The following is a 72,089-nucleotide window of genomic DNA, read 5'->3' as shown; positions in this document are numbered from 1 at the left end:
CGGTGGAGGATAGTCGTGATTGTTGTAGACATTGTATGTGGATTAGGAATAACTGAAACTAATCATATTGGTTAAGTCATTAATTTTGCCTATGGAATTGATACAGAAAATACGTGTATTGATTGAGCATTGCATTTGCATACATTGTTTTGTGTGTGGGAGGAGATAGGGGATGTACTCCACGGTTTAGGGGAAGATAGGGGATGGACCTCTAAACCGGATTTTGTTTGGGAGGAGATAGGGGATGGACTCCATTAGCATCACTTTTATGTGTGCTTATTTATATAGAAGTGTTTTATTGATACAGCACTAAAATGTGTATCAATCTGGAAGTATGAAGTGTTTGATTTGAGCTTGAGTCTCATTTGTTTGTTGATATTGGAAGGATGTGAATATTATATATGTGATTCACTGTTGTAAGTTTGGCCAGGTTCTGAGCCATGATGATAAAATTGGAAAGTAAAACGTATCTTAGACAATAGTGTCATGAGACTGTAAAATGAAGTAATTGATTATCTTGGTTAACCATCTGTTGAATGCTATTGCTTTATTCATTGCTTATATGTGGTTTAGTATATTTCTACTGGGCTGTGGCTCACCCTTTATGGGAACATCATTTTCAGGTTTAGGTGATAAACTACCTCCAAGGACTTAGTTTGGGAGGGTTTGGCTTCTGGGTTGAAGAAGACTACTTTTAGTTAATTGTCTTTAATTATTAGTACATGTAAACATTCAAGCCTTGGGCTTTTTCTTGTATTGAGTTACCAAGTGTTGGCTTGGAAAGATGTAAGCCTGTAGGGCATTTTATTCGATGATACATGTAATACTTTATTTGGTAATACTCTGATGAATGAATTAATAAATTGTCTTCTTTAAATAATGCATGTCAATGATATATAATGGGTTAATTTTGAGGGCGTTACAACTTGTTATCAGAGCGTACCGGGTTTGAATACTTTGGGTACGTGGGAAGTGATTAGTATCACATTGGGTTCGTCTCGTTTGATAGAGACTTAGTGTAATGTTATATGCTTATGTGATAACATGTGTATGTGATTATGTGAGTTTGGAATGTAGTTTCTAGGATGTTGATTGGACCCTTGAGTTTCTAGTAGTCTTGTTGGAAAGGCACTTGATCACTGCTGCTTCCAACCGGAACTATAGTAACGCATTGGGACTATCATTATCCGGGAATGAAATTCGTAGGTGCTTATGTGATTATGTGCTTACGTGGAATGAATTGTTGTTGTCCATTGCATTAGGACGCGAGTGTTTAGCTTCGGCACATTTATTAATGTGCTAATGTCTTTGTTTCCCTTTATTAGGATGTCAGGACGAGGACGAGGACGCGGTAGGCGTGGTAGGCCGGGTAGGCAGGAGGTGCCTGTGCCAGAAGAGATTCCGGCAGTTCAAGAGGGAATTGGCCAGGCCAATGTGGCCGAGCCAGTAGGCCAGCAGGCTATGGGCGCTCTAGCCCGAGAGATAGCAGGGGCATTCAGGGAGTCAGTAGGCATTCTCAGAGCTGAGAATCAAGCTCAGGTTGTTATTGCGGATGCAGGACCTTCCTTTCTGAAGAGGGAGTTTTTCCGGTCTAATCCGGATGAATTTGTGGGTGATCCTAAAGAGCCGCTTAAGGCAGATGAATGGCTCGAACAGACAACGAAGACGTTTGAGATGCTTGGCATCGAAGACGAGGGGTTGAGAGTGACCTTGGCATCTTTCCAGTTGAAGGGGGATGCAGGTCAGTGGTGGAAGTTTACTAAGGGGCGTATAGGAGGTACATGGGAGGCTTTTGTGAATGCTTTCCAGGAGAAGTTTTTATCTCCGGCAGTCAGGGAGAAGCTGCGAGACCAGTTCTGTCAGCTTAAGCAGTCGAGTTCTTCTGTGGCCGAGTTTGAGGCTGCATTTACTAGTTTGTCCAGGTTTGCACCTGAGTTGGTGGCGTCTGAGGAACGCCGTTGTATTGAGTTTGAGAAGAAGTTGAGGCGTGGCCTCAAGCTGAGAGTTGGGGGAACTATGATTCGGGATTATGGGCGTATGGTTGATGCTGCAGCCCACATGGAAATCATGATGCAGGAGGAGGAGGAAGGGCAGAAGGGCTTCAAGAGGAGTCAGGATGGTCAGAATGATGGTAGGAGACAGAAGGGTTTTAATCCCCAGCAGTCTCAGGGTAGCTTTTCTAGATCGACTTTTCCTGTACCGAGTGCTAGTTCGGGGAAAGGCAGTCAGGGAGATATTACCTGTTTCAAGTGTGGCCAGCTGGGCCACAAGTCTCCAGTTTGTCCTCAGAGGGGAGGAGTTCAGAGAGCAGCATCTTCTTCGGCTCGATCTCAGAGCCAGAGTCAGGGTAGAGGTCAGCCACTCTCGTGTTATCAGTGTGGTCAGCCAGGGCACATGAAGAGGTATTGCCCACAGTTGGGTGGCACACCTGGTGCATCTGGTTTGAGGCCGATTCAGGGTCAGCAGCCAGCTCAGTCGGGTCAGGCCTCGAAGGCTAATCAGGGGGCTTCATCGTCCCAGACAGTGCAGCAATCTTATGCTCCTAGGGGTGAGCAGGTTGATCAGAGGTCGTCTGGGCGCGTGTACGCTGTTACCACGCAGGATCTTGTACCGGCTCCATCAGTTGTGAGAGGTACCTTCTTGTTTTGCAACTCGGTTGCTAATGTTTTGATTGATACGGGTGCATCTCATTCCTTTGTGTCTGCTGCATTTGCATCTGTTTTGGAATTGGAGTTAGCATAGTTAGCATCTCCTATATGTGTAGTATCACCTCTTGGGGGTGAATTGATTTTGAAACAAGGTGTTAGGGGTTGTGATATAGAGGTTGATTATCATAGAATCCCATTTTCCTTTGTAGTTATGCCTATGAGGGGTTTCGATGTTATTTTGGGTATGGACTGGTTATCGTCGTACCGGGCAGTTATTGATTGCTACCGCCAGAGGGTCACTTGTTGTACCGTGAGCGGAGAGTATTTTCATTTTCTAGGGGACCGGGTTGGTGATGTATTGCCACCGGGGTATGTTCCACGAGGAAGGAGTGAGCTTAGTGGGCTACTTGCTAACCTTTTGATTAGTGAGGATAATGAGACTCTGATTGTGTTGCCAAGGGTGGTTTGTGAGTACTCGGATGTCTTTCCCGAGGATCTTGTAGGTTTGCCACCGCATCGGGAGATTGAGTTCTCTATTGACCTAGTGCCCGGCACGGCGCCGATTTCCATGACACCTTATCGTTTTGCCCCAGCCGAGTTAGTTGAGTTGAAGATCCAACTCCAGGAGTTACTAGACAAGGGTTTTATACGCCCTAGTGTTTCGCCGTGGGGAGCACCGGCCCTCTTTGTTAAAAAGAAAGGTGGTGCTTTGAGACTTTGTATAGATTATCGGAAATTGAATCGGGCTACGGTCAAGAATAAGTACCCTATGCCCCGTATAGATGATCTGTTTGACCAGTTGAAGGGTTCCCGTTGTTTCTCTAAGATAGACTTGAGATCGGGTTACCACCAGTTGAGGGTCAGGGAAGAGGATATTCCGAAGACGGCATTCCGTACGCGGTATGGCCATTATGAGTTTTTGGTGATGCCATTCGGGCTCACCAACGCACCGGCAGTCTTTATGGACTTGATGAACCGGATCTTCCGGGAATTCTTGGATCGGTTTGTAGTCGTTTTTGTGGACGGCATCCTTATCTATTCGCCTTCTGAGGAGGAGCATGAGTCACACTTGAGGGTGGTGCTTGAGTTACTTAGAGTCCATAAGCTGTATGCCAAGTTTGGGAAGTGTGAGTTCTGGCTGAGGGAAGTCAAATTCTTAGGCCACGTGGTATCCGGGGAAGGAGTGTCTGTTGATACATCTAAGGTGGAGGCAGTGCAAGATTGGGCACAGCCTAAGAGTGTATTTGAGATCCGCAGTTTTCTGGGATTAGCTGGGTATTACCGTCGGTTTGTGAAAGACTTCTCCAGGTTAGCATCACCGTTGACTAGACTGACTCGGAAGGGAGTCAAATTTGTATGGAGTGAGACTTGTGAAAAGTCGTTTCAGGAGTTGAAAGTTAGACTGACTACCGCTCCAGTATTGATTATTCCAGAGAGAGGGTTGGGTTATGCAGTCTATTGTGACGCCTCACGAGAGGGTCTGGGTTGTGTATTAATGCAATAAGGGAAAGTAGTTGCCTATGGTTCACGTCAGTTGAAGATTCATGAGCAGAATTACCCTACGCATGATCTAGAGTTAGCAGCTGTGATTTTTGCCTTGAAGATTTGGAGGCATTATCTTTATGGTGAGAAATTCGAGGTATTCTCGGATCATAAGAGTCTGAAATATTTGTTTACACAAAAAGATTTGAACTTGAGGCAGAGGAGGTGGATGGAGTTCATAGAGGATTATGATTTTGAATTGCATTATCATCCGGGAAAGGCCAATGTGGTGGCCGATGCCCTTAGCAGGAAACCTATTGGTGACATAGCTAGTATAGCCATCCGAGAATGGGAGATGTTGGGTGCACTTGGGGAGTTTGATTTACTTCTGGGCGAATCCGTTGAGGCTGCGGCCTTGTTTTCTGTTGTTGCACAGCCTACACTTGTAACTCGAGTGTTAGAGGCTCAGAGAGATGACCTTGAGGTAGAATCTCTCCGTGAGAAGATTTCCGGTGGGAAAGTTGAGAAGGGTTTGACGGTGTTTTCCGACCTGAGTGTGAGATACCGAGACCGTCCGTTTGTGCCGGAGTCTTGCCGAGAGGAGGTACTCCGAGAGTTTCATCATTCACGCCTTGCGGTGCATCCGGGAGGCACTAAGATGTACCGGGATTTGGGTCGTCAGTTCTGGTGGCGGGGTATGAAGAGAGATGTGGCAGCTTTCGTATCTAAGTGTCTTACTTGTCAGCAAGTGAAGGCTGAACATCAGAGGCCAGCGGGTTTGTTGCAACCCTTGCCTATTGCTAAGTGGAAGTGGGAACACGTCACTATGGACTTCGTTCTGGGTCTTCCTAGGACTCAGCGGGGTAGTGATGCTATTTGGGTGGTTGTAGACCGGTTGACTAAGTTGGCGCACTTCATTCCTATGCGCGTGAGAGATTCGGTAGATCATCTTGCCGACTTGTACATTCGGGACATAGTGAGGTTACACGGGGTTCCAGTGACGATTGGCTCGGATAGAGATCCTCGTTTTACTGCCAGGTTGTGGCAGAGTTTGCAGGGTGCCTTAGGCACTAAGTTGACCTTTAGCACGGCTTATCATCCTCAGACTGACGGACAGTCCGAGCGTACTATTCAGATACTTGAGGATATGCTTCGGGGTTGTGTTCTAGACTTTAGTGGATCGTGGGAGAGGCACTTGCCGTTGGTAGAGTTTGCCTACAACAACAGTTTCCAGTCTAGTATCGGTATGGCACCGTTTGAGGCCTTATATGGCCGACCGTGTAGATCTCCTGTTTGTTGGGCTGAGGTGGGGGATGCACCTCTGTTGGGTCCGGAGTTGGTGAGGGAAACGACGAAGAAAGTTGAGCTTATCCGTAAGAGGCTTGTTACAGCACAGAGTCGTCAGAAATCGTATGCCGACCGTAGGAGGAGGCCTTTGGTGTTTAAGGTGGGTGATCATGTCTTTCTGAAGATATCACCTAGACGGGGTTTGATGAGGTTTGGGAAGAGTGGGAAGTTGTCCCCTCGGTTCATTGGTCCGTTTGAGATCCTTGAGAGGATTGGCGAGGCTGCTTATCGTTTAGCTCTGCCGCCGCAGTTGTCCGGAGTACATGACGTGTTTCATGTGAGTATGCTTCGGAAGTATGAGCCGGATCCATCACATGTGTTGGATTGGACCGATTTAGTGGTTGATGAGGATGTCTCGTATGAGGAGAGACCGGTTCGGGTCTTGGATAGGCGGGATCAAGTTTTGCGAGGCAAGACCATCCCTTTGGTAAAAGTTTTGTGGAAACATCATGGAGTGGAGGAAGCCACTTGGGAACTTGAATTGGAAGTCCGTGAAAAATACCCGGACATGTTTATTACTTTGTAATCTTGGATTTAGATTTTGTAATATGGTTGAACTTAAGAGCTTTATATATGTCTTAAGTTGTGAAACATTGAGTATGTTTTGGTAAATGGGTGCATTTTAAAACTTGCTTCATTATAGAAGTTTAGTGTAACATTGCATATGTTGATTGCATTGTTAAATGTGTTGTATATATCGTGCAACTGAATATGATAAGGAATAATGCATAATATTAATACAAGTTGAAATATATGTTATTTTATATATGTTGTGAGATGCCTCTTGATAAAGAGATGAAGTGACCAGCATTGGGTCAAGCTGTCTATTATTGTTTTATAATATCATTGGGAATTGAGAAAAATCTGTTTTCAAAAACTTAAGCTTAATTTCAGGGACGAAATTCTTTGAAGGGGGGGAGGTTATAGCGACCCCGGTCTTTTCCCATTTGATTATTGTATCCGGACTTAGGTTCCGTAGATTCTGTCATTGTATAATTGGTGTTGTTGTCCTTTATTTTCTCTTTTGGAATTATAGGATGTGTTGGGCAGGTTTGTTTCAGGTTGGTTGGGTTTAGAAACCAAGTGCTGCTGTCCAGGTTTTTGGTGTTTCGCTCGAGCGAGGCGTTGGTCGCTCGAGCGAGATGTCGTTTTGGTTCTTCGCTCGAGCTGGGGTTTGGGTCGCTCGAGCGAGAGTTGGCGTCCTGTATGGACCTGTAGCTTTGCTTTCTTGGCTCGAGCGAGCTTTTCTTCGCTCGAGCGAGTTAGTTCATCTTTCGCTCGAGCTATAGTTTCTTCGCTCGAGCGTGTGTCTGTTTACAGACCTGAGGGTTTGAGTTCTTTGCTCGATCGAGCTTTCTTTCGCTCGAGCGAGCTTTTGGGTTGTTGGCTCGAGCAAGGCTTCCTTGGCTCGAGCGTAGTTTCTCTGTGTCTGGTCGCTCGAGCGACCAAGTCTTCGCTCGAGCGAGCCTGTCCAGTATTTATTTACAGCAGCGGGTTTTGATCAGTCCTTTTCATCTTCTTTTTGATTCCAAACCCTAGGTCCGACTTCTCTCTCTCCCTACTCACCTTCTCTCTTAGATTTGATCCATTTAGGGAGTGTTTCTACCCTAGATCCTTCATTAAAAAGATAGAGTGAGGCAAGGGCTTCCATTTAATCTGAGCATTTGGCGATTTGGAGCACTTTGGTATTTGGGCACTCATCTCTTTCTGCACCATTTGAGTTGTTTTCTTTGAGGTAGGGATTTCCTACTCCATTTTATAGGTTTTGTTCTAAGTTTTGGTATTTTAACATGTTGGGGATACTTTGGTAAATTTTGGGAAAAACCCTAGTTGTATTATTGAATTAATTTGTATAAGTAATTCAAGGAATTGGGAAAAGAGGGTTAAATTCATGGAATTGGGGAATTCATTGATTAAATGGCGTAACTGGGTAATTGGTATCATTTGTCTATTGAATTGTTGATATAGTTATTTTCAGTTTAGAAATAACTGTTTTGGGCTATCGGTGGAGGATAGTCGTGATTGTTGTAGACATTGTATGTGGATTAGGAATAACTGAAACTAATCATATTGGTTAAGTCATTAATTTTGACTATGGAATTGATACAGAAAATACGTGTATTGATTGAGCATTGCATTTGCATACATTTTTTGTGTGTGGGAGGAGATAGGGGATGTACTCCACGGTTTAGGGGAAGATAGGGGATGGACCTCTAAACCGGATTTTGTTTGGGAGGAGATAGGGGATGGACTCCATTAGCATCACTTTTATGTGTGCTTATTTATATAGAAGTGTTTTATTGATACAGCACTAAAATGTGTATCAATCTGGAAGTATGAAGTGTTTGATTTGAGCTTGAGTCTCATTTGTTTGTTGATATTGGAAGGATGTGAATATTATATATGTGATTCACTGTTGTAAGTTTGGCCAGGTTCTGAGCCATGATGATAAAATTGGAAAGTAAAACGTATCTTAGACAATAGTGTCATGAGACTGTAAAATGAAGTAATTGATTATCTTGGTTAACCATCTGTTGAATGCTATTGCTTTATTCATTGCTTATATGTGGTTTAGTATATTTCTACTGGGCTGTGACTCACCCTTTATGGGAACATCATTTTCAGGTTCAGGTGATAAACTACCTCCAAGGACTTAGTTTGGGAGGGTTTGGCTTCTGGGTTGAAGAAGACTACTTTTAGTTAATTGTCTTTAATTATTAGTACATGTAAACATTCAAGCCTTGGGCTTTTTCTTGTATTGAGTTACCAAGTGTTGGCTTGGAAAGATGTAAGCCTGTAGGGCATTTTATTCGATGATACATGTAATACTTTATTTGGTAATACTCTGATGAATGAATTAATAAATTGTCTTCTTTAAATAATGCATGTCAATGATATATAATGGGTTAATTTTGAGGGCGTTACACAACGCATCCCCAACCTACTAAAAAAAATATATGGATGCATTTTTTAATTTTAAATAAGAAAAAGAAAAAAGAGATGTTACTTTGACACTGCAGCGAAGTCTGCACTACATTTGTTTCGGCAGAAAAATGTTTTCTATGTTTGGTTGCAATTTTGAACTAATGAGTTAGTGATGGTGTTGGTGGTGGTATTGTTGTGGCATTGGTAAGACTTTAGTCTAGTAAACATTTTTTACTCAAATAAGTCTATTTTCCGTTCATCATGGAAAATATTTTAGGTTGACTTTTGTTTTCTGTTGTACCAAAAATTAGAAAATGCGAAAGGTTAACTTCCAATTTCCCTGTTTTCAAGCATCAAGTTATTGGTCACCACATGCCTGATTTTAGTATTGCAAAAGCTTTCAATTTAAATGGCAAATTGAAACCAGTAAGATGATTAGTGCAATAGAACATAGGTTGGGTTTGACAGTTCAACTGTCAAACGAATTCTTTTCACATGGTTTTCCCACATAAATTCAACTAGAAAGTTATTAAACATCATTGTTTAAAAGATTCAAAACATTGTTCACTCACTCGACAATCTTCTAATAGACAAACAGCTAATCTAACATATTGAAGTCTACATTAGCAGTATTCTCACCTCTTTGTTTAGCTTTCCACTTGCACAAAACTTAAACGAACACACTAGATAACATGATACTTGAAATTACTACCAAACTGACGATGAGTTTTGTTCTTTCCTTCCCTTTTCCTGGAAAAGAAAATAAACACACAAATAAAGTTCATGAAAAGGGAATAACAATACTTATGGAGAGAGAACCCTGAATGTAAATCAAGTCACCTAGTTCTGAATTCGCTAGGCAGAGGAAAAGATCCTCTCCTCCAAGCGAAAACTCCTGAACATCCAAAAGATTTCTTGTCCATGTTGTACAACCAATTCCATTTACATATGCACATGCCAAACAAGAGCAATTATTTAAGTAGAAAGGTCGGGCAATTTCATCCAAAAGATTTCTTGTCCATGTTGCACCAAAATTTGCATTCATTTGTACCATCAAGAGGCACATAAGTAGAAAGGTCGGGCAATTTCATCCCTCTCAACTTCCAAAACCCATCAATCTTTCCACTGCCCCAGGATGAGTTACTTGTGTTCTTGTCACAAAGTAATTTTGTTCGTCTCACACACCTGCTTGTCCAATTTTCTTTCCCCCATTCTTCGTTTGATTTTGGCACAAACCCTTTCAAGCACTTACATATCGGCGACTTATTTCTATTACAAACCCCAAAAGGTCCACATGTTCCATATATATCACAGACTGTCTAGAGTATTCCAACGAGTGCTCCACTCCTGCGTGCCCTCATCCCACTCAACCAACCTCAAAGCTCCACTTGATGTAACTGTCAAAATCCGAATATCAGAGCTGTTGAATAAAGTGAATGTGAAAAAGCGATTATCTTGTTGGAGGTCTGGAACAAGAGTAAACCCATTTAGATAACTGCCACGTGTTTCCAGTATCCCAACAAGCTTGAGTCCATTCCACTGCCCACTTCTCCAGAAAGGAATTGAATTGTTCCAAATGAACTCTTGCGGTGGCTTCTATGGTGAAATCCCAGAAACAAACTTTCCAGGCGATGGATCGTCTTCTGTTTTCCAAGCAGTCTGGTATTCAGTCCTAGCCTCATTCCGGGTAATGAAGTGTCACAAGGATGACTAAAATCCTCCCACAACGACTCACCCAACACACCATCCCTGTGTACTAAATTACCCGTGTCTAAAAGCACTGCAACCGAATAATTCACATACACAGTTATGTTGGTTGTCCAAACAGTGTTTTGATTTCCATCCAAAAGCCCGAGGTTTCCATCATCGCCAATTGTTAGACTTGAGCCTGAGTCTGTAACTGAAAGTGGGTTTTCTCAATTTGCTACCCATACAACTTTTCATATAGGAATTTTCTTGTACCATATCCCAACATATTTCTTGGCAGTAGAATTGGAATTAAATTGAAGATTGAGTTAAATTGTCTGTTGCAAAGCAAGAATGTGATTGCGTGAGTATGTGACAAAGCAATATGAATGAAACAAATGAATTAGAAATTGTAATTGCAATGCTCAGTTGCCTCAATATCATTGTTCAAAGGGCTAAGATATGAGAATTGGGAATGAGGACCAGATTGCTGCAGAGTTGTGGCTATGGTGACTTTGATTTTCTTGCTTTTTGGACAAAAGAATGTGAACAAAAAATTTCAAATGCGTGCCATATTTTTTGGGTCATGGTCGGAGAAGAGAGAGGACTAATTAGAGTGTTGGATTGAATGATTTGGTGAGGAAGAAAAAGAAATCAATTTTTCTTGTTCTTAATTATTTGTTTGAGTTACTAAAGAGAGGGAACAATGAGTTCACATTTATAAATATATATGTACGGGGAGCAAATATTTCGGCAAGCCCGTACTCCTTTCTTCCGAGCTCCGTTACTGTCCGATCACCTGCGAGCAAATAACGATGAGCTACCCGGCGCTGTGTGGCCGGAAAACCCCTCCGACGATCAAGTTAGAACACACACACAAGGGAAAGATAGAGAGAAGGGAGAGTGTCGAGTGTTTAGTGTATGTCTCACCAAAATGTTCATCTGTCCACGTATGGGGGGCGCAGTCATGCTTATATACCTTCTGCGCCCCAAATCTACTCCCAGTGATCTCTCAACACGTGGCACTGCTATCCCATCTGTCAGCATAAACCTTGCTGAGCACCACCTAACCCAACTGCCTGCCCATGCTCCGGGGAGGTCGGCAGCCGGGCAGTATCATCTCGGCCATCGTCTGCCATGCTGCGTTTCATGCCCAAGTACTCCAACAGCTAAGCTCAGAGGAGGGCCGGACTCGGCGGCATCTCGGCAAAGCCGAGCTCGGGACTACTCACTTGTCTGCGGTCGACCTACCTGCCGAACAAACAAGTACCTCGGTCCAACCTTGCCTTTCCGGGCGCCGGTCACTTAACTTGACTGGCTTCGCCTCCACCAAACATGTAGCTCGGTCCAACCAAGTGTTGCCTTAACCGAGCAACTTCTTTCCAAACTGGGCCACACATCCTCGGCCCAACACTTGCCCGACCCAAATCTGTCCGGCAAAACTGTCTGGCCTAGATCCGTCCGGCCCAATACCCGATCATTAATCTCCCTCTCAATTGCCTCTTAATTCCGTCCGCGCGAGCGTGACTGGGATTACCTATACCGACCGGGATAATCTTTTCCTCGGTCTGTAGTTTGCAGAATGGCGATCAGGCTGGTTATTATTCCTGGCTTCAGAACTTGCCCGGTTCAACTTCTCGATTTTTCATTCTTGTCTTCAAGACCAGCCCGGTTGACTCCTCGGTCGTCGTCTCGCCTGACCTTCCTGTCGCTTCAACTCTGACGCTGCATTAATGGGAACACGTGTCGTCCTTCTATTCGCTCTCGAGCAGCTAACCCAGCCGTCTTTGCAAATTTGAATTTGGGCGGTTTCTTACCCTTTATATACATGCCCCTGCCCTCTTCCTTCCGTTCTTACTGCCTCTCTTGCTTATCAAGCTTCACAGAGCTCCTGCCCCTTGTTCCTTGCCAACGTTGAGTTTGTGCTTAAAGAAGAGGACTCTGCCCTACGCTCGTAAGTCCTCAAACTTCTTTTTTGTTGTCGTTTTCTTTGATATTTCACATATTAGGGCATGAAATCATAGCTTTTAGGCCTTGGGCACCTAAAACCATCCCAAACCCTCCATTGTTAACGGTGCTCTTCATTTTTCCTGAAGAACACTGAAGAACTGGGGCGGACCGGGCTCCTGGTCTTCATTTGATCCAAAAAACCAATCTAACCGAGCAAATAACATGTTTGTCTCAACCCCAGCAAAAACCGAGATAGCAAAAGGAATCGGTCGCTCGACCGGGCTAACATCTGGTCTGCTTAGGCGACCGAGCTCCTTAGTTAGCTTAGACGACCGAGGTGGTTTGGCACTCTTAATGACCGAGCTAAAGTCCAGCTCCCTTCGTGCGACCGCGCTCACACTTACACTTGCCATCATTTTCCTGCAGAGTCCAAGGGGACCACTGTCCATTCCTGAGGCTCTCAAGGCCAAGCAACAACCAATTACCATAGTGCCAAACCCCTCAGCCGAGCTATCCTAGGCTGGCCACAAATGGGGAAATTTCGATTTCTCGTAGATACTCCGGCTGCACTGGCTGCGTTCAGGGAGGAGTATGGCATCCCGGCCGATGTCCACCTTGAACTTGCAGAAATTGAGACAACGCCTTGGGGCAGGGAGGAATGCCCCTTCACCATGCTATCCATCGTCGAAGGGGGCCTTCGTTTCCCACTCAACCCATTGATCACCGAGTTCCTCCACCGTACCGGGCTTGCACCCACTCAAGTGTCCACCAACACCTACCGAATAATAAACGGTGTGCACGAACTTAACAACCGGCTAGGCACAAACTTAGGCTTAGCCGAGATATTGCGACAATATACTCTCGGTCACACCGGCGATGGTCTCGCTTACTATCTGAAGATCAGGTCGGGCAAAGAAAAAATTGTGACCGGAACACCGGACAAAGACTTGCACGATGATGATTTTTTCTGGGTAACCGGTAATTACGAAACAACCGACGTACCAGGTTGGTTCATAAGCAAGAAGTTCGGTTCCACATGTAAGCCATGCTGTCTTGTTTGGTCAATTCGTTTTAACTATTCTGTGCTTAACCATTTACCTGTTCCTCATGCAGTAATTCAAGCCTTGCAAGCGAACTACCAATACCCCAACGCAGAAGCAATCCGGACCGTGCTCCGCTACAGCCACCGAGATTGCAACGAATTGCTCGACTATGTGCCAACTTACAGATACTCAGCACCACGCCAGAGTAAAGTTACAGACTTTCTCCGTGCTCCAACTCCTCCCCGAGATCCAACTCTGCTAGACGTCCCGTTAATTCGGTTGACAGACAAACAAGAAATGGCCAAAAAAAGCCGAATAAAAAACCTTCTCACTGCGACCTCGGCCGAGATACCGAGCGACGTAGCCCGCTCCCCGGCTGCCGGTCAATCAAGTGCCGCCGTGGTCTCCTTAGCTTCTCCAGCCGTCGGGTAGTCTAGCAAAGAAACACGCCGGGCTGGCAAAAGACCACGGGTAGATCCCTCTGCCGAGCTCGTCACCGAACTAACAACCGAGCAACCTGTCGGCACGGTCAGCCCCATCCCAGCATGGCGGCCGCAGCTGAAGCACCGGGGCAAAGAGATCCCGGCGAATACTTCGGTCAAAGGCGACAAGGAGCAGTTGCTTGCCGTCGACCTCTCAAAGGCTCTGTTGCTGCCCAGCGACGTGGTTGGCAGCGACCACGTTCCTGACACCCGGCTGGTCAAATCCGTTGTGAAGTCCATGACTAGGGTAAGAATTTCAATCTTCTGCTTCAATTTTTACAAGTGTTTGCATGGTTTCTTCTCTGATCAAATTCTTATTTTGCAGGCCATCCAAAAGCAGCACTTGGTCATGGAGCGCATCCACAGACTTCGGTAGAAGGCTAGTGATACCGCCAGCCAAGTCGAAAGCCTCCAAACTGAGCTTGGCTGAGCAAAGTCCTCGCTCGAAGCCGCCAATTCCGACAACAACAAGCTGCTCGGCCAACTTGAAGCAGCCGAGAAACAGAAAGATGGGCTCCAGGCCGAGCTTGACGCGCTTAAGAAGTCCAGGAAAAAAGACTGCGAGGATGCCAATAACGCCGGCTTCAACGAAGCCGAGGAAAACTACAAGAAACAAGTCTTCGCTACCCAGGACATTTACTTCCAGGCTGGATGGAAGGCTGCCTGTCAATAGCTCGGTCAGGGTCCTGACACTGACGTGTTTGCCTCTCCGCCGGCTGTCTTCTTACCGACCTACCTCATTCCATATGCCAATGACGTCTTCAGCGCGCTGCAAGCTGAGGCCGAGGAAGGACTTGAAGAAGAGGGCGAGGCAGGCGCTGGAGGAGAGGACCAAACCGAACAGGAGCAGGCCGGCCAGACTGGGACCGGTGTCCAGGACCCAACTACCACGGTCAACCTGGAGGCTGATAAGGAATTCCCTGATCTCTCCCCCCTAGCTTAGGTTTCTTTTTTCCGTTTCTGTAAATGTAACCGGGCTAAGTTCCCCACATTTTGTATTAACTTTTTATCAATGAAAGCTTTGATTTCATCAAGTGTTTGGACGGTCGTCATCAATTCCTTTTTTAGCAAAACATCTCGGTATACATTGTAAAATTGAACGTAACACCCAAGTTGAACTCACCAACTTTTTCAACCGGAATACCCATCTCGGCTGGAAATAACTATGTTGGACAAAACATCAACGTCTTCAGCCGGGGTTATAGCGATCCCGGGTTTACCCTTGTTGTACAGTGATCCGGACATGTGTCCGTGGATGTTGGTAGTTGTTTATTATCATGTTTGTATCCTCTTTACTTTGTATATTGAGTTATAGGATGTGTTGGGCAGGTTTGTTACAGGTTGGTTGTGTTTGGGAGCCTAGTGTTGCTGCCCAGAATTTTGGACCTTCGCTCGAGCGAGGAGTTGGTCGCTCGAGCGAGAGTGGGGTTCGTGTTTGGTGGGTCGAGCCAGAGTGGCTCGCTCGAGCGAGCGGTTGCACCTGGTTCTGGACCTGAGAGCTGTCTTTCTTGGCTCGAGCGAGCTTCCTTCGCTCGAGCGGTCTGGGTTTTTCTTCGCTCGATCGAGAACTTCTTGGCTCGAGCGAGAGTTTTCTGTGTCTGGTCGCTCGAGCGACCAAGTCTTCGCTCGAGCGAGAGTGTTTTATATCAGCGGACAGTAGCGATTTTAAACATCACTTTTTCACTTTCTTTTTGATCCAAAACCTAAATCCGAGACTCTCTCTCTCTACACCTACACTCTCTCTAAGATTTGATCTCCCTAGAGTGTGAATCTAGCCTAGGGCCTTTGTTAAAAAGATAGAGGGCGTTGAGAGCTTTGATTTAATCTGAAAAAGTTTGGATTTGGAGCAAGTTGATCTTCGAGTCTTCATCTCCTTTTTGGCTAAAACTTCAAGGTAGGGATATCCTACTCCTCTCTATGGATTTTGTCTTTAAATTTTGGTATTTTGAGATGTTGGGCTTGGTTTGGTAATTTTGTGAAAGTTTGGGGCTTTTGTGTAATTTTACAAAAGTTGGGGTTTTATTCATAATAAACCTGGATGCATGTTTGGCATAGAGAAATTGAATGAATGTTAAATCATTGATGAAAATGGGACCTAAGGGTTGAAATGGTAATTATGGAAAATGGCCTAATTACATTGTTTAATTAATTGGGATAATTAATTGGGAGAAATGAGGAAATGAAATGTTGATTGAATATCCATTTGTGCATTTATTTTCTGTCTAGAAATAACTGCTTTGGGCTATCGGTGGAGGATAGTCGTGATTGTTGTAGACAATGCATGATGATTAGGCAAACTGAAACTAATCAATGAAATGTGTCATGGAACTTGACGGTTGATAGAATACATTAACTGTATGTATTGGGTGATTGTATATAGAACCATAGTGTTTGTATACGTTATGTGTAGAGGAGGAGATAGGGGATGTACTCCGCGGTTTAAGGGAAGATAGGGGATGTACCTCTAAACCGGATAGTGTTGGGAGAAGATAGGGGATGAACTCCGTAGATACAGCTCATATGCTTGTCTAGAGAAGTGAAGATAGAGCTGATATGCTTATCTTTGTGAAGTGTGGATATAGCTTATATGCTTATCTGTGGATATTGTGGTTATACATATCTGTGTAGTATGTGGATATAGCTCATATGCTTATCTGTGAATGTGGATATTGTTTTTATACATATCTGTTGAAATAATGATAGAGCTAGCATGCATATCTGTTGAAAAAGGGAAAATGAAAGGTAACTTGGACTCGTAAATTGTATGACATAAATGTGTAATTTATGTGAATGTATCTGTGTTAGCCATCTATCAATTGCTAATCTTTTAGTCATTGTTCATGATTGGTTTAGTGTATTTCTACTGGGTTGTGGCTCACCCTATATGGGAATATCATTTTCAGGTGCAGGAAGCATGCCACCTCCAAGGACATAGCTGGAGGCTAGAGGCGGACATACTTTTGTCGCCTAACTTTTGATGTATTACATGTAACTTCAAGCCAAGGGCTTAATGTGTAAACGAGTTAGTACTCTTTTGTTGTAACCAAGTTTTAACTTGGGAAGCTGTAAGCCCGTAGGGCATTTTGTTTTGATGTTAACATGTAATACTTATGTAACAGAACTCTAGTGTATAAAAGAATGTGGTTAGTTTATATGTAAATGCATGTCTTATCTGATGGGTTTAAAGTTGTTATTTTGAGGCCGTTACAACTTGGTATCAGAGCGTACCGGGTTCGAATACTTTGGGTACGTGGGAAGTGATTAGTATCACAATGGGTTTGTCTCGCTTGATAGAGACTTAAATGTAGTATCATATGCTATGTGCTTAATTGATAACATGCTTATGTGACTATGTGGGTATGGGATTTAGTTTCTAGGATGTTGATTGGATCCTTGGGTTTCTGGGAGTCTTGTTGGAAAAGCACTTGATCAATGCTATTTCTAACTGGAACTCTAGTAACGCCTTGGGACTATCATTATCCGGAAATGAAATTCGTAAGTGTTTATGTGTTTATGTGCTTATGTGGAGTGAATTACAGTTGTCCATGTATTAGGACGTGAGTATTTAGTTTCGGCACATTTGTGAATGTGCTAACGTTCTGTGTTGCCTTTATTAGGATGTCAGGACGAGGAAGAGGAGCTAGGCGTGGTAGACCTGCGAGGCAGGAAGTACCGTTACCGGGTGAGATTCCGGCAGTGTAGGAGGGAGTTGGTCAGGCCAATGTGGCCGAACCAGTGGGTCAGCAGGCCATGGGTGCCTTGGCCTGAGAGATAGCAGGAGCTTTGGGTATTCTTAGAGCTGGGAATCAGGCCGTTGAGGCAGGGCCTTCTTTCTTGAAGAGGGAGTTCTTCCGGTCTAATCCGGATGAGTTTATCGGGGATCCGAAGGAGCCACTGAAGGCTGATGAGTGGCTAGAGCAAATGAGTAAGATGCTCGAGATGCTTGGCATCGAGGACGGAGCACTGAAAGTGACCTTGGCATCCTTCCAGCTGAAGGGAGATGCGGGTCAATGGTGGAAGTACGAGAAGGCTCGTGTTGGTGGTACTTGAGAGGCGTTTATAAATGCTTTTCAAGAGAGGTTTTTGTCTGCAGCAGCTAGGGAGAAGCTGAGGGATCAGTTTAGCCGGCTTAAACAGCAGGGCTTGTCAGTGGCCGAGTTTGAGGCTACTTTTACCAGTCTGTCCAGGTTTGCACCTGAACTGGTGGCGTCTGAGGAACGCCGTTGCTATGAGTTTGAGCGGAAGTTGAGGCGGGGCCTTAAGTTGAGAGTTGGTGGGTCTTACATCCGAGAGTATAGACACCTAGTTGATGCTGCTGCTCATATGGAGATTATGATGCAGGAGGAGGAGGAAGAACAGAGGGGCTCCAAGAGGAGCCAGGATAGTCAGAGTGATGGCAGGAGGCAGAGGGGTTCTAACCCTCAGCAGTCGCAGGGTGGTGTTGCTAGATCGACCTTCCCAGTGCCGAGTGTAGGCTCCGGGAGAGGTGGTCAGGGGGAATTCACTTGTTACAAGTGTGGCCAGCTGGGTCACAAGGTTTCGGTTTGCCCGCAGAAGGGTGGGGGTCAGAAAGCTGCTTCTTCTTCAGCTAGACCGCAGAGTCAGAGTTTGGGCAGGGGGCAGCCCTTGACTTGTTATCAGTGTGGACAGCCTGGGCACTTGAAAAGGTTCTGCCCGCAGTTGAGTGCCACTTCGGGAGCGTCTGGTTCTAGGCAGACGCAGGGTTTTCAGCCAGCTCAGTCTGTGCAGGCCTCGAGGGCCAATCCGAGGGTTTCGTCATCCCAGTCTGTGCAGCAGTCTTTTGCTCCGAGAGGTGAGCAGGTAGACCAGGGGCCTACGGGGCGTGTGTATGCTGTTACCGCGCAGGATTTAGTACCGGCTCCATCAGTAGTGAGAGGTACTTTTCTGTTTTGCAACTCAGTTGCTAGTGTGTTGATAGACACGGGTGCATCTCATTCTTTTGTATCTGCTGCATTTGCATCGGTTTTGGAATTGGAGTTAGCACAGTTAGCATCTCCTATTTGTGTGGTATCGCCTTTGGGTGGTGAGTTGATCCTGAAACAGGGTGTTAGAGGATGTGATATAGAGGTCGCCGATTATAGGCTTCCTTTTCCGTTTGTTGTCATGCCCATGAAGGGTTTTGATGTTATTTTGGGTATGGACTGGTTATCGTCATACCGGGCTGTTATTGATTGCTACCGCCAGAGGGTCACGTTATGTACCTTGAGCGGGGAGTGGTTCCATTTCTTGGGAGACCGGTTTGGTAGTGTTTTGCCACTGGGGTATGATTCGCGAGGGCGAAGTGAACTTAGTGGTCTACTTGCTAGCTTTAAGAGTGGTGAGAGTGGTGAGACCCAGCATGTATTGCCGAGGGTGGTTTGTGAGTATTCGGATGTCTTTCCCGAAGATCTTGTTAGTTTACCACCTCACCGAGAGATAGAGTTCTCTATTGATTTAGTGCCCGGCACGGCGCCGATTTCTATGGCACCTTATCGTTTTGCTCCAGCAGAGTTGGTTGAGTTGAAAGTTCAACTCCAGGAATTGCTAGATAAGGGCTTTGTTCGCCCTAGTGTTTCACCGTAGGGAGCACCGACCCTCTTTGTTAAAAAGAAAGACGGTGCCCTGAGATTGTGTATTGACTACCGGAAGTTGAATCGGGCTACGGTTAAGAATAAGTATCCTATGCCCCGTATAGATGATTTGTTTGACCAGTTGAAGGGTTCCCGTTGTTTCTCTAAGATAGACTTGAGATCGGGTTACCACCAGTTGAGGGTCAGGGAAGAGGATATTCCGAAGACGGCTTTCCGTACGCGGTATGGCCATTATGAGTTTCTGGTGATGCCATTTGGGCTTACCAATGCACCGGCAGTCTTTATGGACTTGATGAATCGGATTTTCCGGGAGTTCTTAGACCGATTTGTGGTCGTCTTTGTGGACGACATCCTTATCTATTCACCTTCAGAGGAGGAGCACGAGGAACACTTGAGAGTGGTGCTTGAGTTGCTTAGAGCCCATAGGCTGTATGCCAAGTTTGGGAAGTGTGAGTTTTGGCTGAGGGAAGTCAAATTCTTAGGCCACGTGGTATCCGGGGAAGGGGTGTCTGTTAATACATCCAAGGTTGAGGCAGTGCAAGATTGGGCACAGCCTAAGAATGTGTTTGAGATCCGCAGTTTTCTGGGATTAGCTGGGTATTACCGTCGGTTTGTGAAAGATTTCTCCAGGTTAGCGTCACCGTTGACTAGACTGACTCGGAAGGGAGTCAAGTTTGTGTGGAGTGAGACTTGTGAAAAGTCGTTCCAAGAGCTGAAAGTTAGATTGACCACCGATCCGGTGTTGATTATTCCGGAGAGAGGGCTAGGTTATGCGGTTTATTGTGATGCCTCACGAGAGGGTTTGGGTTGTGTGTTGATGCAAGAGGGGAAAGTGGTAGCTTATGGCTCACGTCAGTTGAAAATACACGAGAAGAATTACCCCACACACGACCTAGAGTTAGCGGCTGTGATCTTTGCCTTGAAAATCTGGAGGCACTACCTTTATGGTGAGAGGTTCGAGGTATTCTCGGATCATAAGAGTTTGAAGTATCTGTTTACACAGAGAGACTTGAATTTGAGGCAGAGGAGGTGGATGGAGTTCATCGAGGATTATGATTTTGAGTTGCACTATCATCCGGGAAAGGCCAATGTTGTGGCCGATGCCCTTAGTAGGAAGACCATTAGTGATGTTGCTAGTATAGCCATCCGAAAATGGGAGATGTTGGGAGCACTTGGCGAGTTTGATTTGCTACAGAGCGAATCTGTTGGGGCTGCGGCTTTGTTTTCTGTTGTTGCGCAGCCTACACTTGTGATTAGAGTGTTAGAGGCACAGAGAGGTGACCTTGAGGTAGAATCCCTCCGAGAGAAGATCTCCAGTGGGAAAGTTGAGAAGGGTTTGACGGTGTATCCCGACCTGAGTGTGAGATACCGAGACCGTTTGTTTGTACCGGAGTCTTGCCGAGAGGAAGTACTCCGAGAGTTTCATCATTCGCGCCTTGCGGTGCATCCGGGAGGTACTAAGATGTATCAGGATTTGGGTCGCCAGTTTTGGTGGCGGGGTATGAAGAGAGATGTGGCTGTTTTCGTATCAAAGTGCCTTACTTGCCAGCAAGTGAAGGCCGAGCATCAGAGGCCAGCGGGTTTGTTGCAACCCTTGCCTAATGCCGAGTGGAAGTGGGAGCATGTCACTATGGACTTCGTTGTAGGTCTTCCGAGGACTCAGCGGGGTAGTGATGCTATTTGGGTGGTTGTAGACCGGTTGACTAAGTCGGTGCACTTTATTCCTATGCGCGTGAGAGATTCGGTAGATCATCTTGCCGACTTGTATGTTCGGGACGTAGTGAGATTGCACGGGGTCCCAGTGACGATCGTCTCAGATAGAGATCCTCGTTTTACTGCTAGGTTGTGGCAGAGTTTGCAGAATGCCTTGGGCACTAAGTTGACCTTTAGTACGGCCTATCATCCTCAGACAGACGGGCAGTCCGAGCGTACTATTCAGATCCTCGAGGATATGCTTCGGGGTTGTGTCCTTGATTTCAGTGGGACGTGGGAGAGGCACTTACCTTTGATAGAGTTTGCCTACAACAACAGTTTTCAGTCTAGCATCGGTATGGCACCGTTTGAGGCCTTGTATGGCCGACCGTGTAGGTCTCCAGTTTGTTGGGCCGAGGTGGGTGATACACCTTTGTTGGGTCTGGAGTTGGTTAGGGAGACGACGGAGAAAGTTGAGCTTATCCGTAGGAGGCTTGTTACAGCCTAGAGTCGGCAGAAATCTTATGCTGACCGTAGGAGGACACCATTGGCGTTTGAGGTAGGTGATCATGTCTTTCTGAAGATATCACCTAGGGGAGGTCTGATGAGGTTTGGGAAGAGTGGGAAGTTATCCCCTCGGTTTGTTGGTCCTTTTGAGATTCTTGAGAGGATTGGTGAGGTTGCTTATCGGTTAGCCTTACCGCCGCAGTTGTCCGGAGTGCATGACGTGTTTCATGTGAGTATGCTTCAGAGGTATGAGCCAGATCCATCACATGTGTTGGATTGGACCGATTTAGAGGTAGATGAGGATGCCTCGTATGAGGAGAGACAGGTTCGGGTCTTGGATAGGCGGGATCAGGTCCTGCGTGGCAAGACCATTCCTTTGGTGAAAGTCTTGTGGAAACATCACGAGTGGAGGAAGCCACTTGGGAACGTGAGTTGGAAGTCCGAGAGAAATATCCGGACTTGTTTGTTGATATGTAATCTTGTATTTAAATTTTGAGTTATTGTTGAACTTAAGAGCTTTTATATATGTCTTAAGTTGTGAAACATTGAAAATGTTTGGTTTATTGGAAGTATGTTTTGGGAACTTGCCTCATATGGGAGTTGAATGTAACATTGTATATGTTGAATATATTGTTGAAATTGGAAAGATAATGCATAATGGTGATGCATGTTGAAAGTACATATGTTGTTTACATATTGTGATATGTCTCTTGTTAAAGGGATGGGATGACCGGTAATGGGTCGAATTGTTGAATGTTCAAGTGTAACATTGTTTAAAATGAAGGAAAACCTGTTTTTGAAAAGTTGTGCTTAATTTCGGGGGCGAAATTCTTTAAGGGGGGGAGGTTATAGCGATCCCGGGTTTACCCTTGTTGTACAGTGATCCGGACATGTGTCCGTGGATGTTGGTAGTTGTTTATTATCATGTTTGTATCCTCTTTACTTTGTATATTGAGTTATAGGATGTGTTGGGCAGGTTTGTTACAGGTTGGTTGTGTTTGGGAGCCTAGTGTTGCTGCCCAGAATTTTGGACCTTCGCTCGAGCGAGGAGTTGGTCGCTCGAGCGAGAGTGGGGTTCGTGTTTGGTGGGTCGAGCCAGAGTGGCTCGCTCGAGCGAGCGGTTGCACCTGGTTCTGGACCTGAGAGCTGTCTTTCTTGGCTCGAGCGAGCTTCCTTCGCTCGAGCGGTCTGGGTTTTTCTTCGCTCGATCGAGAACTTCTTGGCTCGAGCGAGAGTTTTCTGTGTCTGGTCGCTCGAGCGACCAAGTCTTCGCTCGAGCGAGAGTGTTTTATATCAGCGGACAGTAGCAATTTTAAACATCACTTTTTCACTTTCTTTTTGATCCAAAACCTAAATCCGAGACTCTCTCTCTCTACACCTACACTCTCTCTAAGATTTGATCTCCCTAGAGTGTGAATCTAGCCTAGGGCCTTTGTTAAAAAGATAGAGGGCGTTGAGAGCTTTGATTTAATCTGAAAAAGTTTGGATTTGGAGCAAGTTGATCTTCGAGTCTTCATCTCCTTTTTGGCTAAAACTTCAAGGTAGGGATATCCTACTCCTCTCTATGGATTTTGTCTTTAAATTTTGGTATTTTGAGATGTTGGGCTTGGTTTGGTAATTTTGTGAAAGTTTGGGGCTTTTGTGTAATTTTACAAAAGTTGGGGTTTTATTCATAATAAACCTGGATGCATGTTTGGCATAGAGAAATTGAATGAATGTTAAATCATTGATGAAAATGGAACCTAAGGGTTGAAATGGTAATTATGGAAAATGGCCTAATTACATTGTTTAATTAATTGGGATAATTAATTGGGAGAAATGAGGAAATGAAATGTTGATTGAATATCCATTTGTGCATTTATTTTCTGTCTAGAAATAACTGCTTTGGGCTATCGGTGGAGGATAGTCGTGATTGTTGTAGACAATGCATGATGATTAGGCAAACTGAAACTAATCAATGAAATGTGTCATGGAACTTGACGGTTGATAGAATACATTAACTGTATGTATTGGGTGATTGTATATAGAACCATAGTGTTTGTATACGTTATGTGTAGAGGAGGAGATAGGGGATGTACTCCGCGGTTTAAGGGAAGATAGGGGATGTACCTCTAAACCGGATAGTGTTGGGAGAAGATAGGGGATGAACTCCGTAGATACAGCTCATATGCTTGTCTAGAGAAGTGAAGATAGAGCTGATATGCTTATCTTTGTGAAGTGTGGATATAGCTTATATGCTTATCTGTGGATATTGTGGTTATACATATCTGTGTAGTATGTGGATATAGCTCATATGCTTATCTGTGAATGTGGATATTGTTTTTATACGTATCTGTTGAAATAATGATAGAGCTAGCATGCATATCTGTTGAAAAAGGGAAAATGAAAGGTAACTTGGACTCGTAAGTTGTATGACATAAATGTGTAATTTATGTGAATGTATCTGTGTTAGCCATCTATCAATTGCTAATCTTTTAGTCATTGTTCATGGTTGGTTTAGTGTATTTCTACTGGGCTGTGGCTCACCCTATATGGGAATATCATTTTCAGGTGCAGGAAGCATGTCACCTCCAAGGACATAGCTGGAGGCTAGAGGCGGACATACTTTTGTCGCCTAACTTTTGATGTATTACATGTAACTTCAAGCCAAGGGCTTAATGTGTAAACGAGTTAGTACTCTTTTGTTGTAACCAAGTTTTAACTTGGGAAGCTGTAAGCCCGTAGGGCATTTTGTTTTGATGTTAACATGTAATACTTATGTAACGGAACTCTAGTGTATAAAAGAATGTGGTTAGTTTATATGTAAATGCATGTCTTATCTGATGGGTTTAAAGTTGTTATTTTGAGGCCGTTACAGGGGTAAAGCATCTCGGCTGGAAATAACAGTTGGGCAAAACACCAACTCTTCTAACCGGAGTAAATCATCTCGGTTGGGAATCCGAAGTTGGGCAAAACACCAACTCTTCCAACCAGAGTAAATCATCTCGGTTGGGAATCCGAAGTTGGGCAAAACACCAACTCTTCCAACCGGAGTAAATCATTTCGGTTGGGAATCCAAAGTTGGGCAAAACACCAACTCTTCCAACCGGAGTAAATCATCTCGGTTGGGAATCCGAAGTTGGGCAAAACACCAACTCTTCCAACCGGAGTAAATCATCTCGGTTGGGAATCCGAAGTTGGACAAAACACCAACTCTTCCAACCGGAGTAAATCATCTCGGTTGGGAATCCGAAGTTGGGCAAAACACCAACTTTTCCAACCGGAGTAAATCATCTCGGTTGTGAATTCGAAGTTGGGCAAAACACCAACTCTTCCAACCGGAGTAAATCATCTCGGTTTTTACATTAAAGCAACAGTCCAAGTGCTAAAGTAAAATTATTTCTATATATTGACAAAAAGAATTACATTCTGAAGTGCAAGCTAAAAAATTCCTTTGCACAAGAAAAGAAAGCAAAAGCTTAGAAATAATACAGTTTCAGGTTGGCCGCATTCCATGGCCGGGGTATTGCTCTTCTCTCTAGATCCTCCAAGTGGTAAGCCCCCTTGCCCGCCAGACCGGTGATCTTGTAGGGTCCTTCCCAATTTGCCCCTAGTTTGACTTCACCTAGCACCAGGGTGTTGCCCATAACTTTCCTCAAAACCCAATCACCAACTTTGAACGGTCTGGGGTGCACCGTCTTGTTGTACTTCTTTGAGAGCTCTTGTTGGTAGGCGGTCACATGGATGAGGGCCTTCTCCCGACGCTCTTTCACTAGGTCCAGCTCCAAGGCAATAGCCTCGGCATTCAGTTTGGGCTCAAAACTCTCGCTTCTTAGGGTGGGCATGCCAACTTCCAAAGGTATGACCGCCTCCATGCCATAAGCCAAAGCAAATGGAGTTTCCCCGGTAGATCGTCGCGGGATTGTTCGGTATGCCCAAAGGACGCTGGGTAATTCCTCAGCCCATTTTCCCTTTGCCTTCTCCAGTCGTTTCTTCAACCCATCCAGTATAGTCTTGTTCGATGCCTCGGCTTGACCATTGGACTGCGGGTAAGCCGGAGTGGAGTTGTAGAATTCAATCTTCAAATCTTCACAAAATCCTCTGAATAGGAGACCGTCAAATTGGGTGCCGTTGTCAGAGATCAAGATCTTGGGGACGCCAAATCGCGTGACCACGTTCTGCCAGACAAACCGCTTCACGTCTTTCTCTTTGATTGTTGCCAAGGGCTCAACTTCAACCCATTTCGTGATGTAATCTGTGGCCGCAATGAAGAACTTCCGGTTGCCCGGTGCTGTTGGCAGGGGCCCCACTATATCTAGCCTCCACATGGCGAAGGGCCAAGGACTGGTGAGTGGAAGAAGTTCCTTAGCAGGCTGATGGATCTGATGGGCGAATTTCTGGCATTTTTCGCACTTGCGGACGTACTTTTGTGCGTCAGCTTGCATGCACGGCCACCAGTATCCCTGCGAAATAGCACAGTAGGCCAAGGACCTGCCCCCTATGTGGCTGCCACAAATGCCTTCGTGAATTTCGTACAAGAAGGCCTCCACACTGCTCGGGTGCATGCACTTTAGATAAGGACCAATGAATGACTTTTTATACAACGCACCAGATGGAGAGAGCCAAAACAGCTCTGACTTCACCCGGACTTTGTGTGCTTCTTTCTTGTCAGTTGGTAGAGTCTGGTCTCTGAGGAACAAGATTAAGGGGTCCATCCAGGAAGGACCTAGCACGGCGCAGAGTACATCCGTCTGTCCGGCGTCTTCAATGCTTGGCTGTGGAATAAAGTCAATTAACAGGGGGTTTGGAGACGTACTATCTACCATCGAAGCGAGGCCGGCCAGCTCATCAGCTCGACTGTTTTCTTCACGGCCAATCTGTTGGACATGGATTGCCTGAAACTGCTTGATGTGTTCCCTGACCAGAGCTTGGTACTTCGCCATTCTGTCATCCTTTGCTTCGTAAATCCCAGAGACTTGGTTAACCACAAGCTGGGAATCACTGTACACCAGTAGCTCGGCAGCCTTCATTTGAATAGCGCTCTTGAGCCCGGCGAGAAGGGCCTCGTACTCAGCCTCGTTGTTAGATGCTGGGAAGCCAAGCGTGATAGAATGTTCAATGGTTAGGCCATCCGGGGAGATAAGAACGATACCTAGGCCGGCATCGTGACGGTTGGACGCTCCATCAACAAAAAGCTTCCACATTTCCCCCATAAAAAGCTTCCAGCAGTCTAATTGGTCCTGAGAGTTGCGAAGGGCAATGGGATCACGTTTCTTGGCTGTCTGGTTTCAAGTTCTGTGTTGATTGGTTCCACTCCAGCCCCCCTTGGTGATTCGGCACCGGACTCAGCAAGTCGGTCTACAATGCTTAAGTCCGTAGGCGAATCACCAGGTTGCGGTATTATGTCGGCCGCAGGCTCTGTGCTGAGTAGTTCCATTACTTCACCCTCTGACGACGCGGTACCGGACAGAGTGGGTGGGACAACAATACCCGACTCCGTCATCGCGTCACCGGTTGGTTAGATTGTACAAGTTGAGGGTACTACGGTGGGTCGCGCAAATTTCGCGTCGGCAACTCCACCCAGTTGTGGTATCTCGGTTAGGCTTGCAGTCCCTTCTTCTTCTGCCGCTGCAATATCGACCGGGCATACCGGATGAGTTCCTGGCGAGAATTCAACAACAAAATCGGCCAAAGTTTGGGCCTTATGGCTGTGCGCGGTTGGAACTTTACATCAAACTGTCCCAATTCGACCGCCCACTTGAGAATTCGGCCTGAAAAGTTCGCCCGTTCAAACAAGGCCTTAAGGGGAAACTCGGTCAGTACGATGATGGTATGGGCGTGAAAATAATGCGCCAACTTCCTTGAAGCCATCATCAACGCCAACGCAAGCTTTTCCAGCGGCAAGTACCTCGTCTCAGCCGGCAGCAAGGTCTTACTGACATAAAAAATTGGGAGGTGCTTGATTCCTTCAGCGCGAACTAGCATCGCACTGACTGCGTGCTGGGAAACGGCAAGGTAAAGGTAGAGTTCCTCACCCGGCCTTGGTGTAACCAACAGTGGCGGAGAAGACAGATATTCCTTGAGCTCGGCCAAAGCTCGGTCACACTCTTCGTCCCACGAGAACTTTGACTTCAATGCTTGAAAGAAAGGGCGGCAGCGATCTGATGACCGGCTTATAAACCGATTAAGCGCGGCGGTCATCCCGGCCAGATGCTGCACGTCCTTAGCCGAGCTGGGCTGCTTCAACTCTTGCACGGCTCTGATTTGAGTAGGGTCTGCTTCGATGCCTCGGTTCGTGACTAGGAACTCCAAAAATTTTTCGGATCCCACGCCAAAGGCACACTTTGACGCATTCAAGCGCAGCTTGTGCTTCTTTAGAATGGCAAACATCTCGGCTAAGTCGGACAAATGGTTTGCCTCATGTCGGCTCTTTACCACCATCTCATCGATGTAAGCCTCCATTGTCCGGCCAAGCAAAGGAGCAAACATTTTGGTCACCATCCTCTGAAAAGTCGCCCCGGCGTTCTTCAAACCAAAAGGCATGACTCGGTAGCAAAAGAGTCCCCTCGGTGTAGTAAAGGAGGTGATTTCTCGGTTGGGGCCATGCATGGCAATCTGATGATAGCCGCGGTAGGCATCCAAGAAACTTAGCCTGTTATGTCCAGCCGTCAAATCCACAAGCTGGTCAATTCTAGGCAAGGGAAAGCTATCTTTCGGACAAGCTCGGTTGACGGTCTTGTAATCAACGCAAACCCGCCACTTCCCATTTTTCTTCGGTACCACCACTGTATTTGAGATCCAACGAGGATAGTGTACTTCTTGAATTGCTCGTGCCTCTAGCAAATTCTTGACTTCTTCCGCAACTACCTCGGCGTGATGCAGCGCCGATCTCCTTGTCCGCTGAATAACTGGCTTGGCACCGGGGAAGACATTGAGATGATAGCAAATAAAACTAGGATCGAGGCCGGGCATGTCGTAAGGCGACCATGCAAAAACTTCGATGTTGGCCATCAAAAACTCAACCATCTCGGTCTGTTCTATGGCCGTAAGGCTTGAGTTGAGCAAGAAGAACTTGTCCGGCTGTTCTGTATCAATTCGCACCTCCACCAATTCCTCGACAGCTTTGTCTTTGGCCTTGGTGCCCACATCATCCAAGACACCCTGGTCCTCCGGTCCCTCAATGTAGACGCGCCCGTGGGCCTCATGCTACAGTTCGAACTCGATTTTGTTTCACGGTTCTTAATCTGAACCGAAGAGTCCAAATCCGGCAAATCGTTTTGAGAAACATATTTTTTGAAAAGAAGTGCCAAACATGGACTGCTTTGCCAGATACAGAGTAGCCACCTAAATATTTTTTAATGGGGAAATTTAGGAAACCCTGACTCGGTGCCGAAGGCCACATGTCCGTCATCACCGGAGTTGTCTCGGCTCGGGAGCTTGGGTACGATCGGGGAAGGTCAGCTATGAGCACCCCCTTTCGCCCGGTTCGAAGACCGGCCTCTACTAACCGTGATATCTAATTTTGAAAACGTTATGTGTTCTTATTCCGGTTATTAGCCTAGAATTACTATGTTATGCCCACAGCAAACAAGTATAGACTAGATTGCCTAATTTGGAAACAAGCATTGCACATCCGTTTGTTTTGAAAAGCGCTTTGGTATTTGCTACTCGCAAGTAGGCTAAAACACGGATTTCAACGAGTTTTTCCAACTCAAACAATCCAACCTTCACCCACAGGCATTCAAACAGTTTATAACACGTAAGCATCTAGCCACATGATAAACATACTGTTATGATAGCACTCACACACATGCAAGATGCTAAAGTAGGAAAATACTTACATAGTACTCCTTGCCAAGACAATAAACTAGTTAGCAAACATGCATGCCCTAGTTCATGTTAAAAATGGCTAATGCATCGCATGCAAAAATGTAATCAGAGTAGGCTCGGCTAACCTAAGCATGGCATGTGACATGCAGTCAATCAATTGATGCACGTATTCAATTTGGAATTTGAAATACAGATGCAGTTAGCGTGATGTACCGAGCCTAATGCATGCAATACCAAATGCATGAATGCACGCATGCATAGCATAAGGTATGCTGATTTTAAAAATGCCCTAGTCTACCATCATAAGCAGGTAAATAAAAGGGAAAAAAGACGTGAGGTTGGAAGGCATACACACACTCACGCACACTTATTACAGATTTGCCCTCACTCGGAGGGACCAAAAGAATATTACAAATAATTAACCTACAAGCTAATTAATTATTACAAATTGCCTAATTAGTTAACAAACTAATTTAAACTAGGAAAAGCAGTAAACCGCCTCGGGAGGAGAGCCAGATGCAGCGCATGCTCGGGTCCTGCTCGGAAGTGCACGGCCATGCATAGTCTGCCTCTGTTTTCCCTGCTCTGCCTCTCTGAAGACTGTAAAAGTCTCAAGGATGCCTCTCTGGATACTGGAAATCACCACCGGCTGAGTAGAATTACCACCGGCAGTGAATTGTGGTCACCGACACTAAATGAATCCATCGGCTGGTAACATACTGCCGGTCGGCAATGTATACTGCCGGTCGGCAAAGAGTGTCTGCAGAACCTGCAACTCACAGCAGCAGAGGACAGAACTTGCATGGTAATACAATTCAAGCAATGTATGCACCAATCATGTCCCCTATCATGTTTGTGACTCAAAAGGGCATGTGTCTCGATTCTCGGACCACCAATCACGCATTGCCATGCATGATGGCCCAAAGAATCAAGTGTGCAACTTTCATGTCAAATGAGATGCAAACCAAACAAACGAACCAAGGCCCAATTCCTATCACCAAGTCAAGGAGCAAGGCATGCATGCAAGATGCAATGCAACCTAGGCGTGCAAACTAAGGATGCAACATGACATGGCAAGACACTTATGTGAGCATACAAGCAAACATGAGGCAATGCAAACGGATGAAAAGATGGACTTATACATGATTTAGGAAACTCTAAATAAGCCTGAAACAGTGGCCAAAGTGCTATGAAATGAGGGCTAAATGACATGCAAACATGCATGCACACAAGGGCCAACACTTAAGCATTAAAGAGCAATTCTCAAGCACGCTCAAGAGGGTATAACATGGACTAATGGCATGCATTATAATCCTTGAAAACATGTAGGAAATGATGCCAAATTAACCTATCAATGCAAACTATGCATGCAACGAGACCCGAGGACCTAAAGCATGATCATATGACTCATGAAGCAAATGACCAAATTGAATCAAAACAGTCCCAAATCATGCAAAATCAAGCCTCAAGAACCACTTAGATGGCATCCAAGTAACCTAATCCTAGAGGCATACACCATGGCATAAACATGAAGCATGAAACATCAACTCTTGAAACATCAAAAGGGTCATGGAATACAAGCATATAAGCATGCCAAAGGGACTGAAATAACATGTGGGGTGGTTCCGAACCACCGAAATGATGCAAGCAACACATACTACACATTCACATACTTAAGGCCAACAAGCCGGAATGCAAAGGAGTTATACTAAACATGTATAAGCCGACCCAAACAACTATGGACAGACCTAAAGCATGGCAAAGTGAGCACAAAACCTTCACAAGACTAAGCCTAAAACATGCTAGAGCAAAGGCTAACAACCTAAGGCATATTAAGGCAATAACAAGGCATTACATGGTAGGTATGCTAAGCATGCATGGTGTACCAAAACCGACACACAACAAGGTTATATCATGGCATAATAAGCATGGAAAACAGCCAAGACATGATCAATACATACTCTAACATGATACTCCCTCAAGAGGCCAAAAAGGGTCCCTTTCAAGGACAACAAGGAGAGGGGCTGGCCCTCCCCTTTTGGAGACTTCAAGGCACCATCTTCGCCACTGAAATCCCTCAAGATTTCAGTAGGGAAGAGGCCCAAACACCAAAGTCACGAAACTTATACAAAATAGCACAAAATGGAGCCTTACAAGGCTTAGGAGGGGTCAAACAAACCCAAACCACAAAACACTCTTAATAAACAATCAAGAGGGATAAAAAATAGAACTTTTTTATGTTATACACTAAGCACAAAAACAGTTCAAAGATGGGTAAAAATACAATGCAAAAATGGGGAATAAAGGGACTAGTTTCTTACCCTTGAAGACCCCTTCAACAATGGTGCTCTAACAGCCCTCCTTGGCTTGAATCCAACTCCAAAACACCAAAATCAACCCCTTAGAACCTCAGTAGCCAAAGGAAGGTGAAACACTAGGTGTTTGTGTGCAATAGTATGGACTAAAACACCTAGAACACTCAAGAGAGGGAAATAGAGATAGGATATGTATCTAACCCTAACCCTAAAACCAGAGCTTTCCTCTGTGTTTTTTATCCCTAAAATGTCTAACCAACCAACCCTAAGCAAGGGAGAGAAGGGCTCCTCTTATAGAGCTTCTTGTCTTGTAAAGCTTACAAGACAAGCTTCTCAAGAGGGACGTGTATGGAGAGGAGCCAAATGCAAGACAGCTGTGATAAAATATCTGCAAAAGCAGATGCACAGTGGTCGGCTGGCCAAAGATGCCATTTTGGCAAAAGGGAGTGCCGACCGGCAATAAATAGTGCCGACCAGCAGTATACATTGCCGGTGGCAGCAAAAACCAGCCGGTGGCCTCTGTCCATGGCCGGTGGTGTGTGGGGATGCCTCACAAGGCATTCCCTGCCCTTCCAAGGCAAAATGCAAGTGTTTGGTGCAAAACCAGACACTAAACGGTCGAATTCGGAGGCCCTGAGGCAAGGCACGTAGCCGAGACCTCCGGGAACTCCAAATGAACACAAACATGGATGATCACCGGGTGTTCAAACGGTGACGTCCAAGTCTTGAGGACGGTCAAAAATGGGGTGTTTACAGTTGCCCCTCTTTGACAGAACTCGAAAGTCATAACAATGATGGGAGTGAATGTCAAAGCCCAGAGACGACCCATTTTTGACAAGACCGAAGACTTTGACAAACATGCAAGACAAACAAGGTATGCGCCCGAAGGCAGGGGCAAAATGCAAGACAATGCACGAAGCCGAGCATAACTTATGATCATGCAAAGAAAGCTGTAATGAAGCACACATGCGACAACTTTAAGCTGGCATACACCGAACTACACTACAATGCAGAAGGGATGTAAGAGAATTATGTAGTTCTCAGTACGTCTTACTCGGAGGATACAATACCTGTGCGGCCCGTCTGGTTGCATCAGCCTCAAATGAACCGTACATACAATATCGTGCTTGCAAAGAAAACAAACTTAACAGGTATAATATTGTTAACAACATGCATAGTAGTGTACTCGAAATGTGTGGCAACGCAAAGCAAGTGGAGAGCATAACAATGCTGTGAAGGTACAGATGTGTAAATAGAGCACGCGGTCTATGCAGGCAATGAATTTGATCATAAGCATGCGGTCTACGCAAGCAATGAAGTTGGACAATCATGCGGTCTACGCAAGTAGAATATGCGGTCTACGCGAGTAATGAATTTAACAATCATGCGGTCTACGCAAGCAAATCATGCGGTCTACGTAGGTAATGAAATTGAACAATAATGCGGTCTATGCAAGCAAAACATGCGGTCTACGCAGGTAATGGAATTGAACAATAACGCGGTCTACGCAAGCAAAACATGCGGTCTACGCAAGTAATGATATTCGAACAATTATGCGGTCTACGCAAGTAATGATATTCGAACAATTATGCGGTCTACGCAAGCAAAACATGCGGTCTACGCAAGTAATGAAGTTGGACAATCATGCAGTCTACGCAAGTAGAATATGCGGTCTACGCGAGTAATGAATTTAACAATCATGCGGTCTATGCAAGCAAATCATGCGGTCTACGCAGATAATGAAATTGAACAATAATGCGGTCTACGCAAACAAAACATGCGGTATACGCAGGTAATGAAATTGAACAATAATGCGGTCTACGCAAGCAAAACATGCGGTCTACGCAGGTAATGAAATTGATTACAAACATGCGGTCTACGCAGGTAATGAAATTGATTACAAACATACGGTCTACGCAGGTAATGTAATTAACATGCAGTCTACGCAAGTAATGAAATTGATTACAAACATGCGGTCTACGCAGGTAATGTAATTAACATGCGGTCTACGCTAGTAATGAAATTGATTACAAACATGCGGTCTACGCAGGTAATGTAATTAATATGCGGTCTACGCAAGTATTGAAATTGATTACAAACATGCGGTCTACGCAGATAATGTAATTAACATGCGGTCTACGCAAGTAATGAAATTGATTACAAACATGCGGTCTACACAGGTAATGTAATTAACATGCGGTCTACGCAAGTAATGAAATTGATTACAAACATGCGGTCTACGTAGGTAATGTAATTAACATGCATAACAATGCAAAATGGATGCAAGACAATGCAGGTGGCAAGGAATGTAAGACAATGCAAATGAGGCACGCATGCCAATGCAAGTGAGGCACATGTGCCGACGCAAATGAGGCACACGTGCCGATGAGAACGAGGCACACGTGTGCCTATGCAAATGAGGCACACGTGCCGATGCAAATGAGGAACACGTGCCGATGGGAATGAGACACACGTGCCGATGCAAATGAGGCACACGTGCCGGTGAAAAATGAGGCACACGTGCCGATGCGAATGAGGCACACGTGCCGGTGAAAATGAGGCACACGTGCCGATGTAAATGAGGCACACGTGCCAACGAGAATGAGGCACACGTGCCAATGCAAAATGAGGCACATGTGCCGATGCAAATGAGGCACACGTGCCGATGCAAATGATACAAATGAGACACGCATGCCTCATAAGATGCAATATGATACAAATGAGACACGCGTGCCTTATAAGATGCAAAATGAAACAAATGAGACACGCATGCCTCATAAGATGCAAAATGAAACAAATGAGACACGCGTGCCTCATAAGATGCAAAATGATACAAATGAGACACGCGTGCCTCATAAGATGCAAAATGAAACAAATGAGACACGCGTGCCTCATAAGATGCAAAATGAAACAAATGAGACACGCGTGCCTCATAAAATGCAAAATGATACAAATGAGACACGCATGCCTCATAAGATGCAAAATGATACAAATGAGACACGCGTGCCTCATAAGATGCAAAATGAAACAAATGAGACACGAGTGCCTCATAAGATGCAAAATGAAACAAATGAGACAAGCGTGCCTCATAAGATGCAAAATGAAACAAATGAGACACGCATGCCTCATAAGATGCAAAATGAAACAAATGAGACACGCGTGCCTCATAAGATGCAAAATGATACAAATGAGACACGCGTGCCTCATAAGATGCAAAATGAAACAAATGAGACAAGCATGCCTCATAAGATGCAAAATGAAACAAATGAGACACGCGTGCCTCATAAGATACAAAATGATACAAATGAGACACGCATGCCTCATAAGATGCAAAATGATGCGAAGTGTGACACGCATGCCACACGGAATGTAAAATGATGCGAACGGATTTAAATGCGTAACGACACACGTGTTTCGGAATGCATGGTAAGGGAATGCACAACAACGCGAACGATGCGCGAGGCGACGTATGCATTGAAATACATGACAATGCTTGTAATAAAAATGCAATGACAATGCATGAGAGATGTGCATGACAATGCAAGGGGGGGCGTGTTACAACGTATGTAGTATGTGCATAACAATGCAACTGTGAGGCGCATGATAGCGTGATATAATGCACCGAAATAGTGCGATGAATGCGTGCAACGCACGCGGGGGTAACTTTTGGGTCCTGTAAAAGGCAAAAAGGATATCAAAGGATACAACATTGTATGAGTTGGAGTGCTACGCACAGAAGACGCGGTCCGAGGTCAAAACGGAGGTCGGTTGAGCGTCGAAGATACACTTTCTTGCACTTTCTTGAGCTATGAAGACCAAAAACTACTCATATGGCCTAAACAAGGTTGTGGGAACACCACCGGCTGAGAGGGGAAGCCACCGGCTGCAAAATAATTCCATCGGCACAATATTCTGCCGGCCGGCACAAAATGTTGCCGACCAGCAAAAAGTTCCTGAGTCGGGGCTGATTCGACATTTCACCACGGGTGTTTTAAAATAGGGTTTCTAAACCCTATTTCTCACTTTCTCTTCCGCCGAAATTCCAAACCTTCCCTTTCTAGAGTGTTTTCCCCTCCTCTTTTCCCCGTTTCTTCGCGTTCTATGCCCGTTTCGTTGTCGGATTCGCGATTTTCTTCGCGTTTCGGACATTTTCAACCGAACAAATCTTTGTTTCGGTGCCTCTTTTGCCGTTCCCACCTTTTCGGGGTTTGTTCCCCTCGCTTTCCTCTTGATTTCCGTACCCTTTTCACATCCCGGCCTTTTCGGCTATTTTCGACCTTCTCGGGAGTTGACTTTTCGGTTGACCTTCCGTATTCTAGCCCGGTTTTCCTTCCTCCGGCTATTTTCTCATCATTACTGACATGGCGGACGACATTCCATGAGGCGGGACTCCCCCGGATCACGAGATGGATCCCGGGGTCGAGCTCCTACCTTTGAGCGAGCGCCCGTTCGACCCGGCGACCTACCGGCCGGCGATTCATGTTCTGCCCCCTGACGGACTCCGCCAGTTTCGGAGCTTCGAGAGCTACGTGCCACCCGAGCTATTACTGCGTGAGACTACCTCCCACCTGTCCTTCGGCGCTTCCGAGGTAACTCTTTTTTCTCTGCTTTACTTTCTGCAATGTAGGACACAAAACTGTCGTAGCTACTTGTGCTCTTTAACTGCTTTAGCTCAGATACCCTGTCTACTGTAGTTGATTGTAAACATACATACAACTGATATCTGCTTGAAATTGACACATGCACGCACACTGCACTAGCCCTGAATCCCTCAAACACACTGTATTTCACTGCATACACGTTGGTACCCAGTATTTGCTTGAATTTGTCAAACTATGCACACATGCTATACTGTACTGAATCACCCGAACACGCTGACGCATCACACGTTGTAGTTCACTGTAAGCACACTGGCACCCGGTATTTGTCTAAATCTGTTAAACTTGCACGCATGCTACATCTGTTCTGAACCACCCGAACACGCTGATGCATCACATGCTGTAGTTCACTGTAAGCACACCGGCACCCGGTATTTGTCAAAATCTGTTAAACTTGCACGCATGCTACATCTGTATGCTTCTTAGAACTGCATTTTGAATGTTGCCTTGCAATTGTTATTTTCTGTTTATAGGGAGATTCCCATACCATCCGCGGGTATGGGAACACCGGCGCTCAGGAGTGGTACGCCGAGCTTCTTGATGCGGTTCGTCGCTGTAGACGGCGCCCGCGTGGGACCTCGTGCTACAGTTCGGACTCGATTTGTGTCACGGTTCTTAATCTGAACCAAAGAGTCCAAATCTGGCAAATCGTTTTGAGAAACAGATTTTGAAAAAGTAGTGCCAAACATGGACTGCTTTGCCAGATACAGAGTCGCCACCTAAATATTTTTAAAACGGGAAATTTAGGAAACCCTGACTCGGTGCCGAAGGCCACATGTCCGTCATCACCGGAGTTGTCTCGGCTCGGGAGCTTGGGTACGATCGGGGAAGGTCAGCTATGAGCACCCCCTTTCGCCCGGTCCGAAGACCGGCCTCTACTAACCATGATATCCAATTTTGAAAACGCTATGTGTTCTTATTCCATTTATTAGCCTAGAATTACTATGTTATGCGCGCAGCAAACAAGTATAGACTAGATTGTCTAATTTGGAAATAAACATTGCATATCCGTTTGGTTTGAAAATGCTTTGGAATTTGCTACTCGCAAGTAGGCTAAAATACGGATTTCAACGAGTTTTTCCAACTCAAACAATCCAACCTTCACCCACAGGCATTCAAGCAGTTATAACACATAAGCATCTAGCCACATGTTAAACATGCTGTCATGGTAACATTCACACTCATGCGATATGCTAAAGCGGAAATACTTACATAGTACTCCGTGCCAAGACAAAGAACTTGTTAGCAAACATGCATGATCCAAGTCCATGTTAAGTGCCTAATGCATCGCATACAAAATGTTGCTAGAATAGGCTCGGCTATCCTAAACATGTCATGCGAAAATGCACAATTAACACATATTCAGATCGGAATTGAAGTACTGATGCAGTTAGCGTGATGTACCGAGCCTAATGCATGTAATACAAATGCATGGATGCACACATGCATAGCATAAGGTATGCTAAATTAAACGTGCCCTAATACTAACCATTAAAGCGGGTAAGTAAAAGGGAAGAAAGAAGTGAGGTTGGAAGACATACACACCACCCACACACACTTATTACAGATTTGCCCTCGCTCGGAGGGACCGAATAAATATTACAAATTAATTAACTACGCAAGCTAATTAAATATTACAAATTAATTAATTAACAAATTAACTAATTTAGGAAAACAGTAAAACGTCTCGAGAAGCGCGCCGCCATGCCCAAGCTGCCTCTGTTTTCCTCCCTTTCCTCCTCTGGAGGTTGTCAAAACCTCAGGACTGCATCCTTGGACAGAGGGGATCACCACCGGCTGAATGAAACTTCCACCGGCAATGTAGTATGTCCATCGGCACAAAATAGGGTCTGTCGGCAGAGAAAATGGTGCCGGTCGGCACATTACACTGCCGGTCGGCAGAGTATTCCTGCAGAACCTGCAACTCACAGCAACAGAGGGCAAAACAAGGCATGGCAGCATATTTCAAGGCATGTATGCATCAACCATGTCTCTTATCATTGTAATGACTCAAAGGGACATGTGCCTCGGTTCTCGGACCACCAATCACGCATTTCCATGCATGATGGTCCAAGGAACCAAGCATGCAACTTTGGTTTCAAATGCATGCAAACCAATCTAACAAATTAGGCCCGATTCCTATCACCAATTCAAGGAACAAGGCATGCATGCAAAATGCAATGCAACCTAGGCATACAAGCTAGGAATGCAACATGACATGGCAAGGCACTTATGCAATCATGCAAGCATACATATGGCAATGCAAATGGATGGCAAGATGGACTTATACATGAATTAGGCAACTCTAAAATAGGCCTAAAACAGTGGCCAAAAGTGCTAAAGAGTGAGAGCTAAATGGCATGCACACACACATGCACATAAGGACCAACACTTAAGCATGAATCAAACAACATTCAAGCACACTTGAAAGAAGGAAACATGGACAAGTTAGCATGCAACATGAGTATTGAAATCATGTTAGGATGGTGCCAAACCAAGCAACAAAATCAAGCCAAGACATGCAACGAATAGTCCAAGTGTTCAAAGCAAATCAATAAGGCATTGAACTACACTTAACATGACCAAACATGGCATGCACAGAAGGACCAAAAACAGGGGTTTAGCATGTTAAAACAAAGCTAAAGGATTACTTAGATGGCATCTAAGTGGCCCAAATACAAAGGCATACACCATGGCCAAAACATGGAGCATTGCAACACATGCTTCCAAAGCGTTAAAGAGGCATGCAAGGCAATCAAACAAGCATGGAAATGGGACTGAAATAGCATGTGGGATAATTCCAAATCACCAAAACAATGCAAAGATGGCATGTTACACATGCACATACACAAGGCCAACAAGCCCAAATACAAATGAGCTATATAATGCATGCAAAGATCAACCCAAACGACTATGGACAGAGCTAAAACATGGCAAAATAAGCACATAAACTTCACAAATGCAAGCCTAAAACATGCTCCAACAAGGCTAACAACCTAGAACATGTTAAGGCACAAATAAGGCATTACATGGCAACTATGCTAAACATGCATGGAGTTCCAAAACCAACTTGAAATCATGTTATATCATGGATATATAAGCATGAAAAACAAACCAAATATGCTCAACACACACTCAAGCATAGGCTTCCTTAAGAGGCCAAAATGTGCCCTTTTCAAGGACAACAAGGAGAGGGGGTGGCCCTCTCCTTCTTGGGACTTCAAAGCATCATCTTCACCACTGAAATCCCTCAAGATTTCAGTGGTGAAGAGACCTCAACACCAAAATCCCGGAGCTAACACAAAATGGCTCAAAATGAGGCCTTTTGAGGCCTAAGGGTGGTCAACAACCCTCAAACAACAAAACACTCTTAATAAACAACAAAGAGGGCTCAAAAACAGAACTTTTTTATGTTATACAATAATCACAAAAACAGCTCTAAGACTAGTAGAAAATTGATGCAAAAATGGGGGAAAAATGGACTAGTTTCTCACCCTTGATGCCTTCTTCAACAAAGATGCTCCAATGGCCTCCTTTGGCTTGAATCCAACACCAAAATTTCAAAACACACTCTTTAGAACCTCAGCTCCAAGAGGAAGGTGAAACACTAGGTGTTTGTGTGCAATAGTAAGGCACAAAACACCTAGTGAACAAAATGGGAGGAAAAGAGAGATAGGTGAGTGTATCTAACCCTAACCCTAGGAAAAACCAGAGCTCTCCTCTGTCTTCTCTCCTCAAAAATGTCTAAAGCCCCTCCTTTTTTGCCTTAGAGAGAGCTTCTCCCTATATGCCTCTTGTAAAGCTTACAAGACAAGCTTTGCAAGAGGGAGATCCCTCCACACACGTGTATGGAGGGGAGCAAAAGCTATACAGCTGTCCAAAAATATCTGCAAAAGCAGATGAACAGCAATCGGCCGGCAAAAAATGCCATCTTGGCCAAACAAAGTGCCGACCGGCACAAAATAGTGCTGACCGGCAACAAAGAGTGCCGGCCGGCAAACTATATTGCCGGTGGCAGCAAAAACCAGCCGATGGCATCTAGCCACTGCCGGTGATGGGTGGGGATGGTCTACAACCCCCACCCTGCCCTTCCAAGGCAGGATGCAAGTGTTTGGTGCAAAACCAGACACTAAACGGTCGAGTTCGGAGATCCTGAGGCAAGGCACGCGAGCCGAGGCCTCCGGGAACTCCAAACAAACACAAACAAGGATAATCACCGAGTGTTCAAACGGTGACGTCCAAGTCTTGAGGACGGTCAAAAATGGGGTGTCTACAGTCGCATAGTGGATCGGGCGGGCTTCGGCGCTTTCTGTAGAGGACTTTCCAGGCTCACTACATGCAAACCTCTCCTCGCTGCTCTGGTGGAGAGGTGGTGGGACACCACCGATTCATTTCATTTGTCTGCGACGGGAGACATGACGATGACTCCCTATGATTTCTCGATGCTCGCAGGCATCGGGGTAAGGGGTGATCCGATCCCCTTTGATACCGACATGGACGAGTGGACTGCCGCTCAGATCCATCTGCTTGGTGAGGTGCCACCTCTTGCTCGGCCAGGCTTTGTTCGATATTCCTGGTTCGAGGTGCAGTTCAGGGTCCAGCCCACCCTTGTTGATGCAGCCCCGATGACTCCGGAGGCCGTGGAGAGGTATGCACGCGGCTTCCTCATGTTCTTGTTTGGGACGACTATTTTCGCCGACCGGGCGAACACCGTGCCTCTCTGCTTGCTCAACGCACTGGTGGACGTCAGAGACATCTTGCATTACGATTGGGGTGGCGCCGCTCTGGCCACTCTCTACGGATATATGAGTTCAGCTTCCCGCGGCAGCGGACAGTTGCTCGGGGGCTATTAGCGTGTCTGGGAGGTACGTCTTCTTCCCTTTTTATATTTCTACTTTCTGCTTTCTGTATTCTGTACACTGTACACACTGTAGTCTGCTTTATACTTGCTGTATACTGTATACACGACACACACATACTCTGCTTTACACTGACTGTACACTGCTCACACTGCATACTCTGCACAATGCACTGCACAATACATGGCTCTGCTATTTCTGCTTTTTCTCTATATTCTGCTTTATCTGATAAATGCACTGGTATTTACCTTGCAGTTGTGGGTTTATGCCTACTTTCCTAGGCTCGCTCCCGTGCCGGCGACAGAGACTCCTCTGGTCGTCCTTTTTTCGCGTCGCTTTGACGGGAGATGCACCCGGAGGCCGCGAGAGACATTTGGCTTTTTCCACCGCTACTTCAACACCATTACTCCTGCCGAGGTATGTTTTACTTGCAGTTCATTTAAGCTTCGCCTTTCCACTTCATATTTCAATAACAGTAGATAACAGACCGTATGTTACTTTCAGATCACTTGGCAGCCTTGGGCTCCGCTGCCGGCGACGATGCGGGACCGATTTACCGGTGCTGAGGAGACCTCGCGTTTCCGGATCTTACTAGAGGGCCTGGTCTGTCGGGCTTGGTACCTGGGTGAGCGTTTCTTACGCCAGACCCTAGGGTTACCGGGGCAGATAGTCCCGGTTTACCCTCTTGAGGATATGAGGGAGACAGAGAGGCTCACTACCGAGCAGATGGCCGATTATACTATTGGCTGGGAGGCGACCCACTTCAGAGGCATCGGCGACTACAGAGAGTACGTGTAGACGTACCTTATGCGGTCTCTGAGCGGCAGCCGTCGAGCGGAGGGAGCCAGGCCCGTGGCGCCAGCAGCTGGGGCAGGAGCGGGAGCTGGGGCAGGAGCTTCTAGGAGGGCTCAAGTTCGGGGCAAGGGCGGAGTTCAGGGAGGACGGGGGACCGGTTGGCCTGCTCTGCCTACTTCACTGACTTTCCGAGGGTAGGGTGGGGCGACCTATCAGATCCCCTTCACCCCTTCGCCCCTCCGCCGGCTGATCACGAGTTTGTCGATGTCCCCGACTTGCCTCCGGTATGTATTACTGCACTTTTGTACAGTCATTTCATTTCAGTTTATTTGATATTCCACAGAATATTAATGCATCTGGTACTTTTGCAGGCTTTTTCTGAGTATACCCGGCAGTCATTGGAGATGAATGCCTCCAAGATGGGGATGCTCCAGCGGACCTTTGATCTCCTGGCCCTCTACAGCATTCCGGTATGTTCTTCTGACACTGGCCTCAAACCATTCATACACTGCTTCACATAATTTGATGCACGGCACGACACCTGATACACTGATCTCACAGCATCTGATACACTGCATACACTGCATTCTGCACTGTACTTTACACTGATAAACTGCTAACGGCATTCATACATTGTACTCATACACCGCATTCTGCATTGATAAACTGCTCACGGCATTCTCACACTGTACCCATACACTGCATTCTGCACTGATAAACTGCTCACGACATACTGATGCATTTGCCTTTTGTGATTTTTAGCCTTCCTTCCAGATCCCTCCGGTGGGCGGTGCTTCAACTGGACCTTCCGTCCCTGCCCGAGGGAGAGATGAGGAGAGCAGAGCATTTCCCCGCACCAAGGCTGGGCGCACTCATATCGGGAGTAGCTCGCGAGCTCCAGTCCCTGACGATGATGATGACGAGGAGTCAGAGGCAGAGGCGGAGTCATCGGGGGAGGAGACCGGAGACGGCACTAGCTCGGGCTCTGACGACGATGCTGATGATGCTCCTGGACCTTCGTCTAGGAAGAGGACTAGAACAGACCGATAGCCCCCGGAGTGCTTGACATGGATACAGATTTTTGCTATTTTTCTTCTTTCTTGTACTTTTCCTTTTTGTTGGTAGTTAGGACACTTTGTACTGCCGCAGGCAGATTTTTGTTTCCAAAACTTGTGTATTTGAAAAGATAATGAAATGAAACAGGCTTTTTATCTAAAAAAGTGTTTACATCCGTATATCTTTACATTTCATACTTTGCATCGCATCACACCATATTACACCTCAATGTAAATGAAATTGATTGGTTGTCTGAAAATTGAACACTTGCACTGTAATAATCAGATAACTAAACAGCCAACAGCAAAATAACCCAAGCAACCCACTACCTGATTCTGGACACACAGCCCTCACTCTGTTGGGGATTAATCTGCATACAGCCCCTAACACAGCATTCGGTTCATTCTGCGCATAGCAAATCCCGAACAAACAGCCCAATTTGACAAGACGGACTACGGAGGTGAAACCAGCTGGAGTTGAAACACAATCGCATATAGAGAATGGCACAACATTCTGAGCATAAACGATTAACTTTCGGAGAAGGGGTTTTCTTAACCGGGGTATCGAGCCTACAACTGAACGCAGTGGGGAGGATTCAAACAAAGAGGTACATGACCTAAACACAACGAGACACGCTCGGAAGAGACCTAAAACAAAGGTTGAGGTAAATAAAACAAGAGACACGACATACAGATGCGTCAACGAAGACGGGGAACCTCAGATCACGAGGAGCCAGTTTCTCTGGGTATTGTTTCCCACCATTTCTGATTTGTGATTCTCCCATCACTCAACCCTCAAGCTCGGTTTTTCTCTCAAAACCCTCTGGCTCGCTTTTTCTCTCAACTTACACCTCTCTATTCTTTACTCTCTCATTTTTTGTCCCTCCCCAGGGGGATTCATGAATGAATAGGAAGGTGTGGCTTCTTGCCCAATGTCGTTAGCTCACAGCTATTTCTTCTGATGGGTAGAGTGCCTTTCTGGCAAGTATGTTGACGACGGGGGAAAAACAGAACACCTGACTCAACTGTGCCCCTAGTTCATCACTTTGACCATTTTTTCGTTTTGGTTTTCTACTAAAACAGTTTTGATCAAGATGGGAGTCGGATTAACGTCCTTGTTCGATTTTTGATTTGAAAGCCATGCAAGTCAGGCTGTAAGCACAGAAAATTTTCCTTTTTGGGTCCAAGAAAATGGTCCAGTTTTGGAAAATGAAATAGTTTTCGAGAAAATAGTCAACCTTAGTAAAAATTTTCAAAAACTATTTTTGCAAACGGCTGATGCTTAACGAGCATGGAACTTACCCTTTGAGATGCGCAACCTCGGATCGGAGGCAATGGAAAATTGCCCCTGGTTTGAAGAACGCTGCACGACAACGGAAAGTTGCCCCTGGTTTGAATGGCGGCTCACGACGACTCGCGGCAACGGAAAGTCGCCCTTTGTTTGGATAGTGCTGCAGCAGTCCGCAAACAGTCTGCATTGATGATGGTCGGACTCTTGAACACAGAGATGACGAAGACAGTTATAACAGATATATGGACACAATCACCTTGGAAGGTGTTGGTGACTAGACTTTGGGATGAAGTCAAAACCATTGCATGGACCGAGATGCTATGAAAGCGTTGGGGGCTGGACTTCAGGATGAAGTTGCCTACGTATCCCAAACATGGGAATCAAGCCTTATGTAGTTCCGGTTAAGGTACACTCGGGTCTTTTAACCTTCACTTTTCAGGCTCTAACTTTTGCCAAGGTGCCCGATGCGGGTTTTCGACCTTATGAGCTTCTTTTCATTTTCTTTTGTTCATTTCTTTTTCTTTTCTTTTTTTTCGCATTTTTTTCTTTCCTTTTCTTTTTTTGTATTTTTTTGTATTTCTTTTCTTTTTTTGTATTTTTTTTGCTCTTTTTTATTTTTCTCTTGCTCTAACTTTTGCCTGGGTCGCCCTTCCGGGTTTTCGGCCCAGCGAGCCTCTCAAAGGGTAAAAGTGTAACAAGTCCATGCCAAATGGTTTCGGAAGTTGAAGCTTCTCTGTATCTAGGAGAATGGCTGTTGCAATGATTTGCAGAAGAATCCATCCCGGTTGCTCCACGAGCTTCTTTTGGTGAGATCTACTCTTTTGACTCGGCTATGGTGCCTCTTACCCGAGGGCTGCTTCTAAACTGGCCATACGAGTCTCATATGGCGGTTGACCGTTGAACTTTCTGAACGGGCTCAAGGTTCGAAACGGACGGGTTGGATCTCGAGGCTGAGAGCGATCCTAGGCTGCACAATCTCAAGAGCGGTTCCACACAAGTCTTCACAGGGCCGTGTAAAACATTTGTTTTCGAAAGTTTTTAAGAAAGAGACAAATCGCTTATGCCAAAGATAGTGTGGAACCAATCTGGATCAAGCCAGGGTCCTTCCCAGTACTCACGCCGACAAGCATGGTTTCATTCATTAAGGGCTTAGCATGCTTCTCTTTCTCTTAAGATGATCAAAATTTTACAAAACCCGAGGAATTCCTTCCTCTTCGTTTTTATCACCGCAGTGTTCAAAAGGGGTTTTTGAAAAACTTAGGTTAATGCCATGAGCTCGGCGCGCAGGAGAGCAGACGAGATATACTATCAGCCCGTCCAAATCCTCTGGCACTTATACTGAAAGCGAGCATGAAAGTGAGATAGCAACAGCTGTTTCATTCAAATTTGTTGGTATAACTAGCCCCTCAGCAGAAACAGACTCAAAAAAACAAAAACAGGTAATTACAAGACAAAATGGTGTTCGGGACAACAACCCCAGAATCACCTGGTATTCTATACAAAAGGGACTGACTCGATACAATAAGACAGACCCTTAAGCAAAAAGACTGACTCAAAACAAAGAGACAGACTCAAAACAAAAGACTGACTCGATACCCAAGCCAGAATTTACAAAACTCGGTTTCACCGATGCTCAAAAAAATGCGTGCCAGACGCTACATCCAAAATATACCGAATGCCGCCCGCAGGTGGTTCACTTTACATACTTGCAGTATTTGTGTCCTCAAAATCCAGTAACTGTGTGGTAACAGACTTGGCTGAGGTGGGCGGGAGGATAACCTCGTTGTCAATCAAATCTTGCACCTCATGACGGAGGCAGAAACAATTGTCGGTAGCATGGCCTGTCTGCTGGTGGTACGTGCAGTACTGAGCAGCATCATGCGTAGTGGGGAGATTCTTCGGGAGAGGACGAGGCTCCAAGGGTTTAAGGTGCCCCTTCTCGGCAAGAATCTGAAGTGCCTTGGACAGAGGCATGTAGAGAGCATGAAAGGTCCTGCGCCCCCGGGGTAGGTACTTTGGAGTCTAAGCGCTCTTACTAGACGCACAAGCAAAAAGGTCAGCAGGCGCCACTTTGGCTTTCTGATCCTTCCCAGGTGCAGGGGCGGGAATAGGAGGAACTGTTCCGGCATGACGGGGCCTATTCCGATTTTCTGACTGACTTGAACTCCCCTCAGGTGGAGTGGGGAAAGCATCCTCCACAGTTTTTGCCATAACTGCGGATATCTGTTGCTTATTCATCCCCCCGGCTTTCAAAGCCTCGACTGCCCACAGCAGTTGTGCGATAGGATCGGCGTCTACCTTTGCTTTGTCTTTTTCTCTGGCCTCAGCCTGATTGAGAATTTGGGTCGATGCTGACATATCATTACTATAGCTGGAGGCCATCTCCGGTTGGCTAAGTTCAATCACAATACGTCCCAACAGCGGGGGCTCCTGGGGTACAAAACTCCCAGCATACGGTGCGGCTGGAGGTGAAGCTGACATTCCGTAGGCGAGGTCCGCCACAGACCTCTGGAGATCACCTATCATCCCCATTAGTTCAAAGGTGGTGGGCTCACGAGCCTGGTACAACTGGGGGGCCCAGACCGGGTGCACAACAGGTGACCTGGGTGGATGTGGCATATCAATGTTGGTCTCACTTTGCAGAGTGATCCCTTGATCTAATGCAGTCGTCATAACCACGAACTCTTCTGAATTCTGCGTCGTCATAAGTCCTGCCTCAGCAAGGGGGAACACTGGCTATTTTGTATCAACTCTCCGACCCTCTGAACTGAAAGGAAAAACAAATAGCATTTCAGCCCAAACAGATCAAACACGGGCGTAGCCGAACAACTGCCTTCTACTACTGATCACTGTTCTCCAGAAATCACTGTCCCCAAAAACTGAGTCTGATACCCGCAGATAACTGACTTCTCGACAACACTGATACTAGTGCTCTCAGGTCCGATACTCAAACTTGCAAACTGATATGTACTTTCCTGTAGAGATACATTCTAAAAGCACATAGCGAGTAAAATGAGCCAAAACACCCCTATATTGGGGTAGGGTTTCCCTGTCCTATTTTGTCAGGAGCTAGGGTTTCATTACGCACACAGCGGTTTCAAACAACCTAATATCGGGTAAGCAACCTGTCCTAGTTTGGAATAGTCACTATGGATTTCGATATGCACTAGGTCGAATGGTCGAAAAGGGTGCCCCGGTAAAAACCGGGGTTTGTGTTCCCATACTGTCAGAGCCCATAACCGGTCAGCCTTATGGTCATGCCTTGACAAGACAAGCCTCCGGCAAACCATTCAGGAATGGCAGATGGCAAACACTGTGTTCTTAGGCGCACCAATGCACATGCAATGCAAAGAGACACATAAATGAGATCAAAATAGGATATCATGAGTTCGAGTCAAGCTCTCTAAGTCCCCAGCAGAGTCGCCAGAAACTGTAGACGCGCCCGTGGGCCTCATGCTACAGTTTGAACTCGATTTTGTTTCACGGTTCTTAATCTGAACCAAAGAGTCCAAATTCGGCAAATCGTTTTGAGAAACAGATTTTTTGAAAAGAAGTGCCAAACATGGACTGCTTTGCCAGATACAGAGTCGCCACCTAAATATTTTTTAATGGGGAAATTTAGGAAACCCTGACTCGGTGCCGAAGGCCACATGTCTGTCATCACCGGAGTTGTCTCGGCTCGGGAGCTTGGGTACGATCGGGGAAGGTCAGCTATGAGCACCCCCTTTCGCCCGGTCCGAAGACCGGCCTCCACTAACCGTGATATTTGATTTTGAAAACGTTAAGTGTTCTTATTCCGGTTATTAGCCTAGAATTACTATGTTATGCCCACAGCAAACAAGTATAGACTAGATTGCCTAATTTGGAAACAAGCATTGCACATTCGTTTGTTTTGAAAAGCGCTTTGGTATTTGCTACTCGCAAGTAGGCTAAAACACGGATTTCAACGAGTTTTTCCAACTCAAACAATCCAACCATCACCCACAGGCATTCAAATAGTTTATAACACGTAAGCATCTAGCCACATGATAAGCATACTATTATGATAGCACTCACACGCATGCAAGATGCTAAAGCAGGAAAATACTTACATAGTACTCCTTGCCAAGAAAATAAACTAGTTAGCAAACATGCATGCCCTAGTTCATGTTAAAAATGGCTAATGCATCGCATACAAAAATGCAATCAGAGTAGGCTCGGCTAACCTAAGCATGGCATGTGACATGCAGTCAATCAATTGATGCACGTATTCAATTTGGAATTTGAAATACAGATGCAGTTAGCGTGATGTACCAAGCCTAATGCATGCAATACCAAATGCATGAATGCACGCATGCATAGCATAAGGTATGCTGATTTTAAAAATGCCCTAGTTTACCATCATAAGCAGGTAAATAAAAGGGAAGAAAGACGTGAGGTTGGAAGGCATACACACACTCACGCACACTTATTACAGATTTGCCCTCACTCGGAGGGACCGACAGAATATTACAAATAATTAACCTACAAGCTAATTAAATATTACAAATTGCCTAATTAGTTAACAAACTAATTTAAACTAGGAAAAGCAGTAAACCGCCTCGGGAGGAGAGCCAGATGCAGCGCATGCTCGGGTCCTGCTCGGAAGTGCACGGCCATGCATAGTCTGCCTCTGTTTTCCCTGCTCTGCCTCTCTGAAGACTGTAAAAGTCTCAAGGATGCCTCTCTGGATACTGGAAATCACCACCGGCTGAGTAGAATTACCACCGGCAGTGAATTGTGGTCACCGGCACCAAATGAATCCATCGGCTGGTAACATACTGCCGGTCGGCAATGTATACTGCCGGTCGGCAAAGAGTGTCTGCAGAACCTGCAACTCACAGCAGCAGAGGACAGAACTTGCATGGTAATACAATTCAAGCAATGTATGCACCAATCATGTCCCCTATCATGTTTGTGACTCAAAAGGGCATGTGTCTCGATTCTCGGACCACCAATCACGCATTGCCATGCATGATGGCCCAAAGAATCAAGCGTGCAACTTTCATGTCAAATGAGATACAAACCAAACAAACGAACCAAGGCCCAATTCCTATCACCAAGTCAAGGAGCAAGGCATGCATGTAAGATGCAATGCAACCTAGGCGTGCAAACTAAGGATGCAACATGACATAGCAAGACACTTATGTGAGCATACAAGCAAACATGAGGCAATGCAAACGGATGAAAAGATGGACTTATACATGATTTAGGCAACTCTAAATAAGCCTGAAACAGTGGCCAAAGTGCTATGAAATGAGGGCTAAATGACATGCAAACATGCATGTACACAAGGGCCAACACTTAAGCATTAAAGAGCAATTCTCAAGCACGCTCAAGAGGGTATAACATGGACTAATGGCATGCATTATAAGCCTTGAAAACATGTAGGAAATGATGCCAAATTAACCTATCAATGCAAACTATGCATGCAACGAGACCCAAGGACCTAAAGCATGATCATATGACTCATGAAGCAAATGACCAAATTGAATCAAAACAGTCCCAAATCATGCAAAATCAAGCCTCAAGAACCACTTAGATGGCATCCAAGTAACCTAATCCTAGAGGCATACACCATGGCATAAACATGAAGCATGAAACATCAACTCTTGAAACATCAAAAGGGTCATGGAATACAAGCATATAAGCATGCCAAAGGGACTGAAATAACATGTGGGGTGGTTCCGAACCACCGAAATGATGCAAGCAACACATACTACACATTCACATACTTAAGGCCAACAAGCCAGAATGCAAAGGGGTTATACTAAACATGCAAAAGCTGACCCAAACAACTATGGATAGACCTAAAGCATGGCAAAGTGAGCACAAAACCTTCACAAGACTAAGCCTAAAACATGCTAGAGCAAAGGCTAACAACCTAAGGCATATTAAGGCAATAACAAGGCATTACATGGTAGGTATGCTAAGCATGCATGGTGTACCAAAACCGACACACAACAAGGTTATATCATGGCATAATAAGCATGGAAAACAGCCAAGACATGATCAATACATACTCTAACATGATGCTCCCTCAAGAGGCCAAAAAGGGTCCCTTTCAAGGACAACAAGGAGAGGGGCTGGCCCTCCCCTTTTGGAGACTTCTAGGCACCATCTTCGCCACTGAAATCCCTCAAGATTTCAGTGGTGAAGAGGCCCAAACACCAAAGTCTCGAAACTTATACAAAATAGCACAAAATGGAGCCTTACAAGGCTTAGGAGGGGTCAAACAAACCCAAACCACAAAACACTCTTAATAAACAATCAAGAGGGCTAAAAAAAAAAACTTTTTTATGTTATACACTAAGCACAAAAACAGTTCAAAGATGGGTAAAAATACAATGCAAAAATGGGGAATAAAGGGACTAGTTTCTTACCCTTGAAGACCCCTTCAACAATGGTGCTCCAACAGCCCTCCTTGGCTTGAATCCAACTCCAAAACACCAAAATCAACCCCTTAGAACCTCAGTAGCCAAAGGAAGGTGAAACACTAGGTGTTTGTGTGCAATAGTATGGACTAAAACACCTAGAACACTCAAGAGAGGGAAATAGAGATAGGATATGTATCTAACCCTAACCCTAAAACCAGAGCTTTCCTCTGTGTTTTTTATCCCTAAAATGTCTAACCAACCAACCCTAAGCAAGGGAGAGAAGGGCTCCTCTTATAGAGCTTCTTGTCTTGTAAAGCTTACAAGACAAGCTTCTCAAGAGGGACGTGTATGGAGGGGAGCCAAATGCAAGACAGCTGTGATAAAATATCTGCAAAAGCAGATGCACAGTGGTCGGCCGGCCAAAGATGCCATTTTGGCAAAAGGGAGTGCCGACCGGCAATAAATATTGCCGACCAGCAGTATACATTGCCGGTGGCAGCAAAAACCAGCCGGTGGCCTCTGTCCATGGCCGGTGGTGTGTGGGGATGCCTCACAAGGCATTCCATGCCCTTCCAAGGAAAAATGCAAGTGTTTGGTGCAAAACCAAACACTAAACGGTCGAATTCGGAGACCTTGAGGCAAGGCACGTAGCCGAGACCTCTGGGAACTCCAAATGAACACAAACATGGATGATCACCGGGTGTTCAAACGGTGACGTCCAAGTCTTGAGGACGGTCAAAAATGGGGTGTCTACACTCAATCATTTGAACGAATCGTTTGGCAGCCCGGCTCCCGTTGACCGCCACGAAGCACTGCTTGGACATGACCTGATCGCCCCAAATCTCCTCGATTGCCCCCATAGCCGAGGGGAATCTTATTACTTGGTGGAAAATCGATGCCACGGCTTGCATAGCGTGAAGCCACCCCTTCCAAGGATCAAATTGTAAGTAGATGGCACCTGTAACACCCAGAACTCCACCTGTTTGGCCACAGATCCCGCTTTGACTGGCAGGATAATCTTTCCCAAAGGCCACTCAGGTTGTGAGTTGAAACCAACCAACGGCGATGTCGCCGGGGCCAAATCCGTATCTCGGAGCTTGAGTTGTTGGAAAGCGTCGTAGTACATGATCTCGACCGAGCTTCCCTGATCGATCAAGATCCGTTTCACTTCAAAGTCTTTGACGCGGAGTGTAACGACTAAGGCGTCATTATGCGGTGTCTGAATGCGCTCCAAGTCCCTCGAGGAGAAACTAATCACTTCTTTCGCTTCCGTCCTCCCCCTCTTGAGCGCAGGCTGAACTGACAAAACTTCCCTCATGTGCTCTGCCTTTTTGATCATACCACGGAGCTCGCAAACGCGCGCCGGTTCCACTATGCCGTGGATGACATTCACAACCCCTTGAGGTGCATCTCGGTCATCCGGTCCCCACAGATCAACCGGAACTTGATTTGCCTTGACGCCCCCATCAATGTAAAGATCCAGGTGCCCGGCCGCGACTAGCTCTTCCAAGTGTTGCCTTAATGGCAAACAATCCTCAGCCCAGTGGCCTCGCTCCCGATGAAACGTACAACGATACCACAGATTGTAGCCCTTTTGTCCATCGCCCAACTTAGCAGGAAACCGGACATACTCCTCGTCTCGGATTTCACTAAGTATGCGATAGATTGGAATCTTGAAGACCGTGGTTATGCCAGTCCTTGCCTTCAACCTTCTGCTTGCGTCCGCTACGTCATCTCGGGGGTAGTCATCTTGGTCATTCCGACGTCCTCTACCCCGGTTTTTCCGATTCAATCCACGGTCCGATTCCTCAGCGCAGTCAGAAGATCGGCCGGACTCCTGTCTGACTGTATGCACTTTTCCAGCCTTCTTGTCTATCGCTGCCGGGACTGACTTCGCGGTAGACGCCGACGCGTCATCCTCAACTCGAATATGCTCATTGATGTGTTGCATGAGTTGGCCCATGGATGTCGGCTGGTGCATGGTAAGCGAGTCCCGCAGTCTATGTCCGACCGGAAGACCACGCTTGTATTGCGTGATTGCAAGGTTGATCGGGCAATCCAAGATCTCGTTGAAGGTTTCCCAATACCTTGAGTTGTATGCCTTCAATGTGTCGCTTGGTTCCATCTTGACACTAAGTAAATGATTGACTTCTTTTGGTGTTTTTGTGTTGGTTTTGAAGCGTGTCACAAAGGCTTCGGCCAACTGATGCCACTGTTGTGTGCTCCCTTCCGGCAACCTCTCGAACCACTTCAAGCCCAGCTCGCCTAAACTCGACGGGAAGATCAGGCACATATGTCCGTCATTTTGCCTATGTCCAGCCATAACCTGTCGGAAGTGGCTCACATGCATGTAAGGATCGGTTTTTCCGTCGTAGAGTGTGAACTTAGGCTGGTGGAAGCCTGCCGGAAGCGGTGTTGTTTCTATTTCTAGGGAAAAAGGGGTGGCACTTAACCTGGCCAAATCTGAATCCACTGGGAGTGGCACTGCCTGGCGGGGTGGAGGCATTCCGACCTCCTCGCTGGTGTGAACCCCGTAGGATAGCCGCTGGAACGCCGGTATCCTCTGAGCTTCACGTCGGTGAGCCGCTCCTTTAAGACCGCCCGCAAATCCTCTGAATGAGCAGAATAAGAGTACTTCGACGTCGTCATCGGACATGAGGGCCGGTAAGTGCTATCTTGCGCGCTAGACTTCTCTGCATGCACGTCGAAATCACCAACCTGGTAACTTCTGGTAATAGAGATGGATGGAGTGCGTCGCTGACTCTGACCGCCTAAACGGCGGGATGGGTTGCGCTCACTGTGGTCACCCACTCCAGCTACACCCTTCCCTTTGACATGCCACTTAAGCTCCTCCATCTCCGCCGCCATTCGCCGGATGACAGCGTCTTGGTCCCTCAACTTGTGTTCCAGTCGTCGGGCATGTGATTCTCTTCGCCGCTGATGACCGTCCGGACTTCGTGAGTGACCATAACTTCTTCCGCGCTTATCCCGCGCGTCTCCTGACTGTCCTCCGGTGGGTGTCTCCAAGTCGCCATTGGATGGATGGCGAGAGGTCCTTCTCTCCTTCGGGTGAACTCCAGGGTGGCTCTGTCTATGGCAGACAACGGAAACTCGTCGTTGCTCGCCATGGACGACGATCAGACAAGCCTGGAAAACAAGGTTTTGCCTGTCAAGTTTCCCACAGACGGCGCCAATTGTACGGGGAGCAAATATTCCGGCAAGCCTATACTCCTTTCTTCCGAGCTCCGTTACTGTCCGATCACCTGCGAGCAAATAACGATGAGCTACCCGGCGGTGTGTGGCCGGAAAACCCCTCCGACGATCAAGTTAGAACACACACACAAGGGAAAGATAGAGAGAATGGAGAGTGTCGAGTGTTTAGTGTATGTCTCACCAAATGTTCATCTGTCCACGTATGGGGGCCGCAGTCATGCTTATATACCTTCTGCGCCCCAAATTTACTCCCAGTGATCTCTCAACACGTGGCACTGCTATCCCATCTGTCAGCATAAACCTTGCTGAGCACCACCTAACCCAACTGCCTGCCCATGCTCCAGGGAGCTCGGCAGCCGGGCAGTATCATCTCGGCCATCGTCTGCCATGCTGCGTTTCATGCCCAAGTACTCCAACAGCTAAGCTCAGAGAAGGGCCGGACTCGGCGGCATCTCGGCAAAGCCGAGCTCGGGACTACTCACTTGTCTGCGGTCGACCTACCTGCCGAACAAACAGGTACCTCGGTCTAACCTTGCCTTTCCGGGCGCCGGTCACTTAACTTGACTGGCTTCGCCTCCGCCAAACATGTAGCTTGGTCCAACTAAGCGTTGTCTTAACCGAGCAACTTCTTTCCAAACTAGGCCACACATCCTCGGCCCAACACTTGCCCGACCCAAATCTGTCCGGCAAAACTGTCTGGCCTAGATCCGTCCAGCCCAGTACCAGATCATTAATCTCCCTCTTAATATATATATATATATATATATATATATAAGAGGCCTACTCACTTGTGTCTCACCGTGAGAAAATAAAGTAAAAAATATGATTGTATATAGTAATTTTCAAAATATAAAAACATATAAAGATATTTTGATAATACAACTTGTAATTAATTTTTTTTTTCTCTTTCATAGGACAAGTTTGACAATAACCTAAAATAACTAAAATGTCAAAAATGAGTTTTAGTGACGTTTATTTAACGACGTTTTATTAAACGTCACATTTTATAATATTTAACGACGTTTCTTAAATGTCGCTGTTTTAAAAAATAAAAACGGCACCGTTTCAAGCGTTAAAAGCGCCTTCGAATGTCCTCTCTCTCTCCCTTAAATGGGCAACCCTCTGAAGCCCCAATCTCTCTCACTCACTCATTTTGTAGCCCTTATCTCTTACTTAGTCTCTCGTTCGCTCTCTCTTTCTCTAAACCCTCTCAATGGATCGATTCATCTCTCGCTGATTCATCTCAGAATGATACAATCTGGGTGATTCATCTTGGCGATTTCGATTCTGATTTCGAAGTTCTCTCTCGATTTCGATTTTGATTTCGAAATTTATGTTTCGGTGATTCTCTCTCTCAATTTCAAAGTCTATTTTGAATCTGAGAATAATTGTTAAAGCCCTTTGTAAACCCTTATTTAGAATCATCATGCCTTCAAATCTCGTCTCTCTCAACCCTCTCTAAACCGTTATTATTCTCACAGATTCATCTTTGAGATTCAGAGCGATTTTGATTTCGAAGCTCCACCGCCACCACCGTCTGCACCGGCTCGATTTCTCTGATTTCGATTATGATTTCAATTTTGATTTCAAAGCTCCACCACCACCACTATCTCCACCAGCGAGGTATCGATTTCTCTGTCTCTCTCAAGCTCTTCCTTCCCGTCTCTCTCGATTTGGTTATTGAAATTGAAATTGTAAGCAAGAAACTAAAAGTTGATTTGTGGCTAAACACATCATTTTCTTCTTTTCTTCGCTCTCTGCTTCGTTGAACTAGATTTAAGTCTTTGCTTCAAGTCCGGATGTGAGAGAGAGAGAGAGAGAGGATGTGGAGGAGGAGGAGTTGATTTGTGTCTGAACGCATCCTTTTTTGATCTGTTATGTTGAAAAAGTTGAAAGATCTCTGAATATACACTTGCCCATTTACAATCCCATATGTACAGTTACTTTCCTTTTTCCAGATTCTCTTTAGCTTGAGGTACAGATCTCCAATCTTTTCACTTTCTATACCTTCAAATCTTTTGTGTATGTATATTTGGATTTATTTGTGTATATTACATGTTTGTTTATATGCCCAGCTTAAGTTGAAGTTCTCTCTTTCTTGTTCTCTGTTAGATTTCTATTTTTCTATTATTTTTCACTGCACCCAAAATACAAAAAGAGACACAAAAATGCACTTGTTAGTTTGTTACACCAAAAAGACACACAAGAAATGCAAGAAATCAATACAGTTGCTTCCTGGTAGCAGATAAGGAAGCAACTATACCCACATAATTCACAGTCTAGCTCAAGTTAACCCCATATTCTCATGTTCATGATTACATAATCTCATCGATAAAGAATAATCAGAATTCAAAATTATCCTTTAAATCTGTGTTTGGTAACGTTTACGTTTTCAGTTTATATTTATAAAAATTTTATAAACTGGTTTTTGTTTATTTTTAGAAAAACATAAACTACAAACGTGTTTGGTAATTGACAAAATGTTTAAAAAATTTTAAAAATATAAAAAAGAGTGAGAAATGACAAGTGGTGACAAGTGGCGAGGGAAGACGGTGGTAGAAAGTGGTGACGGTGGGTGGTGTGTAGCTGGTGGTGGTGGTGGGTGGGTGGGTGACGGTGGCGGGTGGTGGGTAGTAGCGAGTAGGTGATGGTGGTAGTGGTAGCGGGTGGTGGATGGTGGTGGCAGATGGGTGGCGGATGGCGGATGTGGATGGGTAGTGGCGGGTGGGTGGTGGTGGTGGGTAGGTGGCGGGTGGTGGTAGTGGTGGGTGGGTCGGTGACGGTAGCGGGTGGTAGTGAGTCGGTGGTGGTGGTGGTAGTGGTGGTGGCGAGTGGTGGGTGGTGGATGGCTGGTGGTGGCGGATGGGTGGTGATAGTGGGTGGGTGGGTGACGGTGGCGGGTGATGGGTGGTAGCGAGTGGGTGGTGGGTGGTGGTGGTGGCAGGTGGTGGGTTGTGGTGGCAAGTGGGTGGCGGATGGTAGGTTGTGGTGGGTGGTGGCGGGTAGTAGTGGTGGTAGGTGAGTGGGTGACGGTGGCGGGTGGTAGGTGGTAGCGAGTGGGTAGTGGTGGGTGGTGATAGTAGGTGGGTGTCGGGTGATGGTGGTGGTGGTGGTGGGTGGTGGTGGCGGGTGGGTGGCAGGTGGGTGGTGAGTGGTGGTGGCAAATAGGTGGCGGGTGGTGGCAGCCAGTGGTGGATGGTAATGGCGGGTGACGGGTGGATGGCAGGTGGGTGGTGGGTGGGGGTAGTAGCGGCGGCGAGGGGTGGGTAGTGGTGGCGAGTGGGTGGCAGGTGGGTGGTGAGTGGTGGTGGCAGGTGGTGGTGGGGGGTGGGTGGTGGTGGCGGAAGACGGTGGTAGAAAATGGTGGCGGGTGGTGGCGGAAGACGATGGTAGAAAATGGTGGCGGGTGGTGGCTAGTGTTGGGTGATAAAAAAAAAAAAACTTAAAACTCAAAACGAAAACACATTTTTTGTGTTTTTATTTTTTGGCCAAATTTATAAACTGAGACCACTGATTTATAAATCAAAATTTTTACCAAACAAGTTTTTATTTGAGTTTTTTAAATTTTTGTAGATATAAACAGAAAACTGAAAACGTAAGTGTTACCAAACGGCACCGTTCCGTTTCTGATTTTGCTTGGCAAGTTCAATCTTTAACAATTGTATTCAAAAACCCGTGGCACCTCCTCCGTTTAGGATAGCGGAGATTCGAGCTGCCATTCCTAGCCACTGTTGGGTCAAGAACCCATGGCGATCTATTAGTTATGTGATTAGGGATGTTATTGTGGTTTTTGGATTAGCTGCATTGGCAAATTTCTTTGAAAGTTGGGTTGTTTGGCCTTTTTATTGGGCTGCCCAGGGGACAATGTTTTGGGCACTGTTTGTTCTTGGTCATGATTGGTAATAGACATAACATGCTTACAATTCCTATTTTGGAATTAAATTTGAAGGCTCATTTTTGTGTTTGGGTTTGTTTTTTTTTTTTTTTTTTTTTTGAATCTGCAGTGGCCACATAAGCTTTTCTGACGACCCTTTGTTGAACAGTGTTGCTGGACATCTCCTGCATTCGTCAATTCTTGTGCCTTATCATGGATGGTGTGTTCTTGATCTTAACTCTTTGATCCTGATATTTGTATATCTGTCTAGATTGAGTTTGTGAAGAAATGGTGTTTGTGCATATGACTGATATATAATTACAGGAGAATTAGCCACAGAACTCACCATCAGAATCATGGACATGTTGAAAATGATGAATCATGGGTACCGGTAATACTTCTATAATTGTCCCTCTTTGCTCATCTTTTTCTGTCCAGTTTACTAATGTCGATGGACATCACCATTCTCACATTTTTAATCTTCTGAAAACAATAATCTTTTTGGTCCATTTTGAACACGATACATGTATGTTTATTTGGTACATGTATGATTATTTCAGTTTTTAGAACGACTTTAAACAGTAAATTGGGGCATCGTTGATGGAACACAAAGACTCCGATCGTAGTTGTCTCTGGCTCTAAAAGTAGTCCACTATCATGACTTGTGAGACCCACCAACCATCTATATATATGTGTGTATGTATATATGCTAAAAAGGTTTATTGTTGAATTTGTAAATTTGAATTGAAGGGTAGTTTGGAAGAAGGCCATGGGAGAGGGAGAGAGAGAGAGAGATGAAGGTCAAGATCATCAGACCCCTTTGGTTGATTCTTCCATCGACAGAACTGGTTGTCTTTCTTTCACTTTCTTTCTCTTCCCTTGTTTTTTTGTTTTTTTTTTCCCTTTTTCTAACAGTAACCATGAATTTTTCATTTCGTGATCTAATAAACCAATGATTTTTTATCCACAAGAATTTCCAAGAAAGTATATAATGTAAGTGTTTAATGCCCAAAAGTCAAAATTTTCCACACCCACTTTTTTACACAGCATCATCAATTCTCCAGCCCTTAAATATCAGGACACAATATATATATACACACACACTAGGGGCATAAGCCCACCCGACGGGTCTGCTATTAAATTTATAAAATATAAATTTTAATTTTGAATTAAAAATGTAAGTAATATTTGTTGATTTAGTGGTAAGGGTGTTGTTTTCCAAACTCAAGATCTTAAGTTCAAATCTCGTGCACTTCACTTTATAAATTTTTTTTTCTCTTTTTTTATATAAAAAACATTCACTTGGGAACTTTGTGATTTCTGTTTTAGTGATCCTGGGAACTTTGTGTGAGTTCATGAAATGTTATTTAGTGATCCTGTGACTTGAAATGCATTGGAATAAAATAATTGGGAACATTTTTTAAAAAATTAAAAAAAAAATCTCAAAATTTAACATTGTAACAAATTAAACTAGTATTTTTATTTTTTTCAATTTGAACTTTAGACATTTAAAATGTTATCAATTATCAATTTTAACTATCTGACTGTGTCTGTTAACTTGTATAATGGAAGAGGACAATTTTGACATTTCTTCTTGGTTCACATATGTATGTGTTATGTATTTTGGTACTTAGATTGGCATATATTGACATGATTATGTGACTTGAAATGCATTGAAAGAAAGAAATTTAAGAACAGAGTATCCATGCTTGCCACAATTATAAGGGGCAGTGGCTTACAACCGTCAGATGGGAATTGTTATATATACACATATATGGATTATGTATTTTGGTACTTAGATTGGTATGTGTTGATTATATGATGATGAAGGGAACATATGGACCGGTGTGGCGTGCATAATGACAGGAGTGATAGGATCAGGGGTACTATGACTAGCATGGAGCATGTCTCAGTTGGGGTGGATTGCAGGCCCATTGGCTATGCTGCTCTTTGCATCCATTAATGGGAAGCATGTTTGGGCTTGCAAGTATGTGAAGAAGAACCCCAAGTCTCCATCCCATCAACCTACTTCTCCAGCTGCTGCAGCCCCAAAACCCTAATTCAGAGAGAGAAAGAGAGAGAGAGAGAGTATTTTTAATTTGTCAAGTGTACTAGTGTGGACTACTTGAGATCCATTAGTGAGTTGTGGTTACAAGAGATTGTGAACGATTTTTCTATTTATAATTCCAATGATAATTTGTTGTTTGTTGTGATGTTATGTATGTGAGAGGGTAATTTATGAGTAAATTGGGCCGAGCTGGGTACTGGGCCGTTCTAGGGGCCGTAGTAAGAAGGGCTTAGTAAAAGGACCGTAGTCCAGGTGTTAGCTCGGTCCGGGTATGTAGTGACCTAGCAAGGGTTAGCTCGGTCCAAGAGAGCTCTGCCGTTAGCTCGGTCACCACACTTAGAATGGTAACAGTTAGCTCGGTCATACCATATTGAGCCGAAGTATGTTAAGCTTTCCTCAGAACCTTGTTATTGGTTAGCTCGGTCCAAGCTCATTGTGGTTAGTGCAGTCTCGGACAACCCAGTTGGAATATGTCAAATCAAGGTACACGCAGTGAAAGGAAGAACCGAGCTAATGGGAGCTCGGTCTAGTCTACGGTTTTAGCATGGCTACGTTATCTCAGTCGTATTGACATCCAACCATGGTAAAACAATCTCACTTGGTTTAAGCAGTGAGGGGGGTGTTGAAGGATAAGCATTATCTTTCAGGAATGTGATTCCTAGGAGGACTCTACATGGAGGAGTAAGAGTCCTACTAGGATTGTGCCACACGGAACCTATAAAAGCTCATAACATCACCTATGGAGAGGTAACACAACTTCGATTCCCGAATACACAGAGCTTTTTGTCTATTTGTCTATTTTGCTGACTTAGGCATCAGAGAAGTATCCGACACACACCCGCCGGCTAGCTCACGTTTGTGTTTTCAGGGAGTAAAGCGATGTCGTACGGAGGAGCACAGACTTGATCAACAGGATTATACGAGAAGGTTTATTTCTTTCCCGTACAATTGGCGCCGTCTGTGGGAATATCAGGCAAAGAACAAAACCTCTTGATCAAGTTTCCCTCGCTAGTTAAATGGCGCACAATGAAGATTTGCCGCAGTCCGCCATTGACGGACAAACCCCGTAGGGCGGTGGGAGGCGCGATGGTCTGCCTTCCATCCCACCCATGGAAGATTTAGAGCCATAGCGACAGAACCCCCGGAGGGATGCAAGGGGGAGGCGGGTAACAGCCCTCGTCGCTCTCACTCACAAAGTCCTGAAAGGCAGAGGCGAAGAATCGACCCTCAAGCTCTGGAGGATCGCGTAAAAGAGCAAGATGAACTAATAAGGAAGATGGCGGCGGGCATGGAATTGATGAAGCGCTAGATAAAAGGGAAAGAGGTGGCGACATGAGAGGGGCGCAAAAGCAATGTGCCCCCTCGCCACTCTAAAGATCGTGGTAGGCATACCACGCCATCGTAAGCAGAGAGTAGGAGCCTTAGAACAGGCGACACTCAATTAAGGACTTCCAGAACTCGTTACTCCAGGTCTGAGAGAACGAGATCATTGAGGTCTTACACTGAGGGAAGCACCTATCGGCCCTCACATACGCACCAGACATCGTCCAGGCAAACGGAGTTGCCTAGATCGTCCGACTTACAGACTGTACTTGAAGAAAGGGCACGACGCAAGGAGGATGCCAGGGCACGCGACCCGCACAGAGTTTCAGCCCTTCAGCGGTTGGCTCTTCGAACGCATGGAAGCGTCGAGGTAGGAATGCCAATACTGCACCTTGCCTACGAACCAACAAATAAAGCATTAGCAAGACTACATAGCTCGCCGTTCGTTCCGGCGATTGAGAACACACCATTACCCTCAGGCTTCATCCAACCTAAATTTACCACGTACGAGGGGAAGACAGACCCTTATATGCACCTAAGCCACTTTCGCCAGGTCATGGCAGTGTACCGGCAGAACAAAGCTTTGATGTGCATCCTATTTCCATCCAGCCTTGGCGACCTAGGTTTAACCTGGTTCGAAAGGCTACCAGAAGGCAGCATAGCCTCATGGGCGCAATTAGTGGAGGCGTTCGTGACAAGGTTTAGAACGAACACTAAGACGCCAGTAGAGATTGATCAGCCACTCTCCATTGATATGGACGACAAGGAGACGTTGAAATCCTACAACAATCGCTACTGGGAGACGTTCAACCAGATAGGGGACTGCCCCATCAATCTCGCCGTCGCACAATACAAAAGAGGACTTCCAGTCGAAAACAGATTGAGGGATTCGATTACTATGACTCCACCCCTCACGATGGAAGCCTTGATGGAGAGAGTGCACCAACATATTCGGGTGGAGGAGGATGGCGCCCGTGCAAAGGCAAAATCTGGTACAACAGTAACACCAGATAAGAAGACTATGGCAAAAATCAACACGATAGAACGTCCAAGCAAGAATGAACGAGGCAGGCGAGACAACGAAGAGGACCGAGATAAAAGATGGTTGAGAGTCCGCACTACCATTACCACGGTATTTAAGAAACCAATCTACCAAATTCTCAGTGAGATACGTGATGAACCTTTCGTCAGATGGCCAGTTAAGCTGGGAGAAGCACAAACGGACTACGACGAAAGATCTCGGTGCACCTTCCATAAGGAAAATGGGCATCGTACTGAAAATTGCACGCTGTTGAGATAGCATCTGGAGGAGTGTAGACACCCCATTTTTGACCGTTCTCAAGACTTGGACGTCACCATTGGAACACTTGGTGATTACCCTTGTTTGTGTTCGTCTTGAGTTCCCGGAGGCCTCGGTTACGCGCCTTGCCTTAGGACCTCTCGACTCGACCATGTTGTGTCTGGTTTTGCACCAAACACTTGTGTTTTGCCTTGGAGGGGCAGGGAATGCCTTGTGAGGCATCCCCACACATCACCGGCCATGGCTTGAGGCCACCGGCCAGTGATTTTTTGCCATCGGCAATGTATATTGCCGGTCGGCACTCTTTGTTGCCGGTCGGCCATTTATTTTTCCAAAATGGCAATTTTGAATGGCCGATCACTGTTCATATACTTTTGGTAGATATTTTGTGCCAGCTGTGATAGCTGGCACCCACATTTTCTCCCCTCCATACACGTGTATGGAGGGATTTCTCTCTTGACAAGCTTATTTGACAAGCTTTACAAGAGAGAGCTCTATAAGAGAGAGTCTCCTCTCTTGGATTTAGGTTAGACAATATTTTTAGAGAGCTTTAATATTAGGGTTAGGAATTTGTATTTATTCCATCTCTATATTTCCCTCTCTTGAGCTTAGTGTGTGTGTTTTGTCTTACTTTTGCTCACAAGCACCCACCATTACACCATCCCTTGGAGTTGAGGCCTCTTGAGGGTTGTTTTGGAGGTTTTGAAGCTGGTTTGGAGCTGAAGAAGCTGCTGGAGCTTCAGTTGTGAAGAAAGTCTTCAAGGGTAAGAAACTTGCTCCTTTTTACCCCTTTCTTGCATTGTATTTTTTCTTACCTTGCAACTGTTTTTGTGTTTTGTGTATAACATAAAAAAGTTCTGTTTTTAGGCCCTCTAAATAGTTTGTTTAGAGTGTTTTGTGGTTTGAGAATCTTTGACCCCTCTTAAGCCTTGTAAGGCTCCATTTTGTGCCATTTTGTGTAAGCTCCGAGACCTTGGTGTTTGGGCCTCCTCACCACTGAAATCTTGAGGGATTTCAGAGGTGAGGATGGTGCCTTGAGGTCCCAAGAAGGAGAGGGCCACCCCCTCTCCTTGTTGTCCTTGAAAAGGACCATTTTTGCCTCTTGAGGGAGCACCTAGCTTAGGCTCTTGTTGACCATGCCTTAGCTGATTTTCGTGCTTATTATGTCATAATATGCCTCTGTTTTTAGTTGGTTTTGGTACACCATCCTTGCTTAGCATAAATGCCTTGTAATGCCATTTTGTTGCCTTAACATGCCTTAGGTTGTAAACCATTATTCTAGCATGTTTTAGGCTTAGCTTTGTGAAGCTTTCATGCTTATTTTGCCATGTTTAAGGTCTGTCCTTAGCCATTTTGGTCGACCATGGCATGCATTAGATAGCCCCTTTGCATTTTGGTTTGTTGGCCTTAAGTGTATGAGTGTGTTGCATGCATCACTTGCTTCGATTTAGTGGGTTGGGATCATTTTCCATGTTATTTCAGTCCCTTTGATATGCTTGTATGCTTGCCTTGGACACCTCTTTAATGCTTTGAAAGCTTATGTTGTATGCTCCATGTTTTGGCCCTTGTGCATGCTTTTGAATTTGAGCCACTTAGATGCCATCTAGAGGGTCCCTTTGCATGGTCTAGGTCTGCCCTGGACCTGTTTTAAGCCTTCTTGGCCTTGTGAGGCTCGGTTGGCTTAGCCATGGTTTAAGTCCCCTTTGACTTGCTTTAAATGCTTGGACCATTTGCATGCTAATGTTTACCTTGTTTAAGTTGGTTTGGCACCTCTTATAGCATGATTTTCAAGGCTTATAATACATGCCATATGTCCATGATTATTCCCTTTTAAGTGTGCTTAAAAGTTTTCCTTTGATGCTTAAGCGTTAGGCCTTAACATGTGCATGTGTGTATGTGTGTTTGGTCCCATTTTCTTAAGCTTTTGGCCACTGTTTTGGACCTAACTTAGAGCTGTCCAATTAGTGTAAGTCCATCCCTTGCATGTCATTCAAGTGTTGTTACATCATCCCATGTTTGCATGCTTTGGTTGCACATGTTACATGCTTGAAATCACTTGCATTCGCCTTGCATTCCATTGGTCAAGTTGCTAGCATGTTGCGTGATTGGATTACATCTTGCACGTTCTAGTGGTTTGCATAATTGTGGCATGCTTGTTTGCTTTGTTGCTTAGTTTGCGCACCTAATGTGCATTGCATGTTTGTATGCTCTCTTTCATGCCATGTTGCATATTAGCTAACATGCTTAGGTTGAATCGCATTGCACATGGATACCTTGCCTCTTGAAGTCAAGTGATAGAGGTTGGGTCTTTATGTGCTTATTTGGTTTGCATTTCATTTGACATGAAAATGCACAACTTGGTCTCTTGGGCCACCACGCATTGAAATGCGCGATTGACGGTCCGAGAACCAAGGACCATGTCCCTTTGAGTCAAACACATGATAAGGGATAGGATTGGTGCATACATTGTTTGAATTGCATTGCCATGCAAAGCTCTGTCCTCTGCTGCTGTCAAACAGATTCTGCAGGAACTTTTTGCCGATCGACTGCACAGAGTGCCGACCGGCAATCCATCCTGGGCCGATAGCTTCATCAATAGCCGATGATCACATCTCACTGCCGGTGGCCATTCTCCCCAGCCGGTGGTGTCTCCCAATGTCCAGGGAAGCAATTCTGAGACTTTGGAAGTTTTCAGAAGGGCAGAGCAGTGAAAACAGAGGCAGCTTGAGCATGGCAGTGGACTTCCGAGCAAGACCCGAGCACGAGTGCATTGAGCCCTCTTCCCGAGGCCCTTTTTCTTGTTTTCTTAAATTAATTAATTCGTTTAATTAATTTAGTTGGTCTGTAATAATTAATTAGCTAGGTTAGTTAATTCATTATTTGAGTTGTATTATTCTTTTGGTCCCTCCGAGCGAGGGCAAATTTGTAATAAGTGTGGGTGCGTGTGTACATGTCTCCCAACCCCCACTTCTTTCTCCCTTTTACTTACCTGCTTTGATGGTTAGTAATAGGTCATGTTTAATTTAGCATGCCTTATGCTATGCATGCGTGCATCATTCATCAGTATTGTATGCACCGGGTTCGGCGCATCATGCTAACTGCATTAGTATTTCAAATCTAACTTGAATACATGCTACTTGTGCATTTTCACATGTCATTCATAGACTAGCCGAGCCTACTCTAGTGACATTCCGTATGCGTTGCATTAGACATTCAAACATGGACTTGGATCATGCATTGATTGCTAATGAGTTCTTTGTTTTGGCACGGAGTACGATGTAAGTATTTATGCTTTAGCATCCTTGCATGCGTGTGAGTGTTGCCATGATAGCATGATTACCATGAGGCTAGCTGCTTATGTGATATAACTGCTTGAATGCCTGTGGGTGAAGGTTGGATTGTCTGAGTTGGAATAGCTCATTCAAATCCGTGTTTTAGCCTACTTGCGAGTAGCAAATTCCAAAATATTTTTCCAAAATAAACAGATATGCAATGCTTATTCCCAAATTAGGCAATCTAGTCTATACTTTTGTGCTGTGCGCATAACATAGTAATTCTAGGCTAATAATCGGGATAAGAACACATAACGTTTTCAAAAACGGATATCACGGTTAGTAGAGGCCGATTTTCGGATCGGGCGAGAGGGGATGCTCATAGCTGACCTTCCCCAATCGTACCCTAGCTCCCGAGCCGAGGCAACTTTGGTGATGACGGACGCGTGGCCTTTGGCACTGAGTCAGGGTTTCCTAAATGCCCCCTTAAAAATATTTAGGTGGCGGCTCTGTATCTGGCAAAGCAGTCCATGTTTGGCACTTCTTTTCAAAAATCTGTTTCTCAAAACGATTTGCCAGATTTGGACTCTTTGGTTCAGATTAGGAACCGTGACACAAATCGAGTCTGAGCTGTAGGGAGGCCCACGGGCGCGTGCTATAAGGAGTTAGTGGCAGCTGATCGATACATAGAAGGAGGGACACAACCAGCCCCCCAGAACCACGATCACCCAGATGTAATGCCGATCGACGCCCCACCTCAAGGCGTGATTAATGTAATACATGGGGTATTCGAACCTGAGCGAGTATGTGAGCTCAGGGGAACGATCAAGAAGGCTGAACACTTAAGAGAGGTATTGAGTGCGCAACCTACCATCAAAAAGGGGAAAACAGAAGCTACGAACGTCATATCCTTCTCAGACAGAGACTTCGCAAGGATATACTGCCCTCACAATGATGCACTGGTCGTCACACTCCGCATCATGGATTACGATATCAAATGGATTTTGATCGACCAAGGAAGCTCGTGCGAGATAATGTATTACGAAACCTTCAAACAACTGAAATTGAAGGACAAAGACTTGGCACCTGCCGTATCTCCCCTGATCGGGTTCAACTTAATGCCAGAATGGCCAGTCGGCAAGATAATCCTCCCAGTCTGAGTAGGAAACATGACTAAACAAGTGGAATTTTGGGTATTGAAAGTGCCCTCCACTTACAACATAATCTTGGGAAGGACATGCCTGCATGCCATGAGAGTAGTAGCATCAACCTACCATCAAGTAATGCGATTCCCCAACGAAGCCGGGGTAATTGAAGAGGTCTATGGAGACCAAATTATGTCCAAGCAATGCTTCGTCATAGTAAATGGCAGCCGAGCTGCCAAGGGATTTGTTCAGATAGTGGAAGAGCCCGAGAGTAATGAATTGTTTGCGGATGTTGGCAAAGCCGCTGAACAAAAGGCAGTGGAAGACTTGGTACAGGTAAAAATAGATGAAAAGAACCCGGATAAATTCTTTTTGCTTGGCTCATCCATGTCCAGCACTGAGAGAATAGAGGTCATGGAATTCTTGACCTCTAACATCGATGTGTTTGCCTGGACGCCGTATGACATGCCTGGCATTGACCCAAGCTTCATCTGTCCCCAATTGAATGTCCACCCAACTGCCAGACCAATTATACAACGCACTCGCAGATTGGCACTCCACCATGCCAAAATAGTGGCAGAAGAAGTAGAAAACCTGCTAGAAGCAGGAGCTATCAGAGAGGTGCACTACCCTAAATGGATCTCCAATACCGTAGTGGTGCCTAAGAAGAATGGAAAATGGCGTGTCTGTGTGGACTACAAAATGGTCAACAAGGCATGCCCAAAAGACAGCTTTCCTCTTCCACGGATAGACCAACTGGTAAATCTGACGGCAGGACACAACTGTCTTAGCTTTCTTGATGCGTACAGAGGGTACCATTAGATGCCATGTATGAGCCAGACCAGGAGGTTACATCTTTTACGACGCCAAGAAGACTATATTGTTACAAGGTCATGCCCTTTGGCCTTAAGAACGCAAGGGCAACATTTCAACGGATAGTCACCAAGATGTTTGAACCATTGTTAGGCAGAACAATGGAAACCTACATCGACGACATGGTGGTCAAGAGCAAGGATAAGAATGACCATCTCAAGGACCTAGGTGAGATGTTTCAGATCCGGAAGAAGCACAAGCTGCGCCTTCATGCGTCCAAATGTGCATTCGGTGTAGGATCTGACAAATTCCTGGGCTTCCTGGTGACTAACCGAGGTATTGAGGCAGACCCCTCTCAGATCAAAGCAATTCAAGATCTGGAGAGGCCCAACTCAGTAAAAGAAGTACAACATCTCACCGGTATGGCAGTTGCGCTCAACCGGTTCATCAGTCGGTCGTCAGACAGATGTCGACCATTTTTTCAAGCATTAAAGGCCAAGTTTGAGTGGGATGAAGAATGCGACCGCGCCCGCGCCCTAGAAAGTTTGAAAGAATACATGTCTTCTCCGTCGTTGCTAGTAACCCCAATACCTAGAGAAAAACTATTCTTGTACCTAGCAGTTTCACAGCACGCAATCAGCGCAGTGTCGGTCTAAGAGGAAGGAATCCAACATCTTCCCATCTTTTATGTCAGTAAGACATTGCTGGGTGCGGAAACCAGGTACTTACCATTGGAAAAATTGGCCTTAGCCTTGATGATGGCATCAAGGAAGTTGTCGCACTACTTTAACGCCCACACCATAATCGTCCTCACAGGTTTTCCATTAAAAGCTCTGTTTGAGAGGGCGAACTTTTCTGGGTGAATCTTGAAGTGGGCAGTGGAGTTGGGACAGTTTGACATCAAGTTCCAACCTAGAACCGCGATAAAAGCCCAAGTGTAGACATCCCCGAACGCCCCGGCAGGATGAGTCCCGTTCTGTTCATTTGGGCTCACTACATGTTCGGACTCTCAAATTGTCACGGTTCTAAATCTGAACCAAAGAGTCCAAATCCGACAAATTATTTTGAGAAAACAGATTTTGAAAGAAGTGCCAAACATGGACTGCTTTGCCAGATACAGAGTCGCCACCTAAATGTTTTATTTTGGGGAAATTTAGGAAACCCTGACTCGTTGCCTAAGGCCACGTGTCCGTCATCACCAAAGTTGCCTCGGCTCGGGAACTTGGGTACGATTGGGGAAGGTCACTTCGTGAGCACCCCCGCTCGCCCGATCAAAGATCGGCCTCTACTAACCATGATATCTATTTTTGAAAACATTATGCGTTCTTATTCCGGTTATTAGCCTAGATTTTACTATGTGATGCGCATAGCATACAAGTATAGACTGGGTCGCCTGAATTGGAACAAAACATTTCATGTTTGTTTATTTGAAAATGGTTTGATGGTGCTACCCGCAAGTAGGCTAAGACGTGGATTTGTCACCTTCGGGTGGGCCTAGAAAACATGATTTTGCCACTATCTAGTGGGCTTAAAACTCACAGTCAACGAATTGTTCCAATTCAAATAACCCAGCCTTCACCCACAGGCATTCAGGCAGTTTATATCACATAAGCACATAGCCTCATGGTAAGCATGCTATCATGGCTGTCACTCACACGCATGCAAGGATGCTAAAGCATAAAACTTACCGAGTACTCCAAGCCAAAACAGAAGCTAATTAGAAACCCATGTATGATCCTAACTATACAGAAATGCCTAATGCAACACATGCAAAAATGCAACTATAGAAGGCTCGGCTATTCTAAAGATGGCATGCGAAATGCTACAACTAACAAGTATTCAACTTAGAATTGAACTATAATGCAGTTAGTATGATGCCCGAGCCCGGTGCATGCAAAACAGATGAATGAATGCAAACATGCTATCATACTGTATGTTAATTGAAACATGCCCTAATCTAACCATCATAAGCGGGTAAATAAAAGGGAGAAAGACGTGGGGTTGGAAGACATACATCACACACACGCACACTTATTACAGTTGTGCCCTCACTCGGAGGGTCCGAATAAATAATACAGTCCCAAATAAATAATTACAGTCCAAATAAATACAAAATCCTAATTCATTAACAAATTAATCTAGGAAAGCAGTAAATTGCACGCAAATCCATGGACTGCCTCAGCTCTGTTCCGAATGATGGATGATGCATGCTCGAGTTGCCTTGCGCGAAAATCCATTGCAATGCCTCGGTTCGCCTCTGTTTGCAATTGTTCTCGGGATGCGTGCCAAGCTCTAGAAGGCTGACGATTTCTGATTTGCTGCAACAAAGAGCAACACAAGGGCATGGCAAAGTATTTTCACATATGTATACATGACTACTCTTTGAGTAGTGTAGCCCTCGATCCTCGTGCCACCAATTACGCATCTCGATGCATGATGGTCGAGGAGTCGATTTGCACGACTCAATATGAAATGAATGCACATATGGACACAACAAGGCCTACACTCCATCATGGGTAATCCGGAGTGTCGGCGACAGGGAATTGAGACACGTTCCGTCACTCGGAGTACGAAACGTCCCTCGTTTTCCGTGCTTGGGCTAACTCCTATCCCAAGCACTATGCAATATGCATGACATGCATGAATGCGATCCTAACATGCGTCCTAGCATACACAATGCTATGAAATGACATACACAATGCACGATGTAACGAGGCATACACAATGCTCTAACATACAACCTAGCATACACAATGCTGCGAAATGAAATGGCATACACAATGCACGATGGACTTACACCAACATGAGTGGGCCTCAGCCACACTCACATCAGTGGCCATTAGTTGAAAATGAGACTCTCGAAATGCGTGCACGCATGCACGCAAACTGAGGACCGAACCTAAGGCATAACATGTAACTCTAACAAGGCATGGCAAGGGATGCAAGATGGCATCCAAACTCACAAATTCCAGCACTGAAATATGATGCTAAACAACCCCGAAACATGAAAAAATAGCACCCGATGCATGAGATGAAACCCGAAACTCGAAACTAGGCACATGGAATGACTTATAGCTATACAAAGCATGCATTATTTGATCATGAAGCATGAAGAAAGAGCCAAGGCAGTCCCAAAACATGAACATTTCCAGTTCAAAGCATGGCCAAAAGATGCTAGCATGGTGGACAAAATAGCATGCAATCTTGACTAGCAATCATAGTTTACATGGCAAGTATATGAAGCAAATGTAATCTCACCAAACCAGGAAAAAATCAGTGAATAAATCATGTGAAAATAGGCCTGAATAACCACTGATATGCAACCATGGTATGCAAAAATAATGAATTACTTTGGAAGGCCATGCAAGGAGTTATTAAGCACATGCAAGGTAGACATTTAGCATGGCATAAACAACTATTAAAATCAAATATGGTAGTCCTAAAACTCACCAAATTGACCCTGGAAAGTGACTTCAAAGCATGCAAGGTAGGGTCTCTTTGGAAGGCCAATATGACCACCGAACAAGTCAAGGAGAGAGGGGGTCACCCCCCTCTGATTTGGAGGCTCAAAATAGTGTGCTAGCCACTGAAAATCCATTGGATTTTAGTGGCTAGAAGGCCAAACAAAGCATGCAACAAGAGCTTAGGTGTAAGGCTCAAAATAAGGGACAATCAAGCATACAAGGAAGCATATGACCTCAAACAAGAAAATACCCTTAATAAAACATGAAGATGATGTCAAAACAAGTCTTTTTCCAGTTTATAACAAATCTCAAAAATGAACACAAATAGGGCTAATCTATTATGCAAAAATGGCCCTAAAAGAGAGATTAGAGACAAGGGACAGCAGCTGGCCCAAACAGAGGAGATCCCTTCAACAAAGTTGGAGAGGATCTCAAAACAAGGCACTTTATAGTTTATATCAAGTCTCAAAAATAAACACAAGTGAGGCTAAAACAACATGCAAGAAAAAGGCCTAAAAGAGGGATAAAGAGGCAAGTGGTAGCAGCTGACCTCAAACAGAGGAGAGCCCTTCAACAAAGTTGAAGAGGGGCTCGAAAAAATACATTTCAAAGTTTATGACCAAGTCCAAAACAGCTAAAAAATAAGCCTAAAATATCATGCAAAAATAGGCCTAAAAGAGAGTTTAGACACAAAGGGGGAGGAGGAGACCTCAAATAGAGAAAGACCCTTGATCAAACATGGAGAAGAGCTCGAAATATGATTATTTCCAGTTTGGGTCGGAGCCCAAAAATGCAAGCAACAAAGGCTAAGAAAGCATGCAAAATAGAGCTAAAAGAGAGGGAAAAGAGACTTACCCTTGTAGCCTATGTCTTCAACAACTTTTGGTCCAAGGAATGATGCTCCTAGCCTCTATAAATCAGCTTCAAAGGGCTGGAATGGAGGGTGGAGGTGTGGTGCTATGAGTGGTAGTGTAAAGGGGGGCAAGAACCTTAGGGTTTGAAGGGTTTGGAAGAGAGGGAGAGGGAGAGTTGTATGCAATGCCCCAGCTGGTTTTTGTCAACCCTTCAAAATGGAGCTGGGGTGCTG

At 45.3% G+C, this 72,089-nt stretch overlaps 1 protein-coding gene across 1 annotated transcript; it reads left to right on the top strand.

Moving 5' to 3' along the window:
• The first annotated feature begins 13,626 nt into the window (after positions 1-13,626).
• Positions 13,627-59,574, top strand: LOC145799893 (omega-3 fatty acid desaturase, chloroplastic-like). Its single transcript, XM_082889535.1, has 7 exons — positions 13,627-13,747; positions 55,225-55,366; positions 57,388-57,642; positions 57,748-57,837; positions 57,942-58,008; positions 58,373-58,465; positions 59,448-59,574. Exons 1-7 carry the CDS (start codon positions 13,627-13,629, stop codon positions 59,475-59,477), a joined length of 798 nt encoding a protein of 265 aa, XP_082745661.1. The 3' UTR covers positions 59,478-59,574.
• Positions 59,575-72,089: the final 12,515 nt, after the last annotated feature.

Source organism: Camellia sinensis, chromosome 9 (assembly GCF_055761805.1).
Source record: "Camellia sinensis isolate YWXY chromosome 9, ASM5576180v1, whole genome shotgun sequence".
Lineage (NCBI taxonomy): Eukaryota > Viridiplantae > Streptophyta > Magnoliopsida > Ericales > Theaceae > Camellia > Camellia sinensis.
Note: the sequence above shows the minus strand (reverse complement) of the source record. Positions and strands in the feature narration are given on the sequence as shown.

Excerpts from the sequence above, each read along its gene's own strand:
- LOC145799893 (XM_082889535.1), top strand. The coding sequence starts at position 13,627 with ATGGCGGCCGCAGCTGAAGCACCGGGGCAAAGAGATCCCGGCGAATAC. Across the intron at positions 55,367-57,387 it reads CCACTATCTCCACCAGCGAG|TTCAATCTTTAACAATTGTA; the intron begins GTATCGATTTCT and ends TTGCTTGGCAAG. Across the intron at positions 57,643-57,747 it reads TTTGTTCTTGGTCATGATTG|TGGCCACATAAGCTTTTCTG; the intron begins GTAATAGACATA and ends TTGAATCTGCAG.